The sequence below is a fragment of the Chionomys nivalis genome, chromosome 13, assembly GCF_950005125.1.
Source record: "Chionomys nivalis chromosome 13, mChiNiv1.1, whole genome shotgun sequence".
NCBI classification, from domain to species: domain Eukaryota; kingdom Metazoa; phylum Chordata; class Mammalia; order Rodentia; family Cricetidae; genus Chionomys; species Chionomys nivalis.
Window position 1 is genome coordinate 33,437,671 of NC_080098.1, and position 72,089 is coordinate 33,509,759.

Genomic DNA, 72,089 nt, shown 5'->3' on the forward strand with positions numbered 1-72,089 from the left:
TGGCTTCTCAGTAGAGTGATTTAATGGATATTTGTCCTATGTAAATGAGTGATTTACTCTATATAGTTATTCATTAAAATACTAGCCATGCTGGAAAAACTTGGGCTTTTGGTGGATTTATGCAAAACTGATAATGCAATCATTGTTGGGACTATAAAAGACAAGTTCTCCAAAGTCAGCTAAAACTTATGAGGCCACAATTGTAGATAGTTGTAGATAAGCCACAAGGGGAATGAAGACCAGAAACAGTTCAATCATTGTGTATGAACTGAATTTTATATCTTATATTACTCAACAAATGGAATTACTGAATGTGACGGGTGAAAACCATTGAACTGTTAAGCAGGCATTGGGTACAGCTAATGGAATCAGACTTCTTTGAAACTGCATAAACTTTGAAATATAAGTCTACCAAGGAGTTCTTGCATGTCCAAAGTCAACATCAATTTCTACTAAGGAGAAACAATTTGTCTTTCTAAAGCAAGTGTCAACTCTAATGGTGGCAGACAAATTTGCTATTTCCAAATGATGATTCTTCTGATCTTGGAAAATAAAGCAAGAAATTTCTTTCCTTGGTGTAGTATTTCACAGACATATTCTCTAAATATTGTTGGAACTTCAAAGGGTATTTGCTGATTCAATGGGGCAGGCAGATTGGCTCTCATCAACTGATAGCACTCGTCTTCCTGTTGATCCTCCTGAAACTTCACTTGCTTTGAAGAAGCGACGGGTTCCATGATTAGTAGCTTCAGCTGGTTCTGTTTCACTGTTGTCAGCGGCTGCCTTATCTTATTGATGCAGAAGACATTTTAGAAAATCCATTTGAGTGGTGGCCAGAGGCCTTACAGCTTCTTAAGCCTCTTTCCTATTACCCAAAGAATAGTTTTCATTCCCCAATCACCATCATGCTTCTTCTATCAGTTCTGCAGCTGTCTTTAGGTGATGTTCTTTCTCATGTTGAACTTCATGCACAAGAACAAAACTTCATTCTCATCACAGAATTTCTCCAAGCCCTGTTAGGTCTTATCAGTGATGCCCCTGATACTGTTGACCATAAACTCCTCTTCTTTATTGCTGCCACTGATCCTGTCTATTGGTATCATTATTTTAAGTAGCTTCCTTGCTGAATGTTCTTTGAGGTAAGGTCCCCTACTGCTTCAGTCTATGCCTGCTGTGTAGGGGAGTCCTCATGCTTTAATGTCTTTGTCATAAACAGATGGTTACCAGATACCCACTTCTCTTCAAACTTACAGAAGAATCCCAAATTTTCAAGCCACTTATCTTTTAAACTGGAAATCAATTTAAATGGTGAGTTACTAAAGAACACTGCTGGCCTCAGAGTCCCTAAGAGAGGGAGGAAAGGTTAATAATCACAGTGTGTAGCATGCTAGCTAGTATTATTCATGGAAGCCTCCAGGACAGTCCGAGAATATGCAGAGTCTGTGGTCTTAGGGTATCTCTGGCTAGTTTACTTCTTGGCACAGTTGGCCAACTATTGTGGTTTGAATATGAATTTTCCTCCTAAGCTCTTTTGTTTGAGCACTGGGTCCCTTGCTAGTAGTACTGTTTGGGTTCCTGTGGAATCCTTAGGAGGCGGAGTCATGCTGGAGGAAGTAGGTCACCAGGGTCAGATAGCCTGGCAGCAGCGCTTCCTTTGCACCTTGCTTTCTTACTTTAGACACAGTATGACCAACAACTTCCTACTCAGCCACCATGTTTCCCACCAAAATAAACTGAATCCTCTTGAATTGTAATGGAAAATAAACACTTCCTGGGAATGGAGAGATGTAATAATGCTTTAGAGCTGGCTGCTCTTCTAGAGAACCCCCAATTCCCAGCAAGCACACAGTAGCTAATACCAATCAGAAACTCCATTTCCATGGGATCCAGTGCCTTCTTCTGGCCTATGCAGGCAATAGGCATTTTGTACAAATGATGCAGCAGACATACATGCAGGCAAAACACACACACCCACACACACTTCATATATGCGTATATGTATATATGAAAATGAAAAATGTTGTGAAAAGGAAGTATTTAAAAATTAATAAAATTGAACACTTCCTCCCTTAAGGTTCTTCCTGTCAGCTGTTTTGTCAGAGTGATGAACAAAGCAGCTGACATAGCTGTGATGGGCGCACTGGGACATGACTCACTACACCGTAGCTCTTCACCTGGGACATGTAAGTCACAATCACACTTCAACTTCAAGGGATTTTTTTCATGGTCTACATGAGGAGACAAACTCATCTAGAAGAGCCTCTGGTAAGGGCATAGCCTTACACAAAAGAAGTATAAATACAAAGTTAAGGTATGTATTATGGTTTGAATATGAAATGTCACTCACAGGCTCATGTGTTTGAGCACTGGTGCCCAACTGGTGGCACTGCTTTGGGAGGGTGTGGAACCTTAGGGGCATGATGTCTACTTGGCAGACATGGGACACAAAGGCTTCTTTTGAGGTTTATAATCTGGTTCTGCTATCTGCATCTTGATGCTATAAAATGTGAGATGCTGCATTCACGAACATCTGCTGCCCCAGACCAAGCCTTTCCAGCACACCTTCCCTGCCGTGATAGACCGTATTCTGTGAGACCATGAGTGAAACGTGTTCTTCCTCTGTTGAGTTGCTCCTGTGAGATATTTATTCATAGCAAAGAACAAAGTAATTAGTACTAAAAGTATACTTATTCTCTCTTAGAGTATCTTGCTCTTGAGAGCTTATAGATGTTGATGAGAGGCTCGCAGGATAAGGGCAATCGATGCCAAGATGAGCTGAGTTTGATCTCTGGTACTGATATAGTAGAATCAGAGAACTGATTCCCACAAATTGCCTTCTGATATCTACACATGCACCATGGCACACATACACAATAAATGTAAAAAATAAAACTACTATTGGTATTTTTTGTGTGTTGATTTGGACTATATTTTTTAAATTATATATATTTACTCAGTATTTTCATACTTATATTCTGAACTTTTCAAGCTTATTAATTCCAACACAAGAGAGTGAAATTTTTAGTTCATAGTTTTTACTACCTGTTCTTATTCTGATTAAAACTGAATTTACTTAGCATGTGATTTCCAATTGAATGTAGATAAAGAAACACTGATTAAAATCAACCGTAGATTGAAATGACATTTATAGCTCTATAGGTAAGAAATTACAATTAATTATATCTGCCCTTTAAGATCCAATGGGAAACTGGAGCTTTTAGACACTAATATTTTTTTTAATTAACTTTAAAATAGAAATGGTATACTATTCTTTGGGGCAATGCCTGCACACAATGCCATATTAATTAAAAATAGATTACAATGAATTTCCTTTGGAAGCACAAGTGATATTAAAGCTTAATATAGTATTAGTTTACCATAATTAAAATTCTTACTTTTTATCTTGCCAACAACATTTTTATTGTGTATATATGTACATACTTTTCCTTTGTCCCTTAATAAAATTACAGTTGAGCTTGAGAAGAGAATTATCTGCTTCTTCTCTCATTGAGGGAAGGCAGAAAATGTCATCTCAAAATATGATACAATGGTGTTTTAATCCTATCAAGCTACAAGAGTTTAGTGATCAGCATGTTGAAAAAGAATCTTCTCTTGCATCTCTTTGTTTAAGTTTGGGGCACACCATGAATGATAACTATTACTTCTGACTCAGTTGTGGTTCAGACACAAAATGGGTCTGTGTTGAAGACTTGGTCCCCAGTAAAATCAATGTTCAGAAGTGAGTCTCAGGGGAAGTAAAGGGATCATGAGGGCTTTGAGCTAAACAATGGATTAGTTCACTAAGGTATTCATTATTGGGAGCTTATAAAAAGCAGAACTTGGGCTTGGAAATACATAGTTGACTGGGGCGGGGCAGGAGGATTGAGTCCTCAGAACAACCCATGGGTTGTCAATGACTTTACTCTTAATACTGAATGGCATGTGACAAGAATGCCCCTGGAACACAGTTTTGTTGGTTTTTTAATTCTGAAAATTTTACTAATATATACAGTATATCTTGAAGGATGGCCCCGCTCCTCTCAGAGGGATTTTTGGCAGTTAACGTTTGTTAGAGGAGGGAGTGTCATTTTCCTTGATGGTACAGTCGCTGACAGTTGTCCTTGCTAAACACCCTCCCACCCAAACTCTGGTCAATCATTCTAGTTAAACTGTGGTTCACACACAGAAGCTATGAAAGAAGGGGCTAGTAGGAGAGAAAAAAGTTGAGGAAGGGAAATGGGGTGCAAAAGATTAATGTTGAGTATACAACTCTGTGAAACTGTCAAATGTTATGGGTAGCCCCGCAGAGATGACCACTCAGAAGAGCACTGGGTACTTTTCCATGGGATTCTCCATCAAGGAGATCAAATTCTAGTTAAACTTGAAATGGCTTCCTCAAGAATACAAGATGGAGAAACTTTTGCATTATTTTGCCCTGGCACATAAAAAGTCTCCTGCATAAAACCTTAAGAATTTTTCCTGACAGAAACTTCTCTGATACAGATGTTTCTATCAAGAATTTCTCTTATCACCAGGGAAGAAAAAAATGCTCAATGAACTTGAAATTCAAAAAGAATGTGGTACATTTATTTTAAATGAATAAGAGTTTAGAAACAGAACATCTGATATAAAGAAATCACAAGTGCAAAAAAAATTGTCTCACGTGCTTCAGGGAGCCATTTGGATGTTTTCATAAAAGCTATTCCCGTCACGTATTCATGACCAGACTCACATCCTGATTTGCATCCTGTGACCGACACACCCCTCCTGTGCAGGATTGGACCTGTCCATTCGTGCTCTCACTATAACCACCCTACTGCTGTCTACAGGTGAATGAGCAGAGAAACCACACATCTCCCATTCTCTGGTGCCTCTCCGGACACCTGCTAGGTATCTAGCAATCCCAATACTTGAAAACAATTACAGGGGAGTTTCTGTGTGGAGGTTCCCAGGGGACATGACATTCTGAGTGATGACCTCCAGAGCAGAGCTGAGCATTGCACCTGGAGAGGGAGAGAGATCTGATGAAACAAAGCAGCACTGCCGTCACAGCAGGGGATTGGCTGCCAATATGAGTTTAAATGATGTGCACAATGTTGTAATAGGAGCGGCGGGGCTGCGTCCCCGGCACCGGCCGCCCACATGGCTAGCTTATGCCCCGAAATAATTACACGGAAACTGTATTCTTTTAATCACTGCCTGGCCCATTAGCTCCAGCCTCTTATTAGCTAGCTCTTACATATTGATCTAACCCATTTCTAATATTCTGTGTAGCACCATGAGCTGGCTTACCAGGAAAGATCTTAACCTGCGTCTGTCTGGAATGGGAGAATCATGGCGACTCCTTACTCAGCTTCTTTCTCCCAGCATTCTGTTCTGTTTACTCCGCCTACCTAATTTTCTGTCCTATTAAAGGGGCCAAGGCAGTTTCTTTATTACTTAACCAATGAAACAACAGATAGAAAGATGACCCACCTCCATCAGCACAATGTCTGTTAACCTGAAGTCTGGAACAAAAAAATAATAAATAAATGCTCCTAAAAACTTGAGTAGAAAGCAACAAATACCAAGAATTTAGCCTCTGAATAACAGGCTTATTACTGCTTAAAAATACAACTACCCCAGCTGTCGTCAGTAGAGAAGCCAGTTTGCAGAGCTCCATCAAAACTGCGCTTTCGCCGGGCGGTGGTGGCACACGCCTTTAATCCCAGCACTTGGGAGGCAGAGGCAGGCGGATCTCTGTGAGTTCGAGACCAGCCTAGTCTACAAGAGCTAGTTCCAGGACAAGCTCCAAAACCACAGAGAAACCCTGTCTCGAAAAACCAAAAAAAAAAAAAAAAAAAAACTGCGCTTTCACAGTCAGAATCACTAAGCCCCACTTTAACTGATTTTCAGTCTTAGTGATGTGGGATAGTTATGTTGGGTCCAGGGGGATCATGCAAAGATGGGGACAAACCACCAAAGTCTAATAAACCAGAAGCAAACTTTATTCCAGAAACCAGATTCCAGGAAAAAAAATAAAATAATAAAATCAAAAATCTCCATGTGGCACAAAAAGCTTACCAGCTAGCTGAGATCACAGCTAGAGATAGATATTGTAAGGCTGTGCAAAGGCCAGTTTCTGAACCCATTTTTTTTATAGTAGGGGCAACAAGCATTTAAGTCTGAACAAAAGAATTTCTACAATCTCAAGGTAAAACTCAGATATAGATTGCCTTACTTTACAATCTCCATTAACAGTTTTTCAGTTAAACTAGTGTTTGTACATAATCTATCATCTTCCTTGGTACTTCCAGGTGGTGTTTACTGAAGCCCTGTGCTCTTCCCTTTGATGCTGCCCGTTTCACAAAGCAGGGATAATGCATAACCCAGAGGTCATATATCTATTTCCTAAAAGTTGACTCAGCTTATATCCATAGGCTAGCTCTCAGTTTGCAGAGAGATGCTTTGGACTTGTAAATAGAGCTGTGGGTTGTAAAGCAGAGTAACCCACTGTTAACAGTTAATCCTTAAGATGCTGACAGTCTACTCTCATTCTCCTAGGCTTACAACTTTATATTTCTTTATTTCTCCATTCCTATTTTTGGAATCTACATTTTTATTTTCTTATTCTTGCACCCTTCTGCTGAATGATGTTACGGAATATGGCATAGAGGATTTGACAGCAGAAGATCTGGGGTGATGCTGTTGGACTTTGTGGCATGGGCAATGTTCTGACAAAGCTAAACTATGACTATGAAGGCAGTCCTATTGCAAATGAGAATTTCTGGAAAGATGCTGTCTGCAGAGAGAGACTGACTGATCGGCCCTGCAGTACTGTGGAGAGATTGGAATGTTGCTGATCTAGAGTCTAATTTCCTATCTTGGACTAGTTCTAGCCCTCCAGATTGGCCATTCTTTGCCCACATCTGTGTCTGAACTAACTTCTGAGGAGAATATATTGAAACCTTTGAGAGTTTCTTAGCAGCCCAACTACCTCCTACCAACCCCAAAGCTAAGAATGTCATCAGATAGCACCATGGGTCTAGAGAAATTCCTCCCATCTTGCTGTAATCTCCTCTCTGATGTCTCCACCAATGCATTTTAAACATGCCTTGATTTATGACTTTCTTTGTTCTGAAGAACTATAAAAACATCATGAAATTGTTTTTACTTTGGATTGTGGAATTTTGGTTAATCTAAATTTGTGTTCCTGGGCCATGGCCACTCAATATGGCTTCAGAATAAACCATCTATGATAAGAGCTAGGATTTTTGCATTGACACTATAATATACAAAACAGATACATACATCTCAGGTATTCATTGATCTTTAGACATTAGGCTTTTACTTATAAGTAATGATCAAATTCATAATGTGATTATTTACTACTCTACCAAACATGCTGGCCTCTGTCTCCCAAGTTCACAGAAATCTTCTGATCCAAGGACTGAAAAGTGTTTGGTATATCATGAAGTAGTAATTAATAATTCAAAAATTTGAAGATGCTTATCTGTATATTTCCTTCTCATAATACAACTTATCTTTAACCCTGCTCAAAAGGGGATTTATGGTTTCCAACTCTTAAATGCCTCTATTCTTATCAAATACAAACCACAACCCTCCGTTTAAAAGGACCCAGACTAACACCAGAAAGACCCATTCACAGTCTAGATAGTAAGAAGCATGAAAAGACTTAGAAAATCTCTCTTCTTTATGTTTTCTCTTCTGTGACTGAGGTTCCTAAGTACATAGCTTAGAATTAAAACAAAATGTTCAATAGACTGAAGAGGTGGTTTGGTGGTGAGGTAGCTAAGAACAGTTACTGATCTTATGAGCAGTCAAGTTCTATTTCCAGAACCCAAATAGCAGCTCACCACTGTCCACAACTTTGGATCCTGGGCATCCAATAGCATTTGACCTCTTTTGACACTAGATATAAATGCAGCATACATAAATACATGCAGAAAAAATATTCATACACATAACAGAAAAATAAATAAATCCTTCATAAGCCAGTCTTTGCTGCCTGAGACACAATGGAAATAGAACACAGTTCTGAAACAACCCTGTATTTTTGGGTATTAACAATATAGGCAAAAGTAAGTTCTCCATACAGTAAAGGCACAACATAGCACTGAAATCTTTGAAAAGTGGGATTTTAAAATCTGAAAACATAATTCCCACAATATTAAAACTAAGAAATTTCTACTAACAACCATGTATATATTAGTGTGAATACATACATTGTACCAAAAAATAAGATAAAAGAGCATATTCTGACTTTATTGAGTGAACTAAAGAAAACATAAATTTTGAAGAGAAAATTCTACAAATAGGCATGCCAATCCCAAAAATGTAGAATAATTAAAATACATGTGAATCTTTCAACCAAGAGTAGAAATCAGCTTCAAACAGCTACGCACATCAAAGTTTGTGCTTCTCAACTAAAAACATAGCACTTAGCAATCTAGCCATTAGGTATGTAACATCTTGAATTAGACTCCTAGGAAAGAGATTACTGTGCAAATTAACATCTGATCAGCCATTCACAAGCCAACGCTGCTTTGCCTTCTGTCCTCTGCCTGCCCCTGTCAAAACAGAAATGTCCGCAGTGACAAGGGATAGTTTGTTCTAGGATAATTGCATAATATCATCTCTCGATGCTAAAATGCGCTGTAAAAGCTGCTGGGCTTTGCAAAGTCGTGGATCCTTTAGGGTGAATTTGGGGTGGTGGAAATTTAATTTTGAGAAAGTGGTTCAAGAGTTGCACTTTGTTGTTGATAAGAAAATGTGTTCGGCATAGCTGGCTACATCTGGGCTCAAACGTCTATTTTCTTCCTTATGTAAGTCTCTGAATTTTAGTATATGCTCAAACTCTGACTTAGCAACTCTCTCGGCAGTTAGAGTTAATAACCCTGAGTTGCTGGCATGTCCATTTATTTTATCTCTACCATCATTTACACTATGTTAAGTTTAATGAGGAATCACACAATGCTATCAAATAATGCACAGTGCTATGGTTAAGTCATCTGTTAGCAGAGAGACATTTTTAAAGCTTTATTTTCATTTTTAGTTATGTGTATGTCTGTATTTGTGTGAGGTATGTGCACATGCTTGCAGGTCCCCACAGATGCCAGTGGCATCAGATGACCTGGACTGAGTTACAGGACATTGGGAGCCACGTGATTATGCATGGAGGGAACTGAACTTGGACCCTGTGAAGAGAAGATGGCTCTCTTAACTGTTGATCCATCTTTCTAGCCCATTTGGATAATTTTAATCAGAAGTTTGAAAGATATTGATGATTAGAAATCGTTCATATTATTTTGTTGTTGAATACAACTGAAAAAAAGTTAGGTGCTATGAAACTTAAAGATTTCAAAATAGCACATAATTAAAAAATATTAACTAAAATTGATATTTATGGTTACACAGTATAGATCTGTTTGTCTTATACTAGATTATAGATAAGTGAACTTTTTAAAAAGATTATTCATATTTGTGTGCATATGTGTATGAGTGTGCTGTATGTATACACAAGTGCATGCAGAAGAGGATGCTGCATGCTCAGGAACTAGAATTACAAATGGTTGTAAATCACCCTATATGGATGCTGGGAATGAAAATGGGTCCTGTACAGGAACAACAAGAGCTCTTATCTGATGCGCCATCTTGACAGTTCATATATGAGCTACTTTATATGTCTGAATTTATCATCACTGTGTGATTGCGTGTGGACTCAGCACCTAACCTCCTGAAGAATGTTAAGAGGACTTAGAAATAGATGTTCTGGATGTTCATATTCAAGAACATCAGAGAAGGATGAAAGCTGATCTCTTTTGCTTTTAACACAGGAATTTGAACATTGCAACATTAACTCCCACTGTGAAGTTCCAATACAGACATATAATGTGTCCTAATACCAAGACTGTTCCATTATAGAAAGCCTGTTTTCCTTGTACCTAAAAGGACCGATTGCAGATAGCAGAACAAAGTCTATTATATTTCAGTAAGTTGTTTCTTCTACCATAACTCTTTCAGATGTTTAATACCCACTTAAATTTATGCAACACAATTTCAATAAAAATTTTCCCTGAAATAAATATTTCAGACTTTATCGGCTTCTTATTTTTCTTTCTTTCTTTTTTTAAAATTCTTGTAATCCAGTTTGTACTCAAACTTTGCTGTGTTGTTAAGGATGTCTTTATACTCTTGATTACTCTGTCTTTATCACTCAAGTGTTAGAATTACAAATTACAAAGATATACCATCACATTTAGTGTATGCTCTGTTGAGACCCAACCCAAGGTCCTGTGCATGCTTCGTAAGTGCGCTCCTAACTGAGCTGCATCTCCAGCCCATGGTGCTTTGCTCCTGTTCATCTGTTCATCTGTTCATCCCGACATCTTCATCCCAAATTATTTTGCTTTGTCTTCATCATCCTTGAACTAGACACAGTCATTGTCTCCAGTATAAGATTTCTTCACTAAGAAATGGATTTCATTGACCCTGATATCATTTCTTTTTACTTCCTCACCTTCGCAATGTGGGTGGTGATAACACAAAAACCACAGCTCTCAACTCAAAGAGGATAAGTGCCGTTTTGGAAACAATAAGTCTTTATTCTGAAGACAAAGATATTCCAACATGCCAACAATTTTATGAGGTTCTTAAATTCACAAAACCAAGAGAATTATAAATCAAATACGTGCGCCTACAGAGGCCATTCTTATTCAAATCTTGTCATTTACAAATCATAATTACACATCTATCCAAAGACTTCTTGGGGTTAGGTGATATGAGAGAGAAATGCATATTAAAATGTTTGTATGATTATAGAGCTAGACACATGTTGATTATGTATTCCTTTAATTCTGAGAATGCATTGTTTTCATTTCTGTCCTGGAGGCTGGGGCGAGGATGATTTGGAGAACAAAAGAGACTTTCCTGTAAGAAATGGGATGATTGCGTTATGAGCAATGAATGACTGTTGAGGGTCCTACTGACGGCTCAAGATAATTTGGGTCTGGACCTGAAACATTCCAATTGCTCCATAGTCACTGAAAACTAAATAGTCCGTATGGGAAATTATGCAAAATTCTCAATGTACACCACAAAAAGTAATTGTATGGTAAATAAATATATAAATCTCTGATGAGTTGGTTTAAGACAAAAGTAAAGGTATAGAGAAGTCAGCCAAACTACAGCAATATATCCCGGTGTTAACCTGTTTAGAACAGGGAATACTGATACAGATGCTGAGACATGCTTTCTGATTTACCAGTGGCTTACACGTGTTTCCTGTCCAAGCATCCAGATCTGGGTTCTAGAAAAGCTCAGCATTTCCATGAGTGAACTTGGGCAGAAAGTCCATCTTGGTGTGACTGGGAACCACCCAACTGGGCAAGGGCATAGACAGGAGAAAACAGCCAAAGAGAGGAGTGTGTGCTTGCTCTTTTCTTTAATTGAGATACCCTTCTCCTGCCCTGGGACCCCAGAATGCCAGGTTCTTTGACATTGACAACAGCAGCTTCCCTGGTCCTGATCCTTTCAGCCATACTACCAGGTTCCTCTTTATCCAGCTTTCAGATAGCCTTCTGTGGGACTTCCCGACCTCTGTGAAACAGAAACCAATCCCTTTGCTAGATCACATCTCATTCGTTCTTACATGCGTCCATGCTCCCACTTCTCCATCCATTAGTTCTACTGATTCCTCATCCTGAAGAATTTGGAGAGATATTTATTTTAAAATTGAGGTCAGGTGTATTGGTGCATGCCTGCAATCTCAGCACCTGGGAGGTGGATCCCAGAAGAATAGGAGTTCACAGGAGGCTTCACAGAGAAATTGAAGCCAGCTTGATACTCTGCTCCAAAACAAGCAAATAGAGAAACTAAATGTGAGTTCCCTATTATTTATCAAAAAGCAGAACACACTGAGCAAATGTTACTGTTGAATGAGAAAATATTTTAGAATAATATCAATTTTAATATTGAAAGTTATAAATATCCAGATATTCACCTTAATTACTAAAGTTTTATATATCTTCGATCCAACTGAATTTTTCTAATACAAGAGAGAAGTAGTCCCTAATACTAAAGACTCAGTGCTTTCTAGGTGTTTGGTAATAATGGTATACTACCTTCTGCCCTTTTACCTCCATTCCCCATTTGCAAGACAAGGATCATACCTAGCTTCTCAGGACTGCTTATGAAGTAAATAATTACAACATAACAGTCAGCTAGAACTGAACCTATATATGCAAAATATTTTGCTTTCTATGAAAAATAAGAACTTCAGTCTCAAAAACCAGTATATTAACATAGAGTAAAATTTTAAAAAAAGAGGGGGGGGCTGAGCACATGGGTCAGCCAGTTTATTACTTGTACTAACATGAGGACCATAGTTCAATCCTAGCATCTAAATTAAAAGCTATGGAAGAGGATTCAGTTGGAGAATTCAGGGAGCTCCCCAACAGGCAATCCAGTATGGCCAACTGGTGAGCATCACATTTAGGGAATTCCTACCTTAAAAAGTAAGTTGGAGGATGGAAGAGGAACACACTGTTATTAACCTGCACCTCTATATCTGCACACATAGGTGCACCCACACACACATGCCTAAACACATATACCCGTTCTCCAAAATATAAAAGTTTAATTAAAAAGAGGGTACTGCCTGTGATATAATGCATTTATTAACTGTATCTGTGAACCGTACACAAATAGAAAGACTCAAGAGAAAAGCAGCACAGTCCTTTAATCCCAGCAACCAAGTACCAGAGGCATCCAGATCTTGGTGAGTTTCAAGCCAGCTTGGGCTACATAGTTAGATTTTGTTTCAAAACAAATGGGGCTAAAGAGAAGGCTTAGCAGTTAAGAGTACTGTCTGCTTTTCCAGAGGTCCAAAGTTCAATTCTCAGCAACCACATGGTGGCTCACAACCATCTACAATATTTGGTGTCTTCTTCTAACATAAGGCATACATATAGGCAGAACACTGTATAATAAGTGAATAAATAAAGATAAATAAATCTTTAAAAAAACAGACAAACAAAAACACAACTAAACTGGACACATGCAGACTCTTTTCCTGGTCATTATTCAATAAAAAAATCAATACAACAACTATTTGTATATCATTTCCATTGGATCTGGTATTACAGAGGATATGCATAGATTATATTTGCACATATGAGATCTATTTAAGGGACCTGAGAATATCCTTATCTATACCGATGGAGGATCTGAAACCATTTGAGCAACACAGTCCAACATTTTGAACAACAGTTGTGCATGGTATTCTTGTGGCAAGTTTACAAGAAAGAGCAGAAGAACTTATATGCACTAAAACCTCAGGTTCAAACATTCATGGTACGTGTCATCCAGAAAGGCACCCATTAGTGTCAATTAGAAACAAGATGGTGGTGTTAATACAGAAAAAAAAAAAAACTACACAAAGCATTTCCAGAGTCATTACATGAAAGAGGTTGAATGAAGCAGATGGGCGGTCCTTTCAGGACACTAGTATTGTCTCCCACAGCCTCCAGGGAGATGGAGTCTTACAAGGCTGACCCTGGTTATATTGTAATTCTACCTAAAGAATTCAGGCTCCTTGTTTCCATTGATAGAATAGATTGCAATTAGACTTGGAGGGGGTGTCTTTCAAGTGTAACTAGTGAGAACAAAGAGTTGCAGACTGATGGATGGTTATTGAGAGAGATTAATTAGCAGAGAAGTAAAGAAAGCAGATTTAATTAGAAAGAGAGACTTAAGATTCAGAGTTTCTGCAGTAAAAATCACCTCATATATCTATATATATATATTTAAAAAGTTTCTTAGAAAAAGAGTAATATACAAGTCAGTCAGAGATATGTCTTATTTCCTTTGTATAAGTATCCCATTTTGTAAAGTATAGAGATGTACCCATGTTTAAATACTTAGAATCCTTTTGTGTTGTACAGTATTGCAAGTTTTGCTTACCTTAGTACTAAAAGGTATGAATGTCAGGGTTCATAGGTTAAGGTATGTAAGCTGATAAATGTATATATGTAATTTGATTTTCCTTTAAAATACCATGTGCAAGCAGTTTTAAGTACTAACTCCTTGGACATCCTTTTGGCCAAATGAGATCTTAACCAAAACATTATCTCCACAGAGATGTTGGTACTAATGACAGTAAAAACATTCTTTATCTTGCTATGACATCACCCCATTTAAATGATCCCTATGGCATCACTGTGGGTTGGTATCTTATTTGTGTGAATGCATTTGAAACAAGTCTTCTGACTTGGTCACCCATCACAGACTAAGCAAAACCTAACGATGATCCCTGTTCTTACAGATGACCTTCATGTTGTTAGAGTAGGAAAAACTGTAATTGCCTCTGTAAAATTTGTGTTTGCACCAGTAAGTGTGGACATGCTTCTTCTTACACTTATGAGAATTGAAAGTCGAAATGGGTCAGGCACTGAGTGTATCTTGGTTATGGTCGCATTCTCTGAATCAGCATAGTTTGATTCATGAATACAACACCCCAAATCACAGAACTCCAAACACAGAACTCATGTCTCTTGGGCATTATGCTAATTCTTAAAATTGGAAATAAATTTATTGAAAATTGGAAATTTTAACTAGAAAAAATAGGTTAACAAAATATTATATGAAGAGAAAAAAATAAATTAAAATTATACAGAGAACAAAGTCAGTATAGATTTTTATCAAGGAGGTCGGGAAAGTTTTTTTTTTCAGAAGTGATGATGGCATTGGCATACATGTACACAGGACAAGAGGGCAAGAAAAGTGCCGTATTGACAAATGCATCTGTGTCCCAGAGGTCCAGGATTTCTGAGGGTATAACCTCCTTAAAAAGCTACATGAAATGGTGGAACCAGCGAAAAGAGAGGGTAGAACCATCTTCAATGAAACAAGACTAAAGACACAACTTCAAACCATCAACTTTGAAGGGTATATTCCAAATACTCTCATCTCCGAACTTACTTTAGTGAGAAAAACTGAGACACAAAGCAGACATTTGCTGACTAGATTTGTCTGAGAGGAAGTGATGTAATCTATAAGCCCATCAAAATACTTTCACTAGACGACTAAAATGAGCTTCTATCTGTATAGATGCTGTTTAATGCAAGTTGAGAAATTAGAAACCCAAGATTCAATCTTCTTTCCTTTAAATTCTCTGTAGTCTATGAAGTAGGTTAAGGTGTAGACAATACTGCATTGCTGGGCAGACAGAAAGTGTCTGTCCAATCTGTGCTAGTCGCTCTCATCTGGAAAGAAGTAATACTGAAGCTTAGAACACAAAACATATTTAAAGAGGATGACCTCAGCAGCAGAAGGAGCAAATGTGACCACCAAGGTTACTATCAAAAACCAAAGATTGTTAAAAAAAAAAAAATCAAAGTTACTGAGAGAGAATGCTTGAATGCAACCAAAACTGGCCATCAACAGAATGGGGCTGGGGTCATAAGAGATATAAAGCTTCAGAAAAGGCATAACGCCATTCATTAGAATGAAAAACAGTACTAGAAAAATTCAGGAATAGCATAAAAGGGCATAATGTCTTAGAAACATCATGGAGGGGCTCAAGAATGGGGCGGTATGTTGCAGAACAACCGCCATCTGAGCATGAAATGACCATTACAGTTTGAATGGCACGATATTGAATCATTAATATTCTGCCACAGCAAGTCCCAATCCTGTCTGATTTACAGATAGTAGATGATTGCTTGGGGTAGGAGAGACATTTTCCTAGTGCAGAATATCTCCCCTCCCCTGCTCTCTCTCTCTCACACACACATACACATACAAATTTAAAATACCTCACAGAGACTAGAAGTGAAGGACAAAAGAGACTGATAATTTTGTTCCCAACATTCACATGATGGCTTACAATCTAGTAGCTTAGTTTCAGGGGATCCAATTTTCTGGATCCACATGCACTGCACACACATGGTACACATACACATATTAAGGCAAAGAACTCATATGCATAAAATAAAAAAATAAATTTTTAAAATATGTCATAATAAAATTCATTGCACAGAATTACTATGTGTTATTAAAACATTTTTAAAAGGCAAATGGAAACTCTACAGAGATAAATAAAATATAAAATATAGGCAATAAAATATATTTAATCTGGCATGATATATGCAGAGCTAAGAAACTGATATGGGAAATGGAAAATGGAAAAATCAGAAACTTCAAAAGTAAGGAGAGTGGGAAGATATAGCTGACTTTGGGGATGGAGACAAGGTGATACGGGAAGGCTTTTTAATATAGAACTTAAAATAATATAAGAGCAATTAGAAATTGGATATGTGGAGTAGATGAGAGGACTAAGAGAGAAGACAAAATGACCGAAGATCAGATTAGGAAGCAAATAGTGGTAACATTCATTGAAAGAGTAAGATTTGGAGGAAGAAAATTGTGTGCAGAATTATTAAAATTTATATAAAGCTCTGTACACAGAAAATGGAGAGTTGATGTCTTTTAAAAGGAAGTCAGGAGAATCTAAAATTTGGAGAATTAATAGGAAATTGTTGGACTCCACTAGTTACAATTCGCCAATATGATGGTGGTTAACTCATTTAATTTTAATTCATCCATTTTCTCTTGACTTGTTTGGGACATTATTCATATGGCATTTCAAACTGATTTAGCTGTCACTCAGCTGGGAGACAGAATTGATATAGCAGGGCACATGTAAATACACAGGGATTAGGAAAGTCTTCTCTTCTTGTCTGTCACAAGTACATGCTGTCACTGCCTTCCAGGATTTTGGTAGTTTGGGCAAATGGAGAAAGGTTATCACAGATGAGGACAATGTTCATGACAAGTGTTAACTGCTGACATAGACTTGATAGTTTTATCTTTATTTCACAGGAACAAACAAATGTGGACTTATTCTTTGTTGATTTTAACCAGGTCAAAAGGACACAATAAGAAAAAAATTGAATAAAAAGTGGAGGGGAGAAAATAAGGTTTTTTAAAAATCAATCCAAGAGGAGAGGAAAAGAACCCTAGGCACCTCAAGAGTAACATACAATGACATAATGACTCACAGGACATCACAGAAGAGGAGACAGAAAATGTAAGACTCCAAGATGGGGAAGGATGCTGTAGGAGCAGAGATTTCCAAGCTTGACCTGTCCCTCGCACTCTTAATCTCACAGCAGATCTGATAACCCATCAATATCTTGTCAAGGATTTGTGAAAACTGTTATTGTATTTTATAGTCACCCTCCTTTCATTTTGTACTGATAACAGAATTCATGCTTCACCTCAATGATCTATTCTTCCATTTTATTCAGATTCATTGATTTATAATATAGAAGTAGGCAGTTAACAGCAATCCTGTTCTTTGGGCCAAATGTTTGATTCAGAACTCCATGTCATCCAAACTGGTCCAATGTGCAGCCAGGAAGATATATTCAAATTCTGCTAAACTGAATTCCCAATTGATACTGATGATTTTTTTCAAATTCATAAGTTCCACAAAACAGAATGATTTTCAGATGTGATCCTATTACCAAGTAGATCGCAGCAGGGTGATAACCTGCTAGTGGTTACATCATCAGAAAAGATCCCATCATAATCAAAACTATATTATGCTTACAAATTACATTATATTGTCATTCCCAAAACAAGAAATTTTTATACCAAAATTTAAAGTTTTTTCCATTGTTGTTTGAGAATCATTAGTGACCCTGTAAATTATTGTACAGAATCACTGGGACTCCTAAACTCTTAACAATGCTGTCTTTAAATATTCATCAACGAGACTTTCCTGGTAGATAAAACAAACCTAAACGAAAACATGCTAGGAAATGTCAGGTATAGTCGTTCTCCAGTTCCGGATTTCACTTCAAAAGAAGCTGACCTGATTCCAGGTACAGCACCATTACAAAGATGCTTTGCTGTAAGTTGGCAGTAAGTCCCTCAGAATCTGTAAGTCATTCCCAGAGAAGGAAATCATGGGAGGAGCGATGGTCTCAGAGTAAGGAAGGAGCTGAGCAAGGATTTCCACTACGGTCATGTGACTTTTGAGTGAGAGTCAGAGGTGATTCAAAAGAAACTTTCTCCTTAAGTAATTCGAAGGAACTGAGGCTTTGTGGGAGGAAGGGAAGAAGTGAAATGATGAGGTCACAATGAAGCTAATTTTTAAAATAAATATATTAGGGACAGATACATAGAAAGAGAATGAAGTAAAAGTTGCTGAGTCAAAGAGACACCACCTTCTCATATCTATGAGTCAGTTTTCCCTTTCGCCTCTTCGCTGCCCTCCTCACCTCCTCGTTCTGGGTCCCTCCAATCCTTCCAGTCATCCTGCCTCCATTTCTTCCTTCTTTCTTTTTTCCCCTCTGTATTTCTCCTTTCACTTATGTTTTGGAAGAGTATTCACTTTCTGTATCTCTATCAGCCTTATACTAGGGACTTCACATGTGAAGCAAACCAGTCAACAAACTGGAAAAAAAAAGGCTACCATTAGCCACCGCTACTTGCTCACAAATCTCCCTGGACACCGGTTATGGTGTCATTCAATTCCACTTTCCAAGTTTCTCCAGTGACTAAAGTTCAAAACACTTTATAAAGATTACTCATCTAAAGTTTCCAAGAATGACAAATTAATATTTGAAATATGACTAGCATATGTTGAAGAAGAAGCGTAGGTGAAACTGGCACAAAATGAAGTCATAACTTCAAACAGATTTGCCTGAAAATACGTGTCCTCAATGTCAGAAAATGTTATCTATGAAGTCAGAAAATGACTAAAATATACCAAAAATATTACTAATATAAAACAAGGATAGCATGTCTCAATACTGACACCATTTAGGTAATTTTGTATAAGATACTTAATGAAGTCCTGAGTCAAACAGGAACAACAAGTATCATAAATAATATTCCAGTAAACACAAGTATCTATCAAAGTGTGATGTGCATGTCAAGCTGTGGGACTTTCGAAAGCCATATAAAATGCATTCTTCCTATTCTCTCTGAATCTTTATTTACCAGCATCAACACTTTAAGGCTTTTTCAAAGATTAAATTGATTCTCCAGGTGAGCAAAGGAGGAAACGAAGTCATGTAAGTTCTACCTCACGAAAATTCAACTTTGAAATGTATTTACAAAATAGAAAAGTTTAAAAACTGTTTGATGTGAAATGGTGCTAAATAACTCTGCATGAAATTGACTTATGACATCTTTTTGGTCTTGGTAGCTATGAATTTGTTCACAAAGTCATCTCAAACATGTACCAAATCTTTCTTCTACTCCCTATGTGCCCCTTGCCCTGAGATGAAGAGAAATGAATTCTTGACAGCCAGCCAGCCACACAATATTTCATCCAAGCAATTTTATTTATCCAGTTATAATTGACCATTTTGCACTTCAATATGTTGCATCTGGAGCTGAGAACAGTCAGTTATAAAATGCAGTAAACATCCCTGTAGGAAATGTCTTTAGAACTCAATCTACTGACAAGATGAACATTGCATGGGAGATAATGCAGTTTCTCCCTGGCCCATCATTTTTCCTGGTGAACTTAGACTATTAATGAGTGGGCATTTCCCTCTCCCCATGCCCACATTGCTAAACTAAAAGAATCAGTCCTCCATTAGCCACTGTGTTACTTTTCCACTTCTTACATACCACAGAAAAGTCTTATGGGAAGTGAACTTCAAGTGTACATACGCGTCTCCACTCCCAGGAACAAACACAGAAATTATAGTGATCAACAGCCTATCTCTCCAAGTCCAGAAATGAAAAAGTATCTTTAAGATATATTCTAGTAAATCATGAGTTTTTTACAGTTGAGTTCATCTTTGAAAAAGTTGTATTAATTTGTTAAGAAAACTCAAGATGGTCTGGCTTACATGGTTTGAATATGAAATATTGCCACTGGTTCCTGGGTTTGAACACTTGGTTTCCAGGCGGTAGTGCTATTTGGGAAGAGATAGAACCTTTAGGACGTAGAGCCACACTTGGGGAAGTGGGTCACTGGGAGTGGAGCCTTTATTGTCCAGCCCTGGTTCTGTTCATGCTTTGATTTTTTTTTTTTTTTTTTTTTTTGCATGCAGATAAAAATGTGAGTAACCAGGCTCTTGCTTCTGAGACCATGCTTCTCTGCCAGCCACCATGCCTTTTCTACCATGGTGGACTCTATCCTCCTGAAATTGTGTGTCACAATAAAACCTTTCTTTTTAATTAATTTTTGTCAAGAGTTTTATTGCAGCAACAGAAATACAATTTACACAGTAGCTTTGATGACTGCAGAGAAAGGACTTGGGGAAAACAGGTCTAGAAGGGGGAAAAAAACCCAAGAATCTATCTCTGTTTAAATATGCCCTTAGTTATATTTTTGGTTGTGAGCCTAGCCTTTAAAGTATCTGTTCAACTATGTTCATAGCAGCATTGTTTGTAATAGCCAAAACCTGGAAACAACCTAGATGCCCTTCAATGGAGGAATGGATGAAGAAAGTGTGGAATATATACATATTAGAGTACTACTCAGCAGTAAAAAACAATGACTTCTCGAATTTTGCATGCAAATGGATGGAAATAGAAAACACTATCCTGAGTGAGGTATCCTAGACTCAAAAAGAGGAACATGGGATGTACTCACTCATAATCGGTTTCTAGCCATAAAATAAAAGACATTAAGCATATAATGTGTGATCCTATAGAAGCTAAATAAGAAAGTGAACCCAAAGAAAATCATATAGTCATCCGCATGGAGAGGGGGAAGTAGACAAGATTCCAGGGCAAAAACTGGGAACTTGCGGGTGAGGTGGCATGGGGCAAAGGGGAAATGGGATGAGAAATATGAGAAGGGGAGGATGGGAGGAGCTCGGAGGATTGGGATGGTTGGGATATAGGAAGGATGGATACGGGAGCAGCGAAGTATATATCCTATCTAAGGGAGCCATCTTAGGGTTGGCAAGAGACTTGACTCTTGAGGGGTTCGCAGGTGTCCAGGAATATGTCCCCAGCTGGTACCTTGGGCAACTAAGGAGAGGGAACCTGAAATGACCCTATCCTATACTGATGAATATCTTGCATATCACCTTAGAACCTTCATCTGGCGATGGATCGAGGTAGAGACAGAGTCTCAATTTGGAGCAACGGTCTGAGCTCTTAAGGTCCAAATGAGGAGCAGAAGGAGGGAGAACATGAGCAAAAAATCAGGACCACGAGGGATGCACCCACCCACTGTGACAGTGGAACTGATTTATTGGGAGCCCACCAAGGCCAGCTGGTCTGGGACTGAATAAGCATGGGTTGATTCCGGACTCTCTGAGCATGGCGGTCAATGAAGACTGATGAGAAGCCAAGGACAATGGCACTAGGTTTCGATCCTAATACATGAACTGGCTTTGTGGGAGCTTAGCCTGTTTGGACGCTCACCTTTCTGGACGTAGATAGAAGGACCTTGGTCTTCCCGCAGGGCAGGGAATTTGGACTGCTCTTCAGTATCGAGAGGGAGGGGGAATGGAGTGGGGGGAGGAGAAGAGGAGTGGGGATAGGGGGAGGGAAGTGGGGGGAGGGCAATATTTGGGAGGAGGGGAGGGAAATGGGAAATGGGGAGGAGGTGGAAATTTTAATTAAAAAAGAATAAAAATAAATAAATAATTAAAAAAATATGCCCTTAGTTGCCAATAAAAAAGAACTGTTCCTCAAGATACCTTACATGATTCTTTTTTTCTAAAAAGTAGATTCATTTGTTATTTTCTAAAAAAGAAATCCCCAAACCCATATTGCTTTTAATTAAGAAGATGTGAAGGAGATAAAAGTTTAGTTTCTCATTGATAGTATAAAAGGTACCCAAAGAAAGTATTTAAGACAGTTAAGTAAGAAGGTTTCCCAGCAGGTTTGTGGGGTGGAGACTCAGAAGACAAATAACAGTTTAGAGTGTGGAAAGTAGGTCTAAGTTCATGACGCTCAACTTTTCAGTAGAGAAGATGCTGGATCTCTTAACAAGAAGCTTAATGACACTCCTGTCATTTCCTGGAGACATACACAGATGAGTCCTCAGAGACTCTGATGAGGCCCAGTGTAGGCTCCTATGAACAGAGCCTGGGGAAGATGTTAGGAGAGCACAGGGACTCCAGGTGTGCCGCCAGGGGGAAATTTATATAATGAGGTAGATCACATAAGGATACCACATGCTACCTGAGTAAATGTTCAGCATAGCCACCTCCCTTCACCTTGCATTAAGTTGTTCTTGCGTGATCACAACAGCAATTTAACAGCATTGGTTCCGTCCATCTATCCCAAGTATGAGGTTTCATAATACCACACAGAATTAAATTATTCTTTCTAGTTTAAACCTTATTTAAATAGCATATAAGCAGTCTCTGTTTGGTTGGGTTTTGTCTTTGAAAATTATCCACAGTTATCAGAACTATTCACTAGTTCATTCATTTTTTCTACTGTCCTCCTTTTATGAATACACACAACTACTTTATCTACGTTCCCAGTAATTACACATTCAATATTGCCATGAACATTGTTTGGGCTTATCTATTAGGCTATAGGTATTGCTTTCATCTTTCTAAAGACTTATTTTTTCATGTTATGTGCATATATGTTTGACTTCATGTATGTATGTGTGTTACATGAGTGCAGTGCAATTGGGGTGAGAAGAGGGGATCTGGTGTAACAGATGGTTTATAAGCTGTCATGGGGGTAATGAGAGCCCAACCTCGGGTCTTCTGCAAGAGCAGTCGGTGCTCTTCAATGTTGAAGCTTTTCTCCAGTGCCATATTTTCATTTTCTGGTGTTAGATTGTATATTTTGTTAATCGTGTAAAGCAAAAAATGTGAATTTACTTTTCATGGTAAAATTCCAAGAGTGTACTCTCCAGTGCTGTGTGATGGTTTCTGCACACAGATTTCATCTTAAGGCCAATGTGTAAATATTGATGATTTGGATTAGTCATTTAAGATTTTCTGATGTAGATGGATCGGGTTCAACTTGGTGTGTTGAACAAAACAAAAATCATGAACACAAGAAAGGGACTTATAAGGAAGAGAGGTGGTGTCAAGGCTTTTTTTCCTTTCTGAAAATTCAGATGGTGTACTTTAACAAGGCAGCAACTGGATAATTACAAATTCATTAAATAAAAAGATGATCATTAAAATTGTTTAGAGAGCTACTTTTTTATTTGGGATGGTGTGTTCACATTATTTCTAAGTATTTACCAAGTGTGTACAATGCATCATACACATAAATTTATCAGTGAAATTGATATGCTTATTATATATTAATATATAGTTCCCCACATATGAACTATTTCTCTCATAGGGCTTAAAATTCAGTTTCCCTCTCTCAGTTATAGGGACACGGTTTCTTGATTCATTTTGGCAACTTGCAGTGCTGTGAAACACTTTGTCACCTGTACACATCAACCATGATGCACACTACTCCTGCCATCTTTGTACCAGCACATTTCTGACTGCACCTCATCCCATCCTGGTGTGCAAGAGACATTTTCCTTTGAAATATGTATCCATAAGCTTGTATCTCATGCTAGGTGTCAGGAAAGTTGTGGAATGGATATATTTTTTTCAGAGATCGTGGTTACTCACGTTGTAACTAGGAAAAAAGTTTGACTTTAAAATGTTTATAGGAAACCAGAGTTTTCTAGATCTCAAAGCTGAGATCCTTAAGTGTCTTGCAAATGTAATTGCTCAAAAGTATTGCAGGGCTCTATCTTGTTGTTGCCGTTGTACATGATGTAAAATATGAAATCACCAGTATTCTAGGACTGGCATTTTATTACTAAGTAGTTTAACACTGAAATGCTAAGAGATATGGATTTTTATTAATAGGCTTGATTGAGTAAAATTTAGTCTCAATGATATCACTTTTTAAAAAAACAGAAAATGACTCTAAAACAATTTATTTATACCAAAATAAACTGTTCAGTTACAGTTTCTTATTAAAAATTGAAATATTTCAATCTGATATTAAAAGAAACTGGGCAAATTGATGTCACCTTTCTAATATATTTTGTCTAAACTTTACTGAATATAAAATCAGGACATGCTTTGCAATGGTCATAGGAAATCATTTTAAAATATATTTGAATATTTACTCTCCTTTACAAACAAAGATAACCAAAGAAATTATGTGTATGATCTAAAAAGAGCAAATTCTTCTCTCAGAAGTGTATATTTTGAGCTGTTGACATATTGAATTTACATATCATATCTTATTGACTTTATCCTTGTCCACTTGGCAGACTGTGAATTCTTGTTCTCTCTTTGAAGATTTGAAATTAATTACCCCCCCCTTTATCTGGGACTGGATGCTGTGGTTGAGTAGTTTAATCTCGGTCCCTGGAAGAACACCCAAATGTCTCCATCTCTGTCGTGAGTCCGCTGTGACGGCGCTTTGTATATGGGTTTTCATCTGTCCAGCAGTGCACTGGCATGTTCTCTCTCTTTTCAGGACAGCTGCTCAAAAACTAAAAAGGAAAAAAGAGAGACAAAAAGAGGAAAAAGTAAATGAAGGGGAGAAGAAGGAGGGGTAAGAGAGAGAGATAACACAGCAGAGACTTGGTCAATACAGTCATAAAGAGAATTATGATATCAGTACCCATTTTTGACTGATGACAAATAAGATATGAGAGCTGAAAGGCTGTCTCAGGGACAAGGTATTTACTCTGCAAGCATGCGGACAGGAGTTTGGATTCCCAGCACCAACATAAATGCCTGGCAAACTTTGTGGCCACCTGCAATTTCAGTATTTGGAAATCAGAGGCAGTGGATTCCCAGGGCAAGCTGAATCTATGAGCTCTGCATCCGGTAAGAGGCCCTGTTTCAATTCACATGGCAGAGAACAATCTAGGAAGACACCCATGCTAACATCTGGGGTCCACAAACACAGATTCACATGTGCCCTAACCATTTCCAAACATAACCTATGACTGGTCCAAGGAATTGATCTGTACTGTTTGCCTCAACAGGAGGCTCAATTTCTTGTTTCCCTTCACTGTATAAATGAAGCCTACATTTTGAGCTGGACTTTGCAATTAACACGTGTCTCATTCAAGATCCAATAAAACATCTTTCTTGTCTTTGAAAACTTTGATATTCAAGTATTACAGGCCAATGGGTTCTTTTTTTTTTTTAATGGTAGAAAAAGAAAACAAACATCTTTTTCATTTTACACAGCAATTCCAATTCCCACTCTGTCCCCTCCTATTCCCTTCACCTGTCCCCCACCCTATCCCCACCCACAGCAGTTCACACGCATTACATTGCTATTAATATGCAGCTTATGTGATACAAAATCACCTGATGATTATACAAAATTAATTCATTTTGTTGTTTGTGCCATATGTTCTCTCTCTCTCTGTGTGTCTCTCTCTCTGTCTCTGTCTCTCTCTCTCACCCTTCCCACACTCCAAACATACTATGTAGTCCCTCATATATTCCTACGCTGGATAATAATTTCATTCAGTGTTTTCATTTATTTAAGCTTTGCAAACACAAACACGTCCATAGATAGGCTCATCTATCTAATTGTGCTTCTCTTTTTTAGTTATTAATTTGAGCCACAGTGGGCAATGTTCTATGTGAATTTACTCATGCCTTAGGAAATATCCAGAGGAAATGGACAAAGGCTAAGAGACATGGGTGAAGGATTAAGTGTTCCTGTCTGCAGGGATTCTTAGAAGGTGTGAAGATCAACTCAGAAACAGTGAACCCTGCAGCAGCTTTTGTAGCTCGGGATTACCCCAACTCTTCTCCTTCCTTCCCTTTCTCTACCACTCCCTGTATCATTCATGTTGTACTTAGTTTTAAGGTTTCTTTTACTTTTAATTGTATGTGTTTATCTGTGTGGGTGTATATGATGTGAGCTCAGGTTCTGCTTAGAAGTTGGAAGCATGGATTCTCTGAGGCCTGAATCCCAGGTACTAGGAACCTCCCAGTGTAGATGCCAAAAACTGAACCTGGGTCCTCTGTAAAAGCAGTGTGCACTCTTATCAACTAAGCCAACTCTCCAGCTCCTGTGTTGGATATTTTTGCCGTTTTATAGAATTTGCAAAAAGAAGATAGAAATTTAAGTAAAATGGAAACTAACAATTTTTAAAAGAGATTGAAGATTTGGGGTCAATGAGATTACTTGGTGTAAAGGCAGTTGCTATCCAAGTCTGATAACCTGAGTTCAAATCCTATGACCCAGATGGTGGGAACAAACTGGTTTCCACATGCTATTATCTGATTTTCACATATATGTTATGGGACACACATACACCACCCCACCGCCACACAATCACATCACATATGAAGTTCACTGTGGCCTCCCTGAAACTCAGGTGGATGTCCATCATGTGGCTGTACTCAGAAGTGTGCGTTAAGTTGTATGGGATATTTCTTTCCATAGAGGTGTTTCCACTTCAGCATTGTGTTTATCCGTGGTTGTTTCTCTTCTACCTAAGGCATTACCCATCTGCTGCACACATGGTGTGTTTTCTTACTTTGCACTGGATTCTAGACTCTGATTCCAATTGTATTGCAAAGGCATCTAGTTCTGCATTCTGGCCTTAGGTCTTGATCCTTCTACATTTGTATTCTCTGACATATGGCTATAGGTAGTTAATATAATGCAAGCCCGGAAAGGAAACCAACCCAAAGTCAGGAACTTTTTGGATCCTAGCTAGAAAAACTAGGTGCCTTCATTTTCCACATTGAACCCCCTCTTCTGCAGTTTGTTCTGGAGTCATCATTCAAACTGTCTAATCTATTGTGAAGCTGTACTGTATGTCCCACTCACGGAAGATGCTTTCTCAAACTTTGGAAGTCAGTTGAACGAACATCTTTCTAGATTGAACTAGTTTAGTGACTGTTTATTTCCTTCTCTCCAATGTACATGTACATTTTCATGGTATAACCTCAGCTGCCTTCTCGGTCAGACTTGTATGTTATACCGTAAGAATGGTAACAACTTTTGTGGAGATTTAGTCATTCCCTGATGGGCAAGAGGGACTTGCCCAACATACTTCCCAGATCACATAACCTTTCAGATGCGGGAGTGGAACTGAGCTCGAGGCCCTTGCCTTTTCTCTGCAGGGCCACTCCTAAGAGGCAATGCTGCATATCTGCCAGGACACTGTACAATGTTCGCCATGAGCCTTGTTCATTTGTGCTTTTCAGTAGAGCCGTTGCTGAGATTACAGAGTTTGGGATGATGAGATGGCTGATAGGTTAAGGATCTTGCCTCCAAACCTGATGACCTGAGTTCTATCCTCAGGATGCAAATGATGGGAGGAGAAAAGTAACCCCTGAAATTTACCATCTGATCCTCCCCTAATACACACACACACCACGGCAAGGGTGTGTCCACATACAGACAAATGGGCACATACAAATGCAATAAATAAGTGTTTAAGAAAAGATTACAAATTAAATATATATATATATATATATATATATATATATATATATATATATATGACTTAAGCAAATGAAGCTCCCATTCTAACTTTTGGTGTGTGTGTGGCTGGTAATTATCAATAGTGAGGTCCCGGGGTGATTTGCTTTTCAGAATGCATGCTCAAAACTATACAGTCTATATTCTGGCCATAGATAGGGCTGCTAAAATCAGGGAATCAGAAAACTTCTGCTATGACTGAAGAGAGGGAATTCTGGGAGTAAAACTGAAAATCAGTGCCTAAGCCAGCAAGTCATAGCAGGTTTGGAACCATGTCCTGTGAGGAAGAAAAATGAGTTTCTCATTTGTGAACATGAATTACCAAACCTAAATGTCCCAGTCCCTGTTTTTTAATACCTAAGTAAAAAAGCAAAATAAAACATAGAAAGAATTTTTTTCCAAAGTGTTACCATGTCATAGATGGAGCTTAGATCAATTCATCCATATATTAATCTAGATGCTGGCAATGGTGGCACATGCCTGTCATCCCAACTGCTTTGGAGGTTGAGACAAACAACCATAAGTTCAAAGTTTAAGTTATGTATGGTCCAAAGCTAACCTAATAACTTTTCTCCATTTTCTTTTCTTTTCTTTTTTTTTTTCAAAATTTAAGGACTGGGTATGTATCTCAGTGGTAATATGATTACCTAGAGTATGCGGGCTTTGATTTACTCACCAGTACCGAAAAAAATGAAATTTTTCTTATAGAATACAAATTTATACAAACAGAACAAGTCACAATGAAGGTTCCACACTGATTCATAGATGCAATCTGATATTACAGATACCCTATGTTCTCTTCGGTTTTTACTTTGTTTTGGAGTAGAGTTGATTTGTGTAAGCCTGAAACTCTTCTTAACCTGTTTAAATAGATTTATGTACATAAGCAACTGCCAAACCTTTCCTGTTTCATAATGATGCGCTAGATGGGAAGTGGATAATTAATTACAAAATCCTGAAACTGGGGCCAGTGAGATGGTTAACAGGGTCGAGGCAACTGAAACCAAGACTAACAGTGTTCAATTCCTGAGACCCACATAATGGAAGAAGAGAACCAACTCTTGATCTCCACAAGCATTGTATGGCACGTGCAAAACACACACACACACACACCACATACATACGCACACCAATACACATACCACACACACCACACACACACACACTACACACACACACCACATACACACACTACATACACACATACACCACATACACACACACACACCGAGACAAATAAATGTCAAAATATTTAAATAAATAACCTGAGATTGGAGAAAATAATTGGAATAGTACAGAAATAACCATAAACAAGTCTAAATCTCACTTCCTCCATCTAAATGGTTTGTAATTACTTAGACATAAAAAGCCAATTTCCCCTCTCTCCTTTTTTCTTATCAAGTAATAAAGTGTCTGTGAATTTAGTAGCTGTAATTAACCTTCGCTATATGGTACAATATAAAAGTCAAGCCTAGCTAATTATTTGGGATCAAAGCTTTAAAATAACCCATCTGAATACCAAATGGACACAAACACACAGCTCTGTTCCATGTTTCTATTGGTACACTGTGGTGATATTTTGTTTATGTTTTAACAAATAATGCTTGCCTGAAGATCAGAAGGCAGAGCTAAACCACCAGAGGCCAGGGAAGTGGTGGCACATACCTTTAATCCCAGGACTTGGGAGACAGAGGCAGAGGGACCTCTGTTCAAGGCCACTCTGGGCTACACAAGATTGAATCTATCTAAAAGAGAAACACCTCACACAAAGGTGATCCCAACACTTGGGATTACATGGCTTTAATCCCAGCACTAGGGAGGTAGAGACGGGTGATTTGGCTGGGTGGAGGGAAGAAAAATAAGGCAGAAGGAGATAGGAGCTCAGTGCAGTCTGAGGTTTGGTGGAGACAGACGCAATTGGGAGATGTAGTCTGAGGTTTGGTGGAGACAGATGGAGTCTGGAGATGCAGTCTGAGGAGAGTATTGTCTGAACACTGTTAGAAGTAAAAGAACATTCTAGTGGCTGGCCTCTCTGCTTCTCTGACATTCAGCGTCTGGCTCTGGGTTTTTATTATTAAGACCAACTAAAATTCATGCTACAGAACACACTGAAAAGAAGGCTACACCTCATTCCTGGTGATTCCCACTGTACAGCAGCACAGCATCTTTTCTTAAAGTGCTTCCTGCAACTTTGGAAACTTTACACTTAGCATTTCTGATGTTCACAAAAGTACGTGTTCCGTTTCTTGTTTGAGGGTACATCAGTCAGGTACCTCATGATTCATGAGCATAGTTGTGCTTTCTGGTTGAGCCTCTAAGATGTTACTGATGAATATAACATCTAATAGTCATCGGTTGCAAGGACTGCTCCCTCCACGGTGCTTTTATTTAAAACAACTGTCTTGAGTTCAAAGAAAGGCATCTGCCTCCTGTAGAATCTAAAGCAAGAGCAGAGAGCAGAATACTTGTTATAGAAACAGGGGCATAGGGAGATGATAGGAAAGGATTCAGTGCTGCATTTGGGCACGGACAAAACTACTTGGTAAATAATTCAAGTGATGGCTAGATTAGCTTGATTCAGTTATGCTATGCCATTTTCTGTGTATTCATTTCAATTTGATCCTAATAAATACACGTAGGTATAGCTTGTTCATAATGAATGCATTTTAAAAATGAAACCAAACAAAAACAAAAATACGAAGTTCTGTGAATGAAAGTCACTGGGAAGGACAGTGCCTTCCACAGAGCCTACTGCGAATTTGGCTGCTGAGAAGTTCAATGAAGGTGGGGCAGTGGAAATGATGCACGTCCAGAGGCTTTCACCAGCCTGTTACCACCGTGGAGCATGGAATTGGGGGTGATAGAAATCTGTGTTCTCCAGGCCATGGTCACTAATATTTGGCTCCAGGAAATAAATCATTTCCTGCTGGGTGGTGGTGGTGCACGCCTTTAATCCCAGCACTCGGGAAGTAGAGGCAGGTGGATCTCTGTGAGTTCAAGACCACAGCCAGGGTACAAGAGCTAGTTCCAGGACAGGCTCCAAAACAACAAAGAGAAACCCTATCTCAAAAACAAAAAAAAAGAAAAAGAAAAAGAAAAGAGAAGAAAAAAATCATTTCCTATCCCTTTTAAAGTGAGAGTTGTGTTTTAGAGAATCGTGTTCCCTGGTTTTAATCAGGAAGAGGTCCCCATCTTCCTTTCATCATCAGTCCAAGGAAATCTGCGGGTGCAGGGCTCCACACCCTACTTCCTTGCACTTGAATCCTGAAACCCTTTGATATATTGCCATTCACTTGCTAATTCCAAGAGTGTTTATTGAGCCCACTGTATTTTAGAATTGTAAAGGAGAAAAGTTGCAGCCTACCCAGGGTGGCCTTCCAGTTGGAGGTGGAATATAAGAAATATGAGACCAGAGATAAATGCTGAAAGAAAAATGAATGAAATAGCTGGGTAAGTTGTCCCTAGGATGGAGGAAGTGTGTATTTTGCCTACATTCATTCTCTAACTCTCCTTTTCATCTTCCTGGGATCCTTGCTTCTATTTCCGTGCATATATGCAAACATACATAGTCATATACTCTTATGTATACATATAAAATCTTTAAGATCCACAATGAAAGTAAAATAACACATTGTATTTGACTTTTTGAATCTGCCATATTTCACTTATGTAATAATCTCCAATTACAACAATTTTCTTGAAAAAAACTCACAATTTTGTTTTTCCTTATGGCTGAATAAAACTCATATAATATATGTATTATTATATATTATAATTAAATATACATATTTAAAACAGAGCCTTTCTGCTCTAGTGAATCAATGATAGCCTCATAACACCTGTTGCTCTCAAGTTTCCATGGAAAAAGTACTCATACCCATGCCTACTTTTAGTTATATATCACATTTTAACCCATTCACCTATTGATAGAAACCCAGGCTGATCCCATTCCTGGCTATCATGAATAGTACTAGAACAAACACGGTGTGCCAGTGTCCCTAAGTTATGTTGACTTGAGACCATCGAGGGTGATATAACCAGATGGCAAAGGTAGTTTTATAATCCTCAAATAGTGGTCAGTAAGATGGCTCAGGAACTCATATGATGGAAAGAGAAAACTGACTCCCATCGATTGTCCTCTGGTCTCCATATGCACACATGGCAAGGATGTAGAGATACAAACACATACAAACACAAATAATATATAAATGAATGTAAAAGATAGTGATAAATATTCTGGGACAGGATAAAATAACTGGAAAAGTAAATATATATAATTTATAAATATATCTAAAGCTAACTTTTTATAGATTATTAGTAATAATTTAGATAGAAAAGTTAAATTTTTCTTCTTCATTATTTTCACCTATCCACTAATAAAATGCACGAGAACTGAAAGAATATAATTAGCCTTCTATAGTGGTCCATTTGAGTTACATTGTAGCCCAACTCTTAATTTTCTGAGACGTTCCCACATGGATGTTCACAGTGGCTAGTACTTGCCATCGGTATCAGCAGCATATAAAGGTTTCTTTGTTCCCTCATCCTTTTGTAGTATCCAGCATAAATGGTTATGCCTAAATTGGTTTCCCCCAGATAGAACTCTGTGAGGAGCACAGACTTGGGAAAGGTGAAAATGTGACAGATGAGCAGTGGGGACTCCATCACTGTTCAGTCAGGGCTTCCGGTGTGACTTGTGTTGGGGGGAACTTATTAGTTATTGTTTCATTTTAATTCGTGTAAATCTAAATAGGTAAGTGGTATTTTATGACAATAACTCAGGATTTTTTTTTAAAAAAAAAAGGAATAAAGATCCAGCAAAAGGGAGTTAGGATTATTGAAAGGTTAGGGCTCAATCACAGAGAGGCATGCTTTTCCAAAGGATAAAAGAAATGTTGAAGAACCCAGGGACTGAGTGTGGAAACCAAACCATTAGACATCACCTTACAGTGGTGCCGTGCAGAAATCCTCCTTGTGTTCCTCTAGCTGTCCACTGTCAACTGCAGCTGAAGAATATTAAAAGGGAGATTTCAGAAGTATCTAACCATAAGACATAAAACACACAGTGGCTCTGTCACAATGGCTTTACATCCAGAAAACAGCTGTAGAGATTACTAAAAATTAAAGCCATATTAGGAAACATTTTCTATCACCCTCATCATTGGACACACGGATCTGAGCAGGTCTATTGTCATTGTCCATCTGCTCTACAAATATGGTGGCATCCACAAGACCAACCCTGAGAACACGGAAGAGAAAGCTGAGAAGGAATGGTTCTTTAAGGATGCCTGGGTCTTGAACAAATTAAAATCTGAGACTGCACATGGAGTTACTGCTGATGTCTCCCATGGAAACATAGGAACAGCAAGTGTGACAGGACTATCACTGATGTCGCAGGACACAGAGACTTTATTAACAATTGCACCTTAGACTGATCCTGCTATCCTGTGTTTCTGGGGTTGGTGAATCTGAACCTGACATCTCTAAGAATGGAAGGAACAAGTGCCAGCCTTTCTGATTTATGAAATGAATATGAAACAACCATTTGCCATTGTGATAAACTTCAATTCCACTAATCTAGCAACAGCCAGAAGAAATGTAAGGATTTCCCAAGGAGGTAGGGACAGGAATGTGTCAAGAATGCTCCTGCAAATCCTATCCACAGTAATTCCATCTTTCTGCAAGCCTCTACTGATGTTGTTATTGCCAGGCAGAAGCAAAACAAATCATTCTTTGCATATCTGGACAGTATTCTATGAGAGTATTGGAATTCCTAATGAGAACAAGAACAGAATATGCATAAATATGAGTATCTCCAGCCCTGTTTTATGCTACCTCATGTTATTGAAACTTGTAGTCACCTCTTTCCATTGCTTTAAAACCAAGTATTGACCTACATTCTGCTATTGGCTTGGGACCATATACAGCAGGTAAGAGGTTAGTGGTTTCAGGAAAATGTAGTTCTTTGAAGCCATTCTTCTCTGAAGTCAGCTCTAATAAACTAATTTTTCTCATTAAGCCAAACCTGAATGGGTCGTTATTTGGGCAATTGGTGTGAATCCCAGCTGTGGACAACTTTTAACATCATATCTAACTAAAAGTCATGCAATTTAAAAAAATGACTACAACCCTCACAAACTACATATGTCGGTGTCTGATTAGACTAGTGATAATGTAAAGAAAACCGGTTCTGAGATTCTTGGTTCAAGGAACAAAAGGTCACCCTTAAAGATGGGAAGGCTAATGGAGATATTTAGAAAAGACTTTCTCAGATTTTGATGGTGTTAGCAGGATGGTGGGGATGACCTATGATCCCAGATATTCAACAACTACCAGATCCTTGCCAAACCAGAGAGCAGCTTTCAAGTTCATTGTCTCAAGTACAAGACTAGTAAGAAAACATGGACAAAGAGTAAACAGAGAGAACGAGCACTAAGGAAAAGAGAACTCCCCAGAGTAAAAGGTGCCCCCAAGGGAGGAATACCAATGGCCATCCTGCCCAGTGGCCTTTTAGGTCTTATGGAGTGAAGTGAATGAAGACTGAGATAGTCTTTATTTGAATTGGTCATTTTTGAATACATTGTAGGTTGAACCAGTAAGAAGTTCACGTATCCTTTGTCCATTCCTTCCAAACACAGAAGTGGGCACCCAATCAGCAGAAGGGTCATATATGTGCTGTGACTAGTTCACAATATGTCACAGGGCCTGCCCTTCCTGCCTAGAAGAACCCAATTACCCATTGTTGCTGATCTCTAAGACTGGTGCTCTTGGTTGATTTCATCAGACAAAATGGAATCTAGAAATCTCCAAATCTACCTGATGATTATTATATCTGCTCCAGTCAAGGTCACTACTAAAACCTACTCAGATATACCACCAGACTTGGAGCAAACCTCTATGGGAGATACTGTGGGCTTCAGTTTCAAAAATGTGTTCATCAACATGTTTGTTTTGGCAGCAGTGCTGCTGATAGCTTAGATGACTCACCAGTGGGAGCAGCTGGCTTTGCTGCAAGGTGATTATCCTGAACCATCCAGTCAAAATCAGTGTTGGCAACACTCCTGTGCTGGACTGCTACACAGCTCACAGTTGCTTATTAGTTTGCAGAGTTGAAAGCAAAGATAGTTCACTCTTTCGGTGAGATGCTACAAGATGGTCCTAAATGACCTACACTGCTGCTGCTGCTGCTGCTGCTGCTCCTGCTGCTGCTGCTGCTCCTGCTGCTGTTGCTCCTGCTGCTGCTACCTTTGATGCAGCCCATGGCAAGCCCGTGGTGATGCTTTTCTATCTTCTATGTCAATTTTCCCTCATGCCATGAAAGAGCCCACTGTTATAAATAACATCAAAACAGCAAGAAAGCAATCTTCTGGGATTTATAAGATCACCAAGACTTCCCAGAAATCTCAGAAGGATAAATGAGTACATTCCCTAACACTCTAGTCTTAACCCACTCTAGAGAACATTCTCAGAATGGCTCATCTCAGTCACGTCAGCTTAGTAGTTGAAATACTGGTTAGCAGTAATAGTACCACATCAGCCCATAATTTCTTTCTGAAAAAAAAAAAGAAAGAGAATGCTTTGAAGGATAGTTTGTTTGGCTGCACGTGTGTTGCAGGTTACACATTGTGATGGATAAAGAATAGAATTTGCATAGTCCCTGTTCTGTCTGGGATATAAGTTAACCATCCATCTGCAATGTGATGCTGTTTCTTAGCCACCTGATAGTCCCTTACTTCTTTTCTGGGTCATGAGAACAAGCAGAGTGGTTTATTGAAGACACAGCTTTGCTCCTTAAACACTAAGCTTGTGGTTGTAGTTAGTGGAAAGGTAAATTTTTCATTCCTAAATTAGGAAAGAAGATATTGTGGAAAGCAGATACTGAGATCTATAGTCATAATCTCTCTGTGAAAAAGAAAGCCATGATGGTTTCAGTCCTGCACCTTGTTCTGGTTATTCCTAACTGTCAAGTTGCCTTATCTAGAAGCACCTAGGAAAAGAGTCTCAGGTGATGGATTGTCAAGACCAAGTTGGCCTTATCTGCTAAAAATTACCATGACCATGTGCTAACTGAGGTAGGAAGATCCATCCACTGTGAGCAATGCCATCCCCTAGGCAAAGGATCCTGAATTCTGGAGATGGAGAGTGGTCTGTGTACAAGCAAGCATACACCTGTTCTCTCTCTGCTCTTGGTGGATACACTGTGACAGGTGGCTTTGAGTTCACCTTGATTAACCTGGGACTGAGAGCCAAATGAACCCTTTCTCCTAGAAGCTGTTTTTCTTGAGTTACTTTAACATAGCAAAAAGGAAATGAAACTAAGAGGGAATTATGCCAAAATAATTTAAATAATTAAATAATAATTTAGTCCTAATTAACCTTAGGAGATACATATTATCACTTCGCCCACTCTTCATGAATACACATTACCCCAATATTGTACGAGTTCTAGTTTGTTTCCTGTGTAATCTTCAGTGCAATTACTTCATTTGCTGGCACATGACTTATTTCTGTCTCCCACCAAAACCTCAAAACAGTGAACTTCATGAAGATGAAACCGTGCTTCTATTAAATTTGTCACTATTGATCAATACTAGCTTTAGTAAAAAAATGTGAAATTCATTAATAAATAAATTGATCACCTTTCTGCTCTTTAGTTCATAATGTGTGGTAGTGGGATATCAATAATTAACTAAATTTTGTGTTAATAAAATGAATAATTTGATGCATAGGGCTTCCTTCTTGATACCCTGTGGTTCCTGAACTAGGTATACCTTTAAAATGTCATTTTTTTACTAGTCAAAAGCAGATGACGGAGATTTATTCAAGGTGTCCACACTGGGAAGATCCGGTGATGCCCATCCCCGAGTTCATTTTTGGGTCCTAACACGAGAGTGGGGTTTTAGAAAACAAAAGGTATGCATAACTAAATAGTCGGGTCCAGGAGTGGTCCCTGCCCACCACTGTCACAACTCCAAGGGTCTCATGCAAGGTCATGGAACAAGTTAAAAACCTTTCTCTGAGTAGTCCTTCCTTTACTCTTCCCAGCTGTTTAGGAGGCCCCTGGGGAAGTCTAGTTTCTTTAGGTGCACTGTTTCAGTAGTCTGAGCATCTCTTTAGAATATCTTTCTGCTGGGCAATCAGTTACATTTCCATTCTCTACTATTTCCATACACATTATCTCCAATTGCAGTAAATTCAATAAAATTCGAAACATTTAAAAGCACAAAGGGTAAGTAATAACTCAGTTAACTTCACCCCAGTCTTTATTTCCTCATTACATTCCTTCAGGCTAATGGCAAGTCATTTATTGTTTCTAAGTGGCCAGAAATGAAACTTCAAAGGCATCCCAAGTCTTACTCCCTTTTTGAACTTTTAGAGAAGCTTCTTGCATGAGGTCCCAGAGTCAAGGCCTCCCTCTCTCCTTCCCCATGTTTGCTCCTTCATTCCTTAGGAGGACTGAATTCTACTCAGACCTCTTCATTCTCCAAGGCCAGAGCTGTGCTTCAGTTTTGCTTTGTTGCTAAGAGAACTATGATGGAAAATACCAGGAAGCCAGAATAGGAACCCTGACCCTCACAAAAGGTTTGCAAACACCTCTTAATATTGGGATGCTTTTGTGGCAGGCTAGGAGGAAGACATCCATGGTAGATAAGCAGGCAAGGGAAAGAGATAGACTCAAGGTAGATTAATGTGCGTTTTGTTAACATTCAAGATGACTGGCTTTTGCATTCTTCTCGCTAAAACAAACACTTGGTAGGCTTCTTCTTCTTTTTTTTTTTTTTTTTTTTTTTCATGAGGGAACCTTTCAGTGGGATTTTCAAATCTCTTACCAGAAAACTCCTGTGGTGGGAATTTATGAACTTCCTGTCTTTGTCTGGATTATCTGATCCCCTCCTATACTCCAAACCAGTCATTTCACAGGGAAAGAGGAAACTCATCCCATCCCCAACATAAACATTGCAACCTTCATGGCCGACTCACTTCTTAGGTCCTCTTTCTATGGCTGGAGATTCTCTCCTGGCATACTTTACCATATGTGTGTTCAATAAGATATGGCTGCGAGCTGAGACTGTGCTATTCCAGCTTTTTTTATTCCAAAAAAAATTCCTTCCTGCAACCTTAGACATCATCCTAACCGCATTCTTTGTGTTAGGAAAAGGCCAAAGCAATAAGCATTACTATTGTCTTCCTTACTCATTGCTATGACAAGATACCTGACAAAAGAAACCTAAAGAAGTGTTGCTTCTGCCTCACAGTTTGAGGGATCATGACAAGAAAGCCACAGCCACGGGAGCTTGGGGCAGGTGGGCACATTCCTAGTGTCTACTACTAGGAAGCAAAGAGAATTCTGGTGCTTGGCTCACTTTCTCCCTTTTATTCAGCAGAGGCCCCCCAGCCTATGGGATGATGCTGCCAAATTCAGTGTGAATCGTCCCACTCCAGTTAAACCCCTGTGGATGTGTCCTCGCATGCACACCCATAGGTCTGTAAACTAAGGGATCCTAAAACCTATTCAGTTCACTCTCTGACCTTAAGCCTGACAACAATGACCACTACCACAGTACTCTTTTTTCTTTTGTACCCCTAATTTCTAACAAAACGCAAACTCAGTACTCCTCAGTGATCCTTCAAGACTCATGGTCTGTCTAAATAGTCATGTTCATGTAACATATCTGCTAATGCCTCAACTTCCTGGTTATTGAATACATTCAACCTCAGACATGGATATTTCCAAGCACGTTCTAGTCTTGACTTCCAAATGCTTTAACCTTTCAATACTCCTCATGTTGTGGTGGCCTCACCCATAAAATTATTTCATTGCTACTTTATAACTGTAATTTTGCTACTGTTATGAATTGTAATGTAAATATCTGATATGCATGATACCTGATACATAGGATATCTGATATGAGACCCCTGTGGGGTTCCGGACCCACAGGTCTAGGGGAAAGAAATGATCTTTGACTAACTGATACTAATGCTAGATGTTCAGCTGACCACATAAAAACTAGACAAGTTAATGTTTGTTTTCTGTTGTAGGAAAACCGATTTCTTCCTTGAATCTAATAGAGATAAATGGCGACTCTTGGCTGGTTCATATCTCAGTGGCAGCTTCATAGTGTGGGGACGCTTTTCCCTGCCCAGATTGCAGAGGAGGCTTTGTTCCCTGGGCAGTTTTTCCCGGCACGGAGGACTCACCCTACACAGACCGGTTAAGGCTGAGCTGAACTGATTGCAGCAGAATTGATTTCCATTGTAGCACTTAACAATACCTTCAAATTATCTCCATCCTCCATACTCTGTTCCCCATAGGATTTGCAGAAAAAGAGAAATGGCAGAGTGGCAAATGCAAAAACACTGTGCTGAGAAGTATTTGCCAGCTTCAAACTTCTCCGTAGCAACACTTGCTGAGACATGCCAGCCTGTTAATAAAAACACTCGGCATTCCCAGGGTTCATTAGCTTACTTTCTGGCAAATATCTGTATATCTTGGTAAAAATGGAAACTCTCCTTTCTTAGTTTGAAGGGAAGGTTGCTCCCTTGATAGTAAAACTGTAGGTGACGCCTTCAATTAAGACTCTAGATTAATAACACCCCACCTCTAATTCTGTTCAGGTGATTAATACAAATACCAATGTACATTCAACTCAAGCATAGCCGACTATATGCCCCTAGTAAAAAGAGACATAGAAGACATTCAAACTCTAAACTTATTTAATCCATTTATTATTAAAGTTTTATCTTTTCTTTGTTTCTTTTTCAAAGAGCCCGGAGTAATTCAATTACATTTTGACTGATAAAACTCCATCTCCAGTCAATTTAAAATATAATGACCAGGCGTTGGTGACATGTCTCAGCTGGTAAAGTGAACTGTTGCCCCCCAGATGGAGGACCCGAGTATGAACCCTGAAACCCACATGCTGGATGGAGACAACTGACTTGGTGGCTTGTCCTCTAACCTCCATAAATCTCCCCTGGCACCCATCCACAAACATACACACAATAAGTACATTTAATTATTTGAATCTTGAAATGATGAGATTCTTTTATACGTATCCTGAATTCATGCAAAGCCTGAAAGTTTATTTTTGGTTTGTTTACTTGCTGAGAGCTCACAATGGTCACGCACATGGGCATATTAAGGCAGTTCGTATTTTCAAAAGTGAATTCACTCAAGAAGAATGCTGTGCTGCTTTCAGAATTACTATCACAAATGATGCTTCATTTACTGAGGGAAGAAAAAATGCCTAACTGAAGAATTGAGTGTCTTCACCAGTAAAAACAAAGTACTGACTAACAATGTTACCGTGGGTCTAAGATCTGGGTGCAGTGGTACCAATGCATATTCTGGGATATTCAGGAGAAACCTTTTATCTTGTGTGGTCTCCTAGCAACCACATTTGGTTCAGGAAACTGTTGATTTGAGATCTGAGGATTTCTAATAAAGCATTCCAAACTTTACATGTAAACTGGCTATTATTATAAGGCCTCAACTTATCTTTCTTTGCATTTACTGAGTCTGGGTTTTATATAACATTACTAAAAATAAAAGCAAAACAACTTTGAGAGCCTGTCTTGCCTTGGCCAAAATGGCAATGGCAAATATCAACAAAGCAACCAACAAATGCAGCCAGAGGTGTTGGAAAAAGGGACTCTCATTCACTGTTAGGAGACAGCAAACTGTAATCACAGGAGAATTCTCAAAAAAGCAAAAATAAATCTACCTCATGACCCAGATATACCATGTGTAAAGAACTTGACGACATCCTAATCAGCAGATAACTTATGCTTGGCTATGTTCACTGATACTCATAGTAGCTATGAAATGGAAACAACCTAAGTATCTTTCACCTGAACCGATGGATTGATGATGAAAATGTGGTACATATACACTATGGGATACTATTCCGATGGAAAGAAAATTGAAATCATGAACTTTGCAGGTAATGGATAGAGCTAGAGGAGAATCATATTTAGTCAGGTAACCTAGACCCTAGACTCAGAAAGACTCTTGTCAAAGGTTTTTTATCACTAAAGACTCCTGGCTTCAAACCTTCAGATGTGAGTACATATCCTAGTGTCAATGAAGAAAAAAGGAAAATGAAAATGGAACTGTGGCCAGGGCAGTTGGGTGGGTGAGCAATAAATGAGGAAAATAGCATACTATACGCGGTCTGATAGGGAAATGGGCAAAACTAGAAATTTCAGAGGATATACCCACAAAGTCTCACTAATGTGACTTCCTAAATATGAACTGAACAAGGACAATACCAATAGATGTGCCAAAGTGGACAGAAGAGAGATCATGATGCCTTAAGCCTATACAAAGAGCTACAGACAACTAAGAAACACTGAGAGTGGGAGAATCAGCCTCCCTCAGGGACGAGAACACCAATTTATTATTCAACGCCAAATGGTCAACCCTGAAAATATTCATGCGAGTAACATTATACAGGCTGAGTAAGGTTTATGTATTTAACAATAATTAATAGAAAAGAAAGAGGTCATGAATTTGAAACAGAGCAAGACAGAGTACATGGGAAGGTTTGGAGGGAGGAAAGAAAGGGAAAAATGCTGCAATTATAATCTCAAAAGTGAAAAAAATAGTTTTTATGAGTATAAGAAAACAAAGAGAAAGAAGGACTAGAGCTCAGTGGTAAATGCAGCAATGATGAAGCACTTGTTTATCATGTGTAAGGTTTCAGAGTGCATACCCAATGTTGCAATAATATTTTTTAAAGATAAGGTGTATATATAATAAGTTCCCGTGATGTGGGAAATCCTTCTGTATAAGTGTTGCTTTTATTGGTTAATGAGTAAAAAAAGCTGCTTTGGCCTGTGATAGGACAGAATTGAGTTAGGCAGGGAACACTAAACTGAATGCTGGGAGAAAGAAGGCTGGGTGAAAAAGAAGCCATGTAGCTGCCCACTAGTGACAGATGTACAGAAACCTTGCCAGTAAACCACAGACACATGGTGATACAAAAAAATAATGGAAATGGGTTAATTTAAGATATAAGAATAAACCAGAAATATGCTTAAGCTATTAGCTAAACAGTGTTGCAAATAATACTCTGTGTGATTATTTTGTGGTCTGGGCATCCAGGAATGAACAAATAGCCCTGTCTACAAATTAGCACACTAACTTCTTCAGCTATATCCACATAAAACCTGAGAAAGCTTAAAAAGAAATTCTAGACACAAAAGAACAGAGTTAAGCATGATTTTTTGGTAACAGCATTTTCTTGGGTGGGCTCTGTTTGCTAGAAGCAAGCAGAAGCACGATTCTTTTAAGAGGCTTTCTGGTTCAGCAGGTAGCAGCAAAAACTGTGTGGCTCCTTTAAGGCTTCCTGGTTTGCCAGCACGAACAGCTCTGACTCTTTCAGGAGGTCCAACTACAAAGCATTAAAATGTGGTCTATGAGCAGAGTGCTACAACTTGCTTAATGGCAAAATAGACCCACTGCGTGACTAAAAATGGGACAATGTACATGGCTCTGAGAGGCAGTGAACATGCCTTTACCATGTTGGACTGGGTGGAGCAAGCAGGCAAGGCCAAGATGGCAGTAGCCATGCCTGCTTAGCACTAAAAAAAAAGGTGCTTCTGGTCAGAAAATAATTACAGATACACAATAAAGACAGATTCAGATGAAAAAGATCTCTAAATGAGTCACAATGTTAGATGAATGTACATAGGACTGAGAAAGAGAGAGAGGAAAAAGCATGTAGACAGTTATAAGAGTACAGACAGTTATAGGTTAAAGGAGTAAAGATAATAAAATAAATATTAAACTTTTAGAAAAAGTAATAGATAAGAAAAATAAGTCACATAAAGATGGAATATATACACAGAGTCTGGATTATGCATATTATTGTGTTTTCTTTGAATTTTTGACTGTGAAAGAGCTAAAGTCCAGAGAGACATTTCATTGTATGGGCTGCTAAGCAAGCCAATATACATATTTTAAAGGTATCTTGACTTCAGAATTTGGGTCTAAGGACTTGTTGTTTTGGAAAAGATGTTCTGCTTTTGTTTCCACAGAAGGTGAAAACCTATGTATTCTTTCCAGACTAATGTGGTTTGATGAACCAAGACTTCCTAAAAGGTCACCATGAACACTCCCCAAAAATTACTTCACCCAACAAAAAGCAGGAAGCAATTTGGAGAGAACTACACCCAAATTCCCAAATATTGTTTATAAATGTTTGCTTACATTTAATGGGGGATATGCTATAGAGATTTACATTGGTATGTATCTTGTTTTATTGATACAAATTTAAGGTCAATTTTGTTATACGTATATTTCTTCCCTTGATTAAGGTATTGTGAAGATAGGTGCCCACAATGTTACAGAAGACCTTTGGGTGACCGTCCAGGTAGCGAGATGTCTCTGTCAATTCTACAGAAGTAGCTTACAATGCACTTCCTGTTTACTTATATAATATTATATCCTTCTAGAGTCTTTGATAGAATTAAAGAATAGATACTTATAGTTATTGTTTTCCTTAGTTATGATAAAAGATAAAGTAGATATAAGTATTGTAACTGTAATTTTTGTTTGATACCTGCTTTGTTATATGTAATTTTACTATGTTAAAGGTAAAACCGTACTTTCAATTAAACAGAAAAGGGGAAACAGTGTGGGAAGTTTTTCTGTCTATGTGTTGCCTTTCTTGGTTAATGAATAGAAAAGCTGCTTTGACCTGTAATAGAACAGAATTAAGTTAGGCAGGGAAAACTAAGCTGAATGCTGGGAGAAAGAAGTCTGGGTAAAAGGAAAGCCATGTAGCTGCTGCCAGTGACAGACATGCAGGAAACTTGCCATGTAACCACAGTCATGTGGTGATACAAAAACTAATGGAAATGGGTTAATTTAAGATATAAGAGTAAGCCAGAAATGTGCTTAAGCTATTGGCCAAACAGTATTTCAAATAATATAATTTCTGTGTGATTATTTTGTGGTCTTGGCATCCAGGAATGAACGAGTGGCCTTCTGCCTACATTCCAAGTTTTCTTTGTATTACAGTAATAAAATTTGCCTTATAATACATGAAAATAAGGGATTCTGTTAAGGGATATATCCTCTTAGTCTACTGTTAATATGTATTGTTAAATCCTCCCTCTCTAGACAGTGTATAAAGAGATCAGCTGGCCCAGCTTTAGGGATCATGGCTCTTAATTAATGAAGTCCAAGTTTTAAGGATTAACAATAACAGCATATGTGCACAGCTCCTGTATTTGAGCTCAGGTCAGATTTTTTCCCACATCTTCAGGTAAAACTAAGATTTGCTGCACTTAGATCAGTGTGTCACTTCTGATTCTCCTGGTTATTACTGTGCAGGAACCAAAGCTCATGAAAATGAAAGGGTGTAGTGGTTAACATACACCCTTGAGCACAGGAAGGTTATTAACTAGAGGAAAGTGAAAACAAGACTGCAGAATTATGTTCATGAACCCATCCTCCCCATTCAGGGTGCTTAGTAATCCTCAGAGAAAAACTGCCATGCTGGAGAGTAGATACTGGAATCATTTCCCATTTGAACAGACATATGTAACTACAACTTAAAAACAATTACATAAAATTTATTAGTAAGTAAAATTCAAGTAGTTATTTTTCCTTTTGTATTTTTTTTCAGCTTTTAAAAAGAATTCTGTAAGTTCATTTTATCTTCTGTCTGTGCATATGTGTGATGTATGTGCATGTATGCCTGTTGACATGTGTGTAGTGAGGAAAGTCATATGTGTATGACTGTGGAGATCAAATGTTAATGTCAGGTGTCTTCCTTGAATATTCCCATCTTAAGTGTTGCGGCAGCATCTCTCTTTTGAACCCAGAGCTCACTGCTTCAGCTAATCTAAATGGCTAGTACACTTCATGGATTTACTGTCTCTACCTTTAAAGGTCCCAAGGGCTACTACAACCACCTGGCATTACACACATTCTAACATCTGAACTCCACTTCTTATGTTTGTAGGACAAGCACTTATACTTGTTCAGCCACGTCTTTAGTCTTTACCTTATCTTAAATTAAAAACAAAAATTATGTGCTATATTTGATTGGGTTTTCTTATTTTTCCCCAATGAATTAGAAAAGATAAATAGATAAGAATATAGACAAGATGAGTTGCAAGCTTTCAATAAAATAGTAATTTTATTCAATATCCCCATTTTGAAAAGGTATTAAAAATGTATCTTTTAGATTACATAGTAAAGTATTACTCACTTTGGGAGTTATTATTAAAGTCAAGACCATTTTTAAAGAATCAAGTTTTTTATTGAATCTTTCCCAAGTGAATAAAAGTTCCTCTTTTGTTCAGTTAGTCCAACTCAAAAAAACACTTATTGAACTATGTCACAGAACATGTAGAAATCAAAGCTCTGTAGAACATTAACATTTCAACATGCATTTGAAAGTTTGATATTCTCCCATTGTTTTCAAATAAATCCTTAGGGAAGCTTCCCACATAGCTTTAACTGTCAATTTCTCACAGCCTGGAGCCACCTGAGAAGGGTGCCCCAAGTGAGTGGTTACCTGGAACAGACTGTGATGTGGGATGTCCTTCTGTATACGTGTTGCTTTTTTTGACTAATAAATAAAACTGTTTCAGCCAATGGCTTAGCAGAGTAAAACCTGATGGAAAATCTGAATATATATATATATATATATATATATATATATATATATATATATATATATATAGAGAGAGAGAGAGAGAGAGAGAGAGAGAGAGAGAGTAGGCAAAGTCAGAGATGCCATGTAGCTACCAAAGGAGAAAGATGCCTCCAGAACATTTTTGGTAAGTCACAGCCTCGTGGCAATAAACAGATGAGAAGAAATGGGTGAATTTAAGATATAAGAGCTAGGTAGGAATATGCCTAAGCTGTTGGCCAAGAAGTGTTGTAATTCATATAGTTTCTGTGTGATCATTTGGGTCTGGGCAGCCGGGAAACTAACAAGCAGTCTCCGACTACAAGATTGGCCTATGGGTATTTCTACTGGTGTTATCTTGATTGTTAATAGATGTAGGAGGTTTTAGTCCACTGTGGACAGCACCATCCCCTACACAGGTGTTTCTGGGTTGTACAAGAAAGCTACTTAAGTGTGAGTGTGCTTTTGAGCCAGCAAATGGTGTTCCTCTGGTTTCTGCTGTATTTTCTTGGCTGTGAATTCCCTGGTTAGAGGTCATGCTTTGTTGAATAACAAGCAGGCTTTCCTCCAAGTTCCTTCTTGAGTTTTTGCCCTGACTTCCCTCAGTGATGGACTGTGACCTCGACTGTAAGCCAAATAAAACATTGCTCCCCTAAGGTGCTTTTGGTAAAAGTGTTTTATCACAACAGAATGGAAAGTCAATATGAAATATTATTACAAAATACAAAACACAGCAACAAAAAAGAATGATGATAAAAATCACTTGTAAATGCTGAAAAAGAGTGAACACTAAGCCCATAGAAGCAAATCCTTTAGCCTGATTTACTATTTGCACCACAAAAGTTTAGGAACTGTTCACATGTCTTCCTTAAAGTCAGAAAAAATAACAGCCTTGATTTCAGCCACAATAAATGTAGGGTGGGGCCTAATGTAATAAAAATAATCTTACTTTTTCTCCTGCTAAATTTCATTTTTAAATTCCCTTTAGAGTGCAGTGGGCTGCACTTTCTACTGTCCCAGATGTCTCAGTTTCTGTTTCATATCAAATCAAAAATGAGTAAACTTCAGAGGTATAGTTTGTTTCCTGCCAGCAGCCATGGGCAGCTTGGGATAGTTTATCAATGACTTGCATCAGAATCATAGAGGACACTGCTGCATATCTGTGATTTGTTTCAGATCAGTGAATCACTCAGTTCTGCTGTGTGAGGAAGGAGACTCTGTCGTTAAGCAGTTCCACACAGGAGGAGCAGAAAAGTGTGCTCAAGTGCTAATGACCTCTGACCTGAACTATGAGCCTGACCACACCTCTTAGCATCTAATTTCTTTGAGAATCACATGGCTCTCTAAAAATCATTTATTCTTCACTTTTAGAAAAATTATATGAGGAGGTTCTCAGTACACTGGTACTGTTCTTGACCTTTAGCCTAAGTGCTAATATAGAGAGTCCCTGAATTGTAATGGTCTGACCGTTATTTGTCCAATACGATCATGGCAAAAAGAGATACCCACTCGATAGAAGTCATATTTCAAATTTGATCCTGTCCTGGGATGGAAACATAAATACAATAATACTCTCTTGGTTGCTTGGCAACAGCAGGGAGCCCCAGTTTTCTGTTACTGTATAATCATGAGGGTACACAGTGGTACTCTGCAGTGCTGTGTACCGAACACCAGCATTCAGAAGGTTAGATATTTTATAGAGATATAAAGTTCCAAGAGGTTTAATCAGGAGCCAATCCCACTGAATGTCAAGGAGCATCTGTACTTAGAATTAATTTTTGCACATCTTAGCACTATACTGTGTGTGACTAAAAAATCAGAATGAAAATGAATCTCATCACTTTGGAAATCCTTAAGCTGCGAAATTAGCTCATTGGCTTGTTTTGAAATTATTTGAGTTAAATTGTGAAGCAAACATAGAACTCAGTAGAGTGTAATCATGTATATTCAAATTATGTTATGACATTTATTCAAATTTGAAAGGATGCTCACGTTTCCACTTAGTAAAAACAGCTCCAGCCTGGCCAAAGGTCAGCTGTTTATGCTGAAGATGAATGAGCAGCAGCCCACGAAAAATAACTGCAGAAAAAGTAGCCATCCTGGGGATGTGGTTCAGTTGATATAGCACTTGCCTATAATGCATAAAGCCCTGCATTCATTCCCATCATAGTATGACACTAGGTGTTGTGGTACATTCCTATAATCCCAGAACTGGGGAGGAAGAGCCAGGAAGGTCAAGAGTTCAAGGTCATCTTCAGCTGTTTGGCTAGTTTAAGGCCAGCCTGAAATATGTGAGATAAGAAGACACTAAAACTAAGAAGTCAACATCCATTTCCAGGAGCCAGAGATTCCATCCCAGCTATTCAGCTCCCAGCACTTCTCCAATGAATACATATCCATCCTTAAAACCCTCTGCGGAAGCAGTGTTGCTAGCAACTGAGTAAGACTCAGGAATCTAATTGGACATACTACCCTTCTACTTTTCAAAGAATGAGCAACATCAAAACTCAGAAGTCTTTTCTCAGCAGACTTGAGATAAAAGAGCTACTTAAAACCTTCCTATTTCAAGTTGGAATGTCACGGGTAATTATAATTAGCCTTGAAGTTGCACTACAAATAAAAATACAGTGCTTTTTAATTATGTGTCTTGTTATATTTAAACTTTATTTGCAGCAATGTATTTGTTAACATGATAAAGCATGAGTGGCCAGACTAAGACAGCTGTGAATAATTAGTCTATTATGATCTTTCATTTTGTTGCAGAAAAATAAGTACATCTTCATGTATGCATTAGCTTATTGTGTGTTAACTAAAGCATCATGGGATATATACTATTTAGAAGCAAAGCATTTTCATGCTATTTTATGGCTAAGCAATCAAAGCAATTTTCAAATATTTTGGTAGCTATAATATGTTGCTTTAGGGACTAGTGATTGACTATGGCAAAGTTGTGGCTTGTTTTGTCTCTTGTAGCCGAGTAACTGTCTCCAGGTTCTAAAGACTTCTTGTGACACAAGGAGAAATTCTGTGTTATTGTCCCAAATCGAACATGATTTTGTAGGAAAAATTCTTACCGCTTTGTTTCATTTTCTGTTACCATGACAACTAACAAGCAAGATGAAGTCTCTCAACATTTAAATCTCATAGTTTCACCATAAAATAAAGGTGACAAATTTCCTATAACTTCGGCATGTGGATGCTCACTAAATACAGCAGGTTTTTCTATTCTGCAATCATTAAGCCTCTTCAAAGCCATAGCCATTCAAAACAAAAGAGAAAAGCAAATATCCACTATCCTAAAAATGGTCAAAATTCTCTTCCAAAATTCTGTTTCTAGCACAAAACCAGAAACCCATTTACTATTTGATCAAATATCATATTAACAATTAAATATTCATAACCTTATTTGCATATTTAATTAAATATATTCATGGTTGACTACAAAGAATATAAAAAATGAGCTGGTAAGATGTCTCAGTTGGAAAAGTTGTCTGCTTCCATTCCTGACCACTTGAGTTCAATCCCCTATCTCCTCATATTGAAAGAAGAAAACACTTCTGCAAGCTGTCCTCTGACCTCCATATGTGCACTGTGGCATATGTGGCCAGGTAAGAATAAACAAATAACTGAGCAAGCATGATAAAAAAAAATGCTAATCTTTTCTCAGTGTAAGTCACTTCTGGCAGCTATCTGTATGGTTCACTTTTCATGTTTTTTACATCATACAGCAGACAAAGCCTTTTATTCATAGGTGTGCAGATGAGAATGTTTGGCTCTCCTCAAAGGGAAGAAAAACAAGTGCATACAGTGTTCTTGGTAGATGTTCACAGAATGACAGCACGAAACAATAAGTCCAGAGTTTGTCAGCCAAGCTCTGGTTACACAACTTTAAGGATATGCATTTCCCTAAAAACATGCCCTAGGGAAAATCTTTGCTAACATTTAGGCTTGTTTTGCAGTGTTGGGGATTTCACCCCAGCATGGCATGCTACATAAACACTCTCCTGCTGATCTGCTCCTTGAAAGTCTGTGATTTTTTTCTAATAGATCCTTCATAGTCATATTCCCTACTACTTTTCATTTTGTAATTTTTTTCATAAAATCCAAACATTTCACTTTTCAAAGCAGGCTGAGGGAGTCTGAAAGTAGAAAATGTTGAATCAAAAGAATTTAAAAAGTGGTACATTGAAATCTGACAGTATGATTACAATGGCATAATTGGATAAGCCCTAACTACCGAGTCTGCCGTATCAATTCACTTCCCCATGCAAAGGCACAAATGTAGAATTGTGTAACGGACAGCCTGATGGATGACTTTGTACAGGTGTTAAAATAGGGAGACTAATAATGCTGTGAAATTCTTCTGACCTAAATGCTGAAATACCGCTATCAGCCACAGCTCTTACAATGACTTCACACAGCCCTAGCGAGATAGGTCAAGGGGTAAAGCGCTTGCTGCACCCGCATGAGCATCAAAATTCAAGTCCCCAGCACCCACACACAAAGCTGGATGGTCATATGTATCTGTAATCTTACCACATGGTGACAGAGACAGGTATCAGATCAGTGGGGCCTCCAGGTATCCAGTCTAGCCTATATGAATGCTGAGTACAATGAGAGACTTTTCTTAAAAGGGAAATGGACAGGAATCTAGGAAGATGGCCAGTGTGGGTTTCTGGCCTCTAATAGATACACATAAATACACATAAAAGTCAAATATTGTGTAATGTTTATAAGTGCAGGGATATGCCAGGTTACTATTTCAGGTCAAGGAAATATGAGAACAAAAATTAGTATATGTTCATCAGAGTTGACTTGTAGATTGCAGGCTTGCCTAAAATTTCTGCTCACTTTTGTAGCCTTGTCACTAAAAAAAGACCATAAAGTGAATTACTAGATAGAATATAAAAAGGAAAGGATCCTAACATAACAGGTATTCTGTGTACTTTAAACAAATCCAGCCAGCATTTTTAGGTCCTTATTTCCAATGTCTAAGCAATTTATGCCTCCACCACCAGTAAATCCCTGTTGCATACTGTATTTTTATGAGTAGCTGAAAGTTTTGTAATTTTTAGCCTGCTATGCAATGACTTAAGGAAGATTCTTTTCTAATATTGGGGCTTAAAGAGCTTTTGAAATCGATTCTTTTCTTTAAACATAATGAAACCTAGAAAGCAAGCACAACAAAGCAAAACTTCATAACATGATCAGTTTGGCCCACAAAGCAAACCTATAATCCAGTCTAGCCACTGTGATTGGTTGCTTTCCACGGCACATTCAAGAGATTAATTTCATGGGTTAGTGAAAATTTGATAAAATTCCCAAAGCAGGGCTCTTATTAGTAATTTATTTCAAAAATAAAACCTATTAAGTGACTCTCTCATAAAACAGAAAAATCTAGATGCCTGACTTTTAGAAATACTCATTTGTAAATTATTTAATTTGGGAAATGGAAAAGTGTGACATACAATGAAGTCTCCAGGCTTCCCTGGCACTGGCCTTGGTTTCTCAGCAGTCCTTGCTGCAGAAAGGGCAAACTATTAACACAGCTCTTAAGGTCTTTGATTCATTAACATTACTGCTCTGACAAGCTTTGGGGGTCACTGGCAAGTGAATGTGCAGGGTCAAGTGGTAAATATTCATTTCATTTTTTTCTGAAAGTCCACCTAGATAACCTGAATGTTAAAGTCAGGGTGATGTCACTTTCACCTGGTCCCCTCAGTGTCTTTCAGGTCACTAACAGGGAACACAGGAACTAACATACATCAGACTACTCTTTTGGGCATTTCTTAGGACTGAGGTTTCTAGCACTGGCTGTGGTGCTTGTACTCTCTAGATCTTTTCAAAATATATGCACTGCAGTTCCATTAAAACAAACAAACAACAAACAAACATAAACACATAGAAAGTCAGATTTCCATTTTCCAAAAAAAAAAAAAATCCAAGAAAATCTTTTCAGTCATAGTTTAAGTTTTTCTTTAAAGTTTCTCACTCCTCTGTCTCTGTCTGTCTCTCTGTCTCTCTGTCTCTCTGTCTCTGTCTCTCTCTCTCAGTAGGTGTGTGTGTGTGTGTGTGTGTGTGTTCCTATATGTGTTCTCTTAAACATGTGGAAGCCAGAGATCAACATTGAATGTCTTTCTCTATTGTTCTCTGCCTACTTTGTGAGGCAGGGTGTTGAGGGATATTTATACACTGTATAATATGTATTACTGTGATTTGGTGTAATAAAGAGTCTAATGGCCAATAGCTAAGCAGGAGGTTTAGGTGGGACTTCTAGGGAGAGAGAGAGAGAGAGAGAGAGAGAGAGAGAGAGAGAGAGAGAGCAAGAGAATCTGGAAGAATCAAGGTACGCAATTTTGCCAGCAAATTCAAAGCAAGTCAGATGCACCATACTAAGAAGAGGTAACCGAGCCACATGAGAGAATGTAGATTTAAAAAGTATGAGTTAATTAAATTATAAGAGCTAGTTGGGGGAAAGTTTAAGCTAAGACCAAGCTTTCATAATTAATGATAAGTCTCTGGTCATTATTTGCAGGCTGGTGGTCCAATGATAGTTAGACAAGAAAGCTTGCCTCAACAGGGTATCTCACTGAACCTAGGGCTCACGGATCTGACTATGTTGGCTGGTCAACAAGCCCAAAGAAGCCTCCTGAGTCTCTGCCTCCTGAGTTCTAAGGTTATAGGTACTCACCCCCATGGCAACTCTTTTACATACTTGCTGCATATCTAAACTCAGGTTATCAAGCTTGCATCTCCCCATTGCCTCCAAGTCGCTTCTACTATGTAATGCATTGCGAAAATGCTTCCCTGTCCTCTACTTTGATCAAAAGAAATCCAGGTTTTGTCTCCCTCTCACAAGTCATACTGATGCATGTGTTGCCAATTCTGCAGATTGATTCTCCTCTATAATAGGATATCTTCTAATGAGTGAACCTAATTAGAAAACAAATCACTTCTCATTGCCTTAATTCAAAAGTAGAAAACAACTATGTGTTATCATTTCATATGTCCATACATCATCGTTTTACAAGTATTCTGTATTGGGTTGATTCAGCCTCTTAAGAATGGATAGAGGGAGAAGTAGGACTGTCATCAGGCAATAGGAGGGTACACATTTTATTTATGCTACAGCAAAAACATAAAGAGCAGTGAAGCTATGATTATGGAAGATAAAAGAAAATGATCAACAACAGAATGTTTATGGCAATAGATTTATATTTACGATCCTGTCATGTCCTTACAGAAACTCATACATTTGTCAAAACCCAGGAAAGGAAAACATTGCAGCACAAAGAGAGAAGTTTGCATGGAGACTTTTCAAATTGAGAATATACTGTATAATCTTGTTCTAGAAGAGGTATCAAATTCCCAAGAAGTAGTTACAAGTCGTTTTGAAACACTCAACATAGTTGATGAACTTGAGTCCTAGGGAAGAGCAACAGGCACCCTTAATCACCAAGCCATTCTCTGGAATGACTGTAAAGAGGATGTAAGCAATGTCTGATCCATAAGCTTTGCCTGTAAAACTAAGTCCATAGTTAAAATTTTGAAAGCAGTGAGATCATGTTTGTAGGATTTTATCAACAGAATATTGCAAGCTGCTACAGGATGACTGTTTAGCTAGATGAACATCTACATAAGTCACAATGTATCTGATCATATATACATATATGTGAAGATACATATATGTGGATAGGTAGACAGATGGTAGACAACAGAATGAACTTTGTAACTCTAGTAGCAGGAATACTTCTCTTTGAAAATAATTTTATTATATAATATTATGGGATTCTATAATAGAATTAAGTCAGGAAATAAACAAGATGGAGGCAAAGCATTTTTAAATATTAATTTATAAACTTAGAATAATGAGTACAAAATAGATGAGAAGAGAATTACAGCAGTCACATTCTAGGAGGGCTGCCTGCAATGAACCTGAGAGGAAGGACACACAGGGCAATGGGGAATCATGACAGATCCCTACAAGAAAGAAAGGCAATACTCAAACTGAATGGATAAAGAAGAGCCACTGGGTATCTCAAGTTCACAGGCATGTGGTGAAGATTCCTGTTTTTTAAACCCGAACTGAAATTGTCCTAATTTGCATGATAGAACATACCAGACATAGAGAAAACACTAAATTAACATTAGTATACATTGCAAGTACACATTGAAAAAGAATAATCATTTTAAATTACACATCAGCTACTTCCTTAGATTGGGATGAGTGAGCCATATGTCAATAAAGAGTTGTGAAAATGTGATGAGGCCGTTTACAAAGCATCCTATAGCAAAGTCCGAGGCCATGTTTGTTTTTTGTGATTAGAACTGGTGATCATGGGTTTATTTTTAATTCTCCACAGGCAATGGGAAGGACTTTAGACAGAAATTATTTTAATGATCTATTTATTTTTTTAAATCTATGGTGAATTCAGAATAATTAACTTTAAAAATAACTAGTCCATAATAGAAAATGGAATTTTAATGACGAAGAACAAAACCTGGATTGACAAATAGAAAAACAGTTCTTTATGTGCTAACAAGTTTGTGAGAGAAATGAGCTGAGAGTAATCAATGTCTTGATCAGATGGGAATATGGATGCCTCAATTCTGGCCCGCAAAAGCAGTCAGATCATGCCTTCATTGCAACTCTTGATTGGACTGGGCTGCATGTCTCTTAGGGCCTACTAAGTCCCTCTATAATCACAAATAACTGTTTTTCTGGAGTGAATTGTGAAAAAAAAGATCCATAGTGCTGGGCTGAACCTCAGCAAAGGGTTTTAGATGAAAATTGAATTTAATCAGTTGTTTAATGTGCAAATGAGAAAACTTTAGTCTTCTTTATAAAAAAAAAACAAGGAAGAAAGTTCTTGTGAAATATTACGGAAGTGTTTTAATTTTCAACTTACAAAATAAAATTTTAAATAGAATGAATTTTTCAGGGATGAGATATGGTTTTCACCAAATAGTCACATAAATAGAGGAAAAACACACAAGGAAATAGAGAAAACCATACATATCACAGCTTATCTATGAACTGTGCTCCTCACACTGTTAGCTCATATATTTGAACACTTCTTCCCACCTAGAGATGGTATTTTGGGAAGTTATGAAAACTCTAAGGTGAGGCACATCCCTGTAGGAACTGGGTCACTCTGGGTGGGTCTTGAGGTGTTAGATTATCGCCTAACTTCTTGTTCATTATCTGCTTCAGAACTGAGACTACAACATGACCAGCCACTTCACACACCTGACACCATGCCTTCCTCACTGCGATGAACTGTTCTTCCTTAAATTATAAGCCAAATAAACCCTTCCTTCCACAAGTTTTTTTGTCAGATATTTAGCCACAGAAACAAGTAACAGCTAACACAGTAGCAAACTTCCATAGCTTCCAGAATATGATAAATGAAATAGGTATAAAAAAGTTCAAAAGAAGCAAAAATGTAAATAATTCAGAAGAAACAGAGGCTAGAGAGAGAGAGAGATGAGTCAGCAGTTTGGAGTGATTACAGAAGACCTGGAGTTCAATTCCTAGCACCCATGTGGGGGTGGTTCACAGCCACTCATAACTCCAGTGCCAGGGGATCTGATGCCTTTGTCTAACCTCCATGGTCATTTGAACAGAAGTTCACACACGAGGAAAATAAATTACATTTAATATTTAAAAATCAAAGGAACATGATTCATTGTTTTATATGCATTTGGGGAAGAGAAGAAATTGAAACAGTGGTTCTACGGTTATGGCTGCAAACTCCAGAGAAGAAGACTACACACCCACTCTCATTCATCCATTGTGGTCCTGCTTTTCACTCCCACTTAATAGTGTCTATGCTTTCATATTCCTCTGAATCATTTTCCTAGAAGTTGACTTAATGATTTTATAAACTAGCAAATTGTACTTTTTTCAGGATCCAAACGAGCAGCAATCATTCTGCAAGGCTACTAAATGATCCTCTGTTAAAATCTAGCAGCCACACTCAGTTATCTGACTCAACTGAGACTGAACATGCTCCTTCCCATAAGATGTCCTTTTCAACCTATTTTATGTTGATTCTTTCACAGAAGATATCTTGTTTTAAGTTTGAGAACTCAAGTAGGTAACCTCATGTTCACCATTCATTTTAATTGCTCCACAAAAATTTAGGTAACAAAGGATAAGAAATTTGTTGCTTAAAAGTAAATTCCCAAGGCCCAAAAATTCCAATGTACTTTTTTGCTTTGTATCTTTTCAGCTTAGGGTAGCAAATGTCTTCTTTTTCACTTGTCTGTATAAATTTCTACATCTTAGTGTGTCTCTGTAAATGTGTGTGTCTGAGTCAATGTATGTGTCCGTGTAAATGTGTATCTGATTGTGTCTGTAATTGTGGAAGATGTTTTGTCAAAAATGACACAGGAAAGAGTCTGTGATGATTGGAAGCATCACCCCAGGTCCTGGCATCCATTCTGGCATGTTTGGTCATAAATATCACCTCAGCTCCTTGACACAACCCTATATCCAAAGAGACTGGAATATAATATGAAGCTGGGGGTGTCACCCCAGCCCTCTAACACTCCTGTTTCCAAGAAGTCTGTGATGATTGGAAGCCCCTGGGCTGGCAGTTGCCCTGACTTGGACTCCAACTCCCAGCCTGCCAAGCACTGACCCCCTCCCTGGGGAGGGTCAGGACCACCCCTCAGGGTACTTAGGCTTGTGCCAGAGAGAACTCACAGTTTGGGTTTGCATGTGTGCTCTCTCTGTCTTTTCCTCGCCATGCTCTCCCAGCCACCAAGGACCACAGTCTATTATACCCGGGTATTTGATGTGTTTTAATCTTGTCTGATTGGATGTCTTTGCACTGGCCGAGTGGCTTGTCTTAGGATTTTCCTAATATATGGAAGTTTTCCACTGAAAGGGTTCCTTTTTTTTTTTTTTCACCAGGGTCCAGGGCCCAGGTCTATGCTGGAAAACGCCCGATCCTTGTGCCACCTCCGCCAGGCAAGTTTAGCTTCACTTGGTGAGTTCCCCTTTTAAACTGCACGCGGGTAGGGTTTTGGGATAACCCATTCACTTTTGGGGGCTTTTGTTGAAGTCTCGCCCATACTGGAAGCCTAACCACATGGTGAAAGCCAGAGCCTTTCCCTAAGGTGGGATTTGGGTGCAGGGAGATGTCCTTCACTTGCTTCCAATGCGCCCACATAATTAACTATGCTCCAAAATCCCATGGATTTTTTTTTAGATGTGCAATCTCGTCCTGCCCCTTCACTTCTGTTTCTCTCTCTCTCTCTCTCTCTCTCTCTCTCTCTCTCTCTCTCTCTCTCTCTCTGTGTGTGTGTGTGTGTGTGTGTGTGTGTGTGTGTGTGTGTATGTGTGTGCTCATTCGCTGCCAGCGCTCTTGTCCTGCCCCAACCTCCAGTTCTGATCGACCCTGGCATGGGCGGCAATCGCAGGAGTCCACTGTGGCTCCGAACCAACATGGTGCACTTGGTCTCCTCAGCCATGTTGCTGGCCCGGACAACAAGGGCCGAGAAAGGTTGTCTGAGAATGGGCAAACGTCAGCTGGGGAGGCATAGCCCACTCCCCTCTCAGCTTCCATGTCCCTTCCTCCTCCCCCTCTGTTTCCTGTTTCTCTTACTCTGGGATTTTAAAAAATCTCCCTGTCCCCTCATCCTTCCAGTCTAAAACTCTGTAAATGTTTCGTTCTTATGTTTCTGTTCCTTCTTACACCGTCTAGGCGACTGAAACAGGTTTCTAAAACTGCCCTATTTGTCACTCTGTTAAAGTAATGTACTTGATTTATGTTTCTGTGTGAATGTGTGCTTCCAGGTTACAGTAGCTCTGTAAAAATATAAACACATGGGTAGCTGCCATTTTAACCTTACCACCATCTTTGGTAAGGGCAACCACATGTACCAGTCTGCCATCTTTGGTAGGGGTAACCACATGTGCTGGTATTTTACTAGCATTGATAAACTGTAACTAATTGTATAAAATACACATCTAAATTTAGCTTATATGCCCAGTTTAAAATAACAGGTAATGAATGATACCTGTTAGGTGCCTTTACAAATCTGAGATCATGGCATTTTAACAAGACCTTCTAACACAGAAACTTGCCAGCTTTTGCAGCACCCTTAGCTCCTCCAAAGAAGACACATGGTTACAGAAGGACCATCTGCCTCCAGGCTTGCCCTTGGCCTTGGCAAAGCCACTCTCACAGCAAAAAAAAGCTGCCTTTCCAGCTTCCTGGATGCTTTCCCAGGGAATCGATTGCCTCATCATGCCAAGCCAGGTAGATTAAATCTTCCCCACATGGGAAAACTCTTCGGGCCTCTTATACTCAACAGCTAAGGGCAAGCACTGATTCTAAGACTATCATTTTCTAAGGACTAAGGAGGGGATTTGGGATTTCTTGCATATCTAAAAAGCTGTCTCAGTTTTGCTCATTTATCCCTCATATCTGTTTAACAACATTTGATGACCTAGGTACTGTTAAAAAGACAAACAGGTGTGCCTAACAGGTTTCAAATGTGTGGTCTTACCCTAAAGCAATAACCTTTTGCTATGACACCAGGATGTAAATTTGTTCCAGTTCTTTTATCAGTTCCTGGAGAAGTTCTGCTGCTGTATCAAAAAATCAGGTCTGGTCTCCAGACCCTTTCGCTAATCCCAGCCAATTTCAAGCATATTTTACAGGTCACTCCTGCTGCCTTGGGCCACAACCAACTTACAAGGTGCTCTCCAGATAATGTCAAAGATAAAGACCTACACCAGCTCCTGAGACTTTACCATTGGTACCAATTCTCCTAGATGAACGACACCTACCAACTCAAATCTGGTTGTATCTGATACACCTGAGCCTTCCCTGTTCCAGTTTTTCTGGCAGTTAATGCATAGGACCAGTAAGAACATATTTTTTTTCCCTCCTAGCTACCTGCCTTCTCTTCTCCCTCAAAAACCAGCTGCCTCTAGGATGACAGCAAACCAGATTCTGCTCCAGCCACACCTCTTGCTGAGCATGGACTCTAACTCCCAGCTTCCCCATGCCCACAGGAAGTAGCCAGACTTGAGCCAACACCGCTATATCCAAGGACACTGGGATGATTGGTCAAAAATTACAACCCTATATCCAAAGAGTCTGCAATGATTGGAAGCATCACCTCAGTCCCTGACATCCATTCTGGGATGTTTGGTCATAAATATCACCTCAGCTCCTTGTCACAGCCCTATATCCAAAGAGTCTGGAATATACTATGAAGCTGGGGGTGTCACCCCAGCCCTCTAACACTCCTGTTTCCAAGAAGTCTGTGATGATTGGAAGCCCCTGGGCTGGCAGTTGCCCTGGGTTGGACTCCAACTCCCAGCCTGCCAAGCACTGACCCCCTCTCTGGGGAGGGTCAGGACCACCCCTCAGGCCACTTAGGCTTGTGCCAGAGATAACTCCTGGTTTGGGTTTGCATGTGTGCTCTCTCCGTCTTTTCTTCACCATATTCTCCTGGCCACCCATGACTGCAGTCTATTAAACACGGGCATTTGATGTGTTTTAGTCTGGTCTGATTGGATGTCTTTGCACCAGTGGAGCAGCTCATCTAAGGATTTTTCCTAACAGAAATGTGCCAAGCAAATCCGTGCGTTCCTCATCTCTGAGATACAAATGGTGACAAGAGTTATCAGAGAAGAAACTTATAACTAACACAAGGGAAAGTTTCCTGATGCGACTCACTTTACATGGTGGACATGCATACCCTCAGAATAATTAATGTTATCAACTTTATCAACATTATTAACATTATCAATAATATATAACTAATACATCACCTGTGTAGGCCTATAAATTATGTGCAAGAATAGATAGCCAAATAATTATAAAGAATAAAAAATAAAAATATTCACCACATGATCAGCCTTGTGAGCTAATTCAGAATGTTTTAGATTACAGTGATTGAAACACCTGTACTTTGGTACCCTCTCTGTGGCTAGTAAGTGTGGCAACCATTGTGTAAATAGTTATTTTTATATCATTTTATTATCAATTGCCCCAGGCAGGGAAATTATGGAGATGATAAAAGACTTTGAGATTCCTCACTCTGTTGGCTCTACCTCCTGGGAGGATAGCCACCAAACATCCTGTAGGTGGTGCTATCTTGGTGAGTGATTGAAAATAGTCACCCAATACTCACAATATGCAAAATTTGCATTTTGTTATCCAATGGCCCCTCAGATATGTAGAAAAATGAATTCAATGTCTAAAAGGGTATAAGAAAAGGAAGAAAAATAAATTTTATTTTTCTAAGAAAGACATTTATACATATTTGTGTATAAATGTATATTTGTGCCTCTCTGTGTATATTTGTGTGGGCATGTTGTCTTCAAAGAATATGTCATGACAGGGACAACTCACTAGTTTGGAAATAACTGAGACAATTCGCTCCAAGTTGGACATAATGGAAGGTCACCCAGAAAGCACTGAATAGCAATCAAAGCTCAAGTGATTTCAATGGGACACATTTCCAGGTGTTTGGTTGCTTGTGTATTTGGAGTGATCCCATGGAGATTAGCTCTGCAGAGTACCAGATCTCCTGAACACAACACAGCACCTGTGAGCCACCAGCAGGGCCACCTTCTCCTTCTGTAGCTCAGTAATCACCCCCATTACCTCCAAGGAAGCTAAGAAGAGTTTGCTGTGCTCAACCATGGCTTGAAGAACTGTTATGATACAGTGCAAGTGGGAACTTGGCAGACTGTAGGCAAGGAGGTCCAAGGCTGGTAAGAGACAAACAGGCCATGCATACAGAGCTTACATGGGGAGTTTTATTGGGAGAAGAGAAGGGAGTGGAGGAAGAGAAAGGAAGAAGGAGAGAAAGGGAGTGCAGAGAGGTCTGGGGTGGGGGTAGGAGAGAGAGAGCACTGGAAATCCCAGCATTCAAGAGACTGGGCAGAGAGGATCACCATGAGTAAGTCTGAGGTCAGCCTGGGCTGCAAACGCAGAGGGTAAGAAGTATAAAGGAATATTTCTAGCCTCTTTCTTGATTGACGAATATACAATTGAACTATCCTAGCTCAATGCATAAACTAACAGAAACAATTAAGCTGTTTCTCACAGAGGGTAGATTCCCGAGGGGTTCTAAGAAACTTTAGAGAGTGTTAAAATGATTATATACCCCCATGGGAGTTGTGGGTAAAAAGAGAGATGGGAATGAAACAATTCTCAGGGATAATACTGAAGCTGCCCATTTAAACGGCTATTTTAATGCATGTAAGTCACATCTCAATGAAGTTGAGTCTTTTAATTTATGAAAGAGCACTGGAGGATTAAATCAGCACCATCAGACTAAAAATAGAAAATAAAGTGATGTGTTAGACTTCAGCAAAAGAAACAGCAATGTGTCAAAGGCAGCAGACAATTGTAACTGGCTCTTTAAGGAAGATTGGGCTGATGGGACAGCCTGGCTGTCTTTATCCATGTTGCCTATTGGGTACACTATGATTCCCCTTACTTCACCTTTTCTTTTACGCATGATTGGCATGCTTGTGACAAGAATTTTGTCTGTGTTGTGGTCTGATGCTCAGTGGAGTCAGGCGTTGGTTCGAGAGGTGGGGTTCACATTCAACTGGGGGGAATGGATTGTGGAGTTCCCTGGTGGATTCAACAATAGAAAGAAAGGTCCCTGGAAGATGAGGCAGGGCCAAGTGGTTGCATCCCCTTTCCAGTCAGAAGGTGAACTGTGACAGTGTGTATATGTCGTCGCTTGTGATTATCTCAGGTTTTTATCTTTAATACTTACCCTCAAGTTTTATTTTACGATAAATGGTAAAAGAAATCGCATTACAAGCTACCAATAGTTTGATAGAGTTGATGGATTCTCTAAATGAGATTTAAACAACTAGGGTCCCTCCGCTGTCTCTCGGTGTCTTTATTAACTATCATCTGAAAGTTATCTGCAACTTAGGACATCACAGTGGGAGTCTGGCCTGCATCTCCTGTCTGTTGGAGTCAAGCACTAAGGAATCGGAAGGCATGCCCCTCAGAAGTAACATCTTCACCTCTCATGGGGAGCTCCATTTTCCTGGAAAAGAGGAATAACACCTCTTCCAGGCGTCTCCCTCAGAAAAGACACTTATAAGACTCTGATACTAAAAGGCTAAGAAAATTGATAATCCTTACTTACTTAAGCAAGAAAAGCCCCACAATGCTTGATCAACACAACCAGTCCACTTCTAAGGCCATCTTCACCACACAACCCTAAGGAAATGTTTCCACATTCAAGTAACAAGGAAAATGGCACAAGTGGAAAGGATGGGACAGATAAGAGGGCTCAGTGAGCAAAATGCTTCCACACAGGCATGGGGACTCATGACTGCTAATGAAGTCAACTAGCTCATGTCCCAGGACCCACTACAACTTTCTCATGTTCCAGGAGTCCAGAGTGACTAACTCATGTTCTAGGATTAGATACAAATAACTAACTCAAATAACTAACTCTCCAGGGATATGACAGGCTAACACACAATAGAACTGGCTTGTATCTCTACTTTGTCCCTTATCAGGCAGTTTACCAAATACCTGCAATTCCATCTCCTGGGGATTTGAGAATTTGATATTCATTTTGGTCCTCTATGGGTATCTGCATGTGCATGCATGCGAACCCACCCACACACACACACACTTGAAAAAAGCATCATGTTAAGAATTTATTGTAAATTATTCTTAACAATACTTAAACACTTACAAGAAAAATGTGTACTCAAACAAAAATAATTTTCCTTGTCAGTCATCTGAGAAATACAAATTAGAATCCCAACAAAAATTGACCAAGCTTGTTTTGGAGTGAATAAGATTTCATTTTATATTCACCACGTCCTGGCCCACATCTCTGATGGGGCCTTCTCTTCCCCCAGAGGCCAGGACAGCATCCTGAAAACCAGCCACTTACCCCACCAGAAGCCAGACCAGCATCTGAAACCCGGGGACCTCCAGCCACATCAGAAGGCATGCACACACAGCCAGAAACTTCAGCTCCAAACTTGGACAAGAACCCCCTGCTGAATCAGAAGCCATCTTGGTCATCAGGAGTCCAGCCCCTCAGCAAGGCCAGAAACCCTCTGGTCAACCATAAACCATGAGATCCAGAAGACCAGACAGGAATCAGAAAATAAGGAAGAAAACCAAAAACAAATACAGAAATTGTCATCTAGATAATGCACTCCAAATCTACATGTCTAAAGGTATGTGTAAGAACACAAACTACAAAGTCCTGGGCAGTATATCACTATCAGAGCCCAGCCCATCCCACTACAGAAAGCCCTGAATATTCCAATGTCATGGAAGAAAAAGAAGTCGATCTTAAAATAAACTTTATGATGATGAGAGAGGTCCTTAAAAAAGAGATGAAAAGACCCCTTAAAGAAATCAAGAAAAAGACAACCAAAAAAACTGGAGAAAATCAACAAAACCCTTAGAGAATAGCAAGAAAGCCAAGGAAAAAGACAAATAAGTGAAGGAAACTATCCAAGACATGAAAATTGATACAGAAGCGGTAAAGAAAACACAAATTGAGGGAATTCAGGAAATGGAAAATCTGAATAAGCAAACAGGAAATATAAATGCAAGCATTACCAACAGAATTCAAGAGATGGAAGAGAAAATCTCAGGCATGGAAGATAAAATTAAGAAATAGATTCATCCATTGGTCAAAAAAATGTTAGAACTAAAAATTTTCTCACATAAAATATCCAGGAAATCTGGGACACCATGGTGAAAAAAAATGCCTAAAAATAATAGGAATAGAAGAAGAAGAACCCTAGCTCAAAAACCCAGAAAATATATTTAAGAAAATCATAGAAGAAATTTTCCCTAACCTGAAGAAGGACATGCCTATAAAGGTACAAGAAGTATACAGAACAACAATCATACTAGATCAGAAAAAGTCCCCATATCACATAATAATCAAAACACTAATAATACAGAACAAAGAGACAATACTAAAATCTGCAAGAAAAAAAAAGACCAAGTAACATATAAAGGTAGACCTATAAGAATAATACCACACTTCTCAATTGAGAAGCTAAAAGCCAGAAAGACCTGGACATATATCTTGCAGACTTTAGAAGACCATGGATGCCAACTCAAACTACAATACCCAGCAAAAATTTCAATAACAATAGATGGAGAAAACAAGATATTTCATGACAAAATCGAATTTAAACAATATCTATTCATAAATTCATTCTTTTTTCTTTTTTTATTAATTAATTTATTTAATTATTAAAGATTTCTGCCTCTTCCCCGCCACCACCTCCCATTCCCCCCCTCCCCCAATCAAGTCTTCCTCCCTCCTCAGCCCAAAGAGCAAGCAGGTTTCCCTGCCCTGTGGGAGGTCCAAGGACCACCCACCTCCATCCAGGTCTATTAAGGTGAGCATCCAAACTACCTGGGCTCCCACAAAGCCATTACGTGCAATAGGATCAAGAATCCATTGCCATTGTTCTTCAGTTCTCAGTAGTCCTCATTGTCCGTTATGTTCAGCGAGACCGGTTTTGTCCCATGCTTTTTCAGACCCCGGCCAGCTGGCCTTGGTGAGTTCCCGATAGAACATCCCCATTGCCTCAGTGTGTGGGTGCACCCCTCGCAGTCCTGAGTTCCTTGCTCGTGCTCTCTCTCCTTCTGCTCCTCCTTTGGATCGTGAGACTTCAGTCCAGTGCTCCAATGTTGGTCTCTGTCTCTGCTTCTTTCATCGCCCGATGAAGGTTAATATTCAGGAGGATGCTTATATGTTTTTCTTTGGGTTCACCTTCTTATTTAGCTTCTCTAGAATCACGAATTATGGTCTCAATGTCCTTTATTTATGGCTAGAAACCAAATATGAGTGAGTACATCCCATGTTCCTCTTTTTGGGTCTGGCTTAACTCACTCAGGATAGTGTTTTCTATTTCCGTCCATTTGTATGCAAAATTCAAGAAGTCATTGTTTTTTACTGCTGAGTAGTACTCTAATATGTATATATTCCATACTTTCTTCATCCATTCTTCCATTGAAGGGCATCTAGGTTGTTTCCAGGTTCTGGCTATTACAAATAATGCTGCTATGAACATAGTTGAGCATATACTTTTGTTGTATGTTAGGGCATCTCTTGGGTATATTCCCAATAGTGGTATTGCTGGGTCGAGAGGTAGGTTGAACCCGACTTTCCTGAGAAACCGCCACACTGCTTTCCAAAGTGGTTGCACAAGTTTGCATTCCCACCAGCAATGGATGAGAGTGCCCCTTTCTCCACAACCTCTCCAGCAGAGGCTATCATTGGTGTTTTTGATTTTAGCCATTCTGACAGGTGTAAATTAAAGACCTCAATATCAGTCCAAACACACTGAACCTGATAGAAGAGAAAGTGGGAAGTACTCTACAACACATGGGCACAGGAGAACACTTCCTACGTACAACCCCAGCAGCACAAACACTAAGGACATCATTGAATAAATGGGACCTCCTGAGACTGAGAAGCTTCTGTAAAGCAAAGGACACTGTCACTAAGACAGAAAGGCAACCCACTGACTGGGAGAAGATCTTCACCAACCCCGCAACTGACAAAGGTCTGATATCCAAAATATATAAAGAACTCAAGAAATTAGACCGTAAAAGGTTAATCAATCCAATTATAAAATGGGGCACTGAGCTGAACAGAGACTTTTCAACAGAAGAAGTTCATATGGCCAAAAGACACTTAAGATCGTGCTCAACTTCCTTAGCAATCAGGGAAATGCAAATCATAAATTCATTCTTATAGACAGTACTAGAAGGGAAACTCTAATCCAAGAAATTACCTACACCTACATAAACACAGACACTAGATAATCTCACATTAACAAAATAAAAAGAAGGAACACACACACAGAATATCACCAACAACAACAACAACCAACACCATAATAACAGGAGCAAATTCAGTGGTCATTAATATCTCTCAATAACAATCAACTCTTTTCACCAATAGAAAGACACAGGCAAACAGAATGGATACGAAAACAGAATCCATCCTTCTGCTACATATAAGAAACACACCTCAACATTAAATATAGTAAAGGGTTGAAAAAAGATTTCTCAGTCAAGTGGACCTAACAAGATAGGTATAACTATCCTAATATCTAACAAAATAGACTTCAAACCAAAATTAATCAAAAGAGGTAGAGGACATTTCACACTCATCAAAGGAAAGATTTACCAGTTGAACATCTATGCCCCAAATTCAAGGACACCCACATTTGTAAAAGAAGCATTACTTAAATCACACATCGAACCCCATACATTAATAATGGGAGACTTAAACACCCAACTCTCACCAATGAGCAGGTCGTACAGACAGAAACTAAACAGAGAAATAATGGAATTATGACTCAAAGAGATCTAACAGACATGACCATAACACTTCACCCAAACACAAAAAAAATATACCTTTTTCTCAGCACTTCATGGAACCTTCTCCAATGTTGACCACATACTCATCCACAGAGCAAGTCTTAACAGATACAAGAAAATCTAAATAACACCCTGTACTCTATCAGACCATCATGGATTAAAATTGAATTTCAACAACAACAATAACAACATAAAGTCTACAAAGTCATGTAAAACTGAACTACTCGGGGCTGGAGAGATGGCTCAGAGGTAAAGAGCATTGCCTGCTCTTCCAAAGGTCCTGACCTGAGTTCAATTCCCAGCAACCACATGGTGGCTCACAACCATCTGTAATGGGGTTTGGTGTCCTCTTCTGGCCTGCAGGCATACACACAGACAGAATATTGTATACATAATAAATAAATATTAAAAAAACTGAACTACTTTCTACTGAATTACTACTAAATCAAGGAAGAAAGAAAGAAAGAAATTAAAGACTTTCTAGAATTCAATGAAAACGAATACACAAAATACCTAAACTTATGGGACACAATGAAATAGGGCTAAGAGGAAAATCTACAGCACTAAGTGCCTGCATAAAGAAATTAGAGAATTCTCATAGCAATAACTTAACAGCATACCTGAAAGATCTAGAATAAAAAGAAGGAGATGCACCCAAGAGTAGTTAATAGGTAGCAGGAAATCATCAAACTCAGGGCTGAAATCAACACAATAGAAACAAAGAGAAAAATACAAAGAATCAAAAAATCAGAGTTAGTTTCTTTTTTTTTTTTGAGAAAATCAACAAAAGACAGACAAACACTTATCCAAACTAACAAAAAGAGAGAGAATATCGAAATTAACAAAAACAGCAATGAAAAATAGGACATAACAACACACGCAGAGGAATTAAATCTAAAGAATCATTAGGTCATACTTCAAAAATCTGTATTCTACAAAATCGGAAAATCGAAAAGAAATGGGCAATTTTCTTGATAGATGCTACTTACCAAAGTTAAATCAAGATCAGATAAACAATCTGAACAGACCACTGATTCCTAAGGAAATAGAAGCAGTCACTAAAAATATTTCAGTCAAAAAAGCCCAGGGCCAGATGGTTTCAGCACAGAATTATACAGACTTTCAAAGAAGACTTTCAATACTCCTCAAATTATTCCACAAAATAGAAAAAAAAGGAATATTGCCAAATTCATTTTATGAGGTCATAGTCACCCTGATACCCAAGCCACACAAAGACTCAATAAAGAAAGAATTATAGATCAATCTCCCTCATGAAAATTGATGTAAAAAATGCTCAATAAAATACTTGCAAATCAAATACAAGAACACATTTAAAAAAATCACCCACATGATCAAGTAGACTTTATCCCAGCCATGCACGGATGGTTCAAGATATAGAAATTGTTAAAAAAAAAAAAAAAAAAGAAAATCTGATAATGAAATCCACCATACAAACTAAAAGAAAAAAACCCACATGAAAGTCTTTTTAGATGCTGAAAAAGCTTTTGACAAAATTCAACACTACTTCATGATAAAAGTCTTAGAGAGATCAACAATACATACCTAAACATAATAAAAGCAATATGTAGCAAGTCAATAGCCAGCATCAAATTAAATGTAAAGAAACTCAAAACAATACCCCTAAAATCAGTAACAAGACAGAGTAACACTCCCTCACTGTTATTCAACATAGTATTTGAAGTTCTAGTTAAAGCAATATGACAACTAGAAGAGATTAAGGGGATACAAATTGAAAAGGAAGAAGTCAAAATAATTCTTTACAGACTTTGATAATACTCAACTTCATATAGAAAAAAACCCAGGATAGCTAAAATAATTCTATAGAATTAAAAAAAAGCTTCTGGAGGCATCATCACCATCCCTGATTTCAAGCTGTACTACAGAGCTATAATAACAAAAACCACATGATATTTATATAAAAACAGACATATAGCTCAGTGGAATTGAATCAAAGACCCAGAAGTAAACCCACACACCTATGGACATCTCATTTTTTATAAAGAAGCCAAAATTATACAATGTATATAAAAAGACACTTTCACCAAATTGTGCTGGTCTAACTGGATGTCAGCAAGTAGAAATATGCTAATAGGTACATACCTATCACCCTGCATAAAACTCAAGTCCAAGTGGGTAAAAGACGTAAACATGAATCCAGTTACACTGAATCTGATGAAAAAATATGTGGGAAATAGTCTTGATTGCATTGACACAGGAGACAACTTCCTGAACAGAACACAAATAGCACAGATACAAAAACCAAAAAATAATAATAAATGATATTTCATGAAACTGAAAAGTTTTTGTAATGCAAAGGACACCATCAATAGGACAAAACAGCAGTCTACAGAATAGGAAAAGATCTCCACCATTTTGACATCTCACAGAAGGCTTAGCCATCAGGAAAATACACTTCAAAACAACTTTGAGATTTCATCTTACACATGTCAAAATGGCTAAGTTCAAAACCACAAGTGACAGCTCAGACTGGTAAGGATACAGAGCAAGAACACTCCTTCATTGCCGGTTGGAGTGCAAACTTATACCACCACTTTGGAAATCAATATGGCCATTTCTGAGAAAATTGGGAATCAATCAACCTCAAGACCTAGCTATATAATTCTTGGGCATATACCCAAAGGATGCTCAATCATACCACAAGGTCACTGCTCAATTATGTTCATAACAGCTTTATTTGCAATAGTCAGAAACTGGACACAACCTGAATGGCCCTCAACTGAAGAATGAATATAGAAAATATTCCTGAGGTAACCCATATCCAAAAGTACAAACATGGTATGTACTCACTCATAAGTTGGTATTAACTGTAAAGTAAAGAATAGCCATGTTACAATCCACAAACACAGAGAGGCTAAGTAACAAGGAGGGTCCAAGTGGTATACTCAGATCACTCTGAAAAGAAGAAATAGAAGAAATTTAATGAGTGGACTGGGGGTGGTTGGGAAGGGGAACATGAAGGATCAGGTGTGTGTCAGTGAGAGAGTCCTGAAAGAGTCACCTGGAAAAGGGGTCATTTAAGCGTCAGGTAGAAACTTGGTGCAACGGAAACTCCCAGGAATCTACAAGGATGGATTTCCAGCAATTGCAGATAACATAGCACAAGCTGGTCATCTCCTGTGATCAGACAAGACTTCCAGCAGAGGAACTGGGACACCAACCCAGCCACATAACCTTCAACCTATAGTCTATTCTGCTAATGGGATGTGCTGGGGGTAAGGATGACATAGAGATTGTGCAACAGTGACTGTTCCAGCCTGAGACCCATGCCATAAGAGTGACCTAACCCCTGATAGTGTGTGGAGCACTAGGACCCAGAGGCTGGATGACCCTAAGACCCAGGATAGAACCAAACATGACTAGAAGAGAAAAAAAAAGTCCATGTTATGATTCCTAATGATATTCTGCTATATTTATCAATTGGTGCCTAGCCCAATAGTCATCAGAAAGGCTTTATCCAGCAACTGTTGGCAACAGAGCAGAGACCCACAGTTAAACATTAGGCTGAGCTATAGGGGGATCCTGTTGAAGAGAGGGAAGGATTATAGGAGCCAGAGCAGTCAAAGACACCACAAGAAAACCCACAGAATCAACAAATCTGCTGACAGAAACTAAACGAACAACCAGGGAGCTTGCATGGGATAGACCTAGGCCCTCTGCATACATGTAACAGTTATGTAGTTTCGTCTTTTTGTGGGACTCCTAGCAGTGCGAGCAGGGGATGTCTCTGACTCCTTTCCTGGTTTTGGGGACCCTGTTCATCATACTGGGTTTCCTTGTCCAACCTTAATACAAGGTGAGGTGCTTGGTCTTTCTACAACTTGATATGCTATGTTTTGTGGATATCCATGGACGATATCCATGGGAGGCCTGCTGTTTTTAGAGGTGGGATATGGGACTAGGAGGAGAGAAGAGAGGGGAAATCGTGGTCAGGATGTAAAATACATAAATAAATAAGATTTTATTTTATTTTGATTCATTATTTTATACTTCAGGAAAGTGACATAATCCTAATATTCATTGCTCATTGCTCCTCTGAAAGGAAACTGCATCCACCTCTTTGGGAGGAAGTTGAGCAGTGTCTTATAAAATGTAGCATATGAGTATCGGTGCTCTATACCTAGGCATTACCCATCTCTACCCCTCACATGTCCCCATCACAGAATTAAAAGACATTCCTAACAGACACTCCACAGCAACTTCATTCCAAAGACAGCATCACTACTCACATGGGGAAAGTACAGAAAAACTTAATTCCAGCCCAGAACTGTAGTGGTATTTTATTTGTATTTTAATAAATAAAACTTGCCTGAAGATCAGAGAATAAAAGAGCCCCATTGGTCAGCCTTACAGACCAGGCAGTGGTAACACACACCTTTAATCCCAGTAGACACACTAGTTGCCATAGAAATCAGGCAGTGTACGCACTAGAGAGGAATATAAAATGGAAAGAGACAGCTCACAGACACAGTCTCATTCTGAGGTTTGTGGAGGCAGGATTGCCATTTCAGACTGAGGTAGAGGTAAGAGACAGTCAATGGCTGTCTATTTTGCTTTTCTGACCATCAGGTCAAACCCCAATTTTTGTCTCTGAGTTTTCATTAATCGTGCACCACAGAAATGAATTAACCACCAATGCATTCACATGGGCAAATCTCATATGATTTTGTAAAACACTCTTTGAGAGAACCAAACCAGATACGAAAGTGTACACATCTGTGAATGCCATGTGTATGAAGTTCTAAGCTAAGAGATAACATAAGGATAGGAAAATTTAGCAAAATGCAAGCCTAATGGAATAGAAAATCTAATTTATATCATATTGTCATATTGTTATGAGTGTACATGAAACTGTTTGAAAGGTGCTTTGACATTGGTATACTTTGTCATGTTAAAACTCACAGCATTTTAGAAAAAATGGAAACATTTTGCCAGTGGTTTTGATGGATTGAGTTTATCCTAATTGTTTTCCTCTCCGATAAAATATTTATCCTTCTTTTGAACTCAAAATCTTATTAACAACGAAGGGAGAACCAGAGTCTTGGATGAAATAGATCATTTTTTCTGTTGTGCTTATCTTGAGATTGGGAGTTAAGATGCTGGACATTTGCAAAATCCTGCCCTGAATCTTGGTTTCTGGGTCCTTTGTTTTGTAAACTCAATGAGTGAATATACTGCACAATGAAGGTAGAGTGCCTGAGTTTTTAAAAGGTGGTTGAATATGAAAGAAATCTGAAAGAAGAGAGATAGGGATTTACTGTAGAAAGTGAGCAAATGAGATTTCTTTTCAGGAAGAGCCCTGGAGCGGGTTTGTCAGGAGAGTTAGGACTGCCATGTGGCAGGAACGCTATCAATTTGCTTTATTTTGGTTTGGGTTGGGTTGGTTTTTTGGGACATGGTTTCTTTGTAGCTTTGAGGCCTGTCCTGGAACTCAGTCTGTAGAACAGGTTGACCTCGAACTCACAGAGATCAGCCTGTCTCTGCCTCCCAAGTGCTGAGATTAAAGTCATGCACCACCACTGCACATCAAGTAGCATATCTTGGCCTGACAGCCTAGGTACTTTTTCAAGAGTGATGTAATTTCGCTGAGATTATTTTTCCTCTATATTAAAGATGAGGCAATGGTGGGTTACACTCTGGGCATTCCTGCCTGTCCCAGAGGGATGATCATGCACTCCTAATAAGAGGAGCTGAATCCCTTCTCTGTCCATCTTTGACTTGTTAACTGTTGACCTTGGCTGATTTTCTGGCTACTAGCCTTATTCAGCACTGTTTGTTGCTGACATTGAGGGTATTACTGGTCCCTGACTTTGGTTGGGCCTGGTAGCTGTTAATCAAATCCTATCAAGTAGATAAATACTATCCCGTGAGAACTCATGACAATCACAAAAATGTAGCTCCACTTTTCATGGTTGCCTCATATTTAGCAACTTGTCTCTGGGATGGAGTGAGGGGTCTCCTTCCTGGAATAAGTGAAGGGATTTTAGAAGTCATTGTTGTCCACAATGAGCACTCCATAAAAAACAACAGTGTCTTGCATGTATCTCAGGGAGATTTCATGGGATTCACTCACCTGTTGACATTATATTTGTCTTCCTGGAGCCCTGTCCTTTCCTTTTGTTCTAGTTAGTTTGGCTGTCTCATAGCCAGCTATTTGTCCAGGTATTTCTCAACCCTAGTGTTTCTGACCTCATCATTTTAACCTTGGCTTTCCTTTTAAGCCCAGCATTTATTTTCACCACAGTATTATACTTGGTTGTTTGATCATATCACATCATTGTTGGCAGAAAGAGAAAATGATACGCCATTGATGAAATAGATTTGACAGTCCAGTTATAGACTTAGAGAGGAAAAAGAAGCATACTGTATCTAAAGCAACTGTACCTGAAAAGGGTGAGAGATGCTAGGGAAGACCCACAGCTGCCTGACAAGGCAATGCGTGCATGAGTATTTGGTGGCCTTCAGAAATGTTCAGAGACGTGCTTGCCCGGAGAGAATCTCATGATCTCAGAAACATATTGCTGTTGATGACACCTACAGAGAAGGTACTGAAAAATGTGGTGTGTGC